The following is a 64,131-nucleotide window of genomic DNA, read 5'->3' on the forward strand; positions in this document are numbered from 1 at the left end:
GTAAGAATCTACATTAAGGAGACTCATAGGAGAGAAGGCCACATGAAGACTTGGTTGGAGTGATGTGGCCGTCAGCCAAGGACTGCCCTCAGTCACCAGCAGCACAGGACAGAGACTCCAGAAGGAATCGGCCCTGTCTATGCCTCAGATTTTGGACTTCTGGCTGCCAGAACTTGGGTGCTGCTATTCTGATTGAAACTGGGTCAGAGAAGTAGAGTGTCTTGCCCAGGATCACATAGTTGGGATTTTCCATCCCATCATTGGGCCTGTTCAGAAAAAGCTTTCTGGCTGAGGTCTGTAGCACTACATCAGAAAATACAGCAGGGATGTCTAGCACAGCCAAGCCATCACTCCCTGGGCACTGGGTGCTGGGCGATGCCCTAATGTCATGGCCCCTGGTCCCCACCACACATCTGGTCAGAACAGGGCACACAGTGGACTTGCAGAGTGGCTGTTTATTAGTTACCCAATAACCAAGAAGAGTCTCCCTGTTGTGAATTAGAATTAAGAGACCCCAGGGATGGAACTCCACACACAAGAATGGAGTCCTAATTAGAATAAGATATAGCCTGTGTTTGTATAATTTTATCAGATGAATTCTACCGTCCTATATAACTAAAAAGAATAGAGAGAGAAAGAGAGAGACCCTTCCCCAGCCCCCCCCCCCCCCCCAGGAATGGGTCTTACCATTCCTCCTCGGTGCTTGAGCTGAGCGTCCACTTGGACTGCTGCTAGTGCAGTGGCCTTGTGCTGGCTGCCTCTTAAGAAATCAGGAAAGGAAGGCCTGAGGCAAGAGGCCAAGCCTGCATGTGTGCACACTCGAGCTGCAAGGGGAAGGAACCTCGGTTTCCTCTCAGCGGTGTCCCTGCAATGGTGAGATTGCAATAAATCGTGGAGGGGATCTTAAAGTAGGAGAGGAAACCATCTTTATTTACCAGCTGGAGGGGGCACAAGCTGGTGGGGCGAGAGCAAGCTGCAAGGCTCCTCGACCCCCCCCAGGAGTTGGGTCACACCTTTTAAAGCATGCCAGTACATTAGTCATAAGTGGCTGTTGCTATGATTTAAAACTACACACAAACATCATGAGGTCTAAAATTATAAGCAGGAGAAGTAGGTCAAAATGACCCTAGTTGAGTACAGTTTAAAGAATGGTTACTGGGCTGGCGATGTGGCTCAAGCGGTAGCGCGCTCGCCTGGCATGCGTGCGGCCCAGGTTCGATCCTCAGCACCACATACAAACAACGATGTTGTGTCCGCCGATAACTAAAAATAAATATTGAAAAAAAAAAAAAAACCTCTCTCTCTCTCTCAAAGATTACAGGCTTGTGCTTACTCCTCTTCTCCCTTGCTTTCTGGCTGCCAGAGCACAGACACCGTGGAAAACAGTATGGAGTTTCCTCAAGGAACTAAAGTGGAACCACCATGGGATGCAGATATAGCCCTCCTGGGCGACACCAGAAGGAGTTAAAGTCAGCACACTGTGGCAATGCCTGCAACTCCAGGTTTATCTCAGCACAGTGCACATGAGGCGCCTCTCCATAGTATCTGTGCTAATTCACATACTCACCAGCAGTGGAGGAGGGCTCCTTCCCCCCACATCCATGCTAGTGTCTATTGTTTTTTGCATTCTCAAAGATCTTGTTTTAACTTGCAATTTCCTAATGACATATGATGATAAGCCTTTTTTTGCATGCTTACCGCCCTCTGTGGATATTCTTTGATGAAATATCCCTTGGGTCTTTGGTCCATTTTCATTTTTATTTTTTTAAAGAAATGGGGTCTGGCTATATTTCCCAGGCTGGCCTTGAACTCCTGGGGTCAAGTGATCCTCCTGCCTCATTCTCCCCAATAGGTATGTCCCATCACATCTGGCTCCCTTTTGCCCATTTTTAAATAGGGTTGTTCGTTTTGTAAAAACTGGTACATAAAAATTGTACCTATTTCTGGGCTCCTGCATGATGTTAAATACATGAATACAGTTGTATGATGTAAAAGTTCCTCAACAGATGAATGGATAAAGAAAATGTGGTATATATACACAATGGAATATTATTCAGCATTAAGAAGAAAATCATGGGGCCGGGGTTGTAGCTCAGGGGTAGAGTGCTCAGCTAGCACATGTAAGACACTGGGTTCCATCATCAGCACCATATAAAAATAAATAAAATAAAGATATTGTGTCCAACTACAACTAAAAAAAATATTTAAAAAAGAAGAAAATCATTTATAGTAAAATAGATGAAACTGGAAATCATAATGTTAAGCAAATGAAGTCAGACTCAGACCACTATCACATGTTCGCCCCCCCCCATGTGAAATCTATGGGGAAAAGACGACATGAAAGTAACAGAGACTATTTAAAGAGTAAAGGGATCAAGGTAGGAGAAGGGGAGAGTAAAGGAAGGTAATGGAAATGGTATGATATCCCCATGTACTAATATTCCATGATGAAACCCATTAAAATGCACTAATAAAAAAATGTACATAAGCCAGGTACAGTGGCGCATGCCTGTAATCCCAGTGGCTTGGGAGAATGAGACAGGAGGATCATGAGTTCAAGGCCAGCCTCAGCAAATTAGGAAGACCCTAAGTAACTCGGTGAGACCTTGTCTCTAAATAAAATGTAAAAAAAGGTTGAGGATGTGGCTCAGTGGTAAAGCACCCCTGGTTTCAATCCCCAGTATAAAAATGAAAATTGCAATTACAATAAAACAAGATAATACTACACACCTATTAAAATGGCTAAAACCTAAAACATAGACAACATTAAATGCCTGTGAGGATGTGGGACAAGAACTGTCTCATTGCTAGGGGGGACACAAAGTGGTACAACCACTTTGGAAGAGTTTGAGAGTTTCTTACAAAACTAAACCATCTTACTATATGATCTAGCCCCAGTGCCCTTGGGTATTTGCCCAATTGAGTTGGAAACTTCTGTTCACACACACACACACACACACACACACGCACGCACGCACACACACACACACACACCTATACACAAATGTGAACAGCAGTTTTATTTTTGATGACCAAGAAGTGGAAGCAACCAAGATGTCCTGAAATAGGAGAGTGGATAAACAAACTGTAGTAATCCACAGAATGGAATATTATTTAGTAATACAGAGAAACGAAATATTGAGCCAAAAAAGACAGAGAAGCCTTAAGTGAAAGAAGCCAGTCTGGAAAGGCTACATACTAGGGGCGGGGGATGTGGCTCAAGTGGTAGCGGGCTTGCCTGGCATGCGTGCAGCCCAGGTTCGATCCTCAGCACCACATACAAACAAAGATGTTGTGTCCGACGAGAACTAAAAAATAAATATTAAAAAAAACCTCTCTCACTCTCTCTTTAAAAAAAAAAGAAAAGAAAGGCTACATACTATATGATTTCGACTATATGACATTTTGAAAGGCCAAACTTAGAGACATAAAAAGAGCAGTGGTTGCCAGGTACTCAGGGGATGGCAGGAAGGGGTGATGAATAAGTGAAACACAAGGGGTTTTAGGAAGGTTAAATTATTCTGTAGGACCCGGTCATGGTGGATCCAAGACACTATGCATTTCTCAAAACCCACAGAATGTGCAACCCAAAGAAAGAAGACTTTAGTGAATAATACTGTATGGATATGGGCTCATTAATTGTAACAAAAGTATCCCATTAACACAAGACATTAATTATAGAGGAAAGCAGGTTGGGGTGCATATATGGAAATCTGTAGTATCTGCTCATGTATTCTGTAAATCTAAAACTGCACTAAAATATATTCTTTAAAAAAAAAAAAACATGTTGATCATTTTCTGAGCCTGGACTGTAAGTCCAGTTGACATATGGACACAATGTATTATTTATAAGGTTAAATATACACAGCATTTTCCAGTAACTCAGCTACTTACTATCTCTGTAGAGGGACAACTGCTCTTTGTTTTGCTTGGAACTTTGCCAAGACTTGGTCAGTGTTGCAGAATATCACATCACCATCAGCAAGCTAATGATCTTTACTGGTTTCAGCACATGCCTGTATGGCACGGGTTTTGACAGCTTCATGTGTCTCGAGTGTTAACATATTCACATACATATTATTTTATTCCTAAAGGCTTTTTAAAATATATCTTCTGTTGTACACTTGGGATATTATATTGACGTGAACATCTTTCATGGGTGGGTTTTGCTGTTCACAAATTCACTGCAGGATAGTAACAAAATATTGCTTTTGACAAGCGTGATTGAGCCTGTGAGCTGGAATCCCAGTTCCACGCTCAGCCTTCAGCCTGTTTTGGACAGGCTCTGTTCCCTCCTCACGCGCCAGCCAAAGGCACTGATCCAAAGGCATTATCGTATATCCCAGCATGCATCAGCCGTCTCCTATGCCCAGTCTTGGTACAGACTGTTCTCTCCCTTCACAGATGCATTGCTGCCCAAAACTCCATTCTTCACGTTCTGCCTTCGAGACTCGGGCAGAGCTGTCCTCATCTGCAGTCACGCTTATTTTCTTTAAAGGATTCATTTTTCATAAATATACTGATTTTTTTCAAAGAAAACTTTATATCACTGTCATAAATAGGAAATCAGTACTGCAGCCCTAAAATAAGTAGAAGAATAAATACAAGGAAAAAGGAAGTTATTAACTTGTATTTAGATAGAATTGTTACGACAGGTCCTGAGGTCCCTGTAGGGTGGGAGGATGTAGAGGGTGCTAAAAAAACGTGAACTGAGACTTTCCCCTTTGATATATTCGGAAGCTTGGAAGAAAACTGAAGAGAGTAACTTTCTCTTAGTGTAATCCAATGCTGTCCCCGGTCTCCCTAAACTCCCCTGCAGAACACTGCAATCCAATCTATTTGTCACCAAGCATTTATCCCACGCCGCAGGGGGCGGGGGAGGATGGTAGTAATAAAACCGTGAACCAGACAAACACCGTGGTTGCCCCACAGATCCACAGGTGGCTGGAGGAAAAATACAAGTAATCTGGAGATGGTTACAAAATGTCGTTACTTATGAAAACAATTTGTGCTTTAGAGCCTCTAGCTTCTCCAGCATCCCAGAGAAACCACACCCATTCATAAATTATGAGACAGACCAAGCAAACCAATTTCGAAACTGCAATGGTTTGGAATCTTTTCAAAGTTTTCCCACGAAAACAAGAGCGGGATGTGGCTGCATCTTCATTTTGATGAGATGTGATGTAGACCGCTGAAGGCTACGTAGCTAAGCACACGGCGCGCGGGGAGGGAGCGCACTTCCGGGGCACCCTTCTCTCCCAGCCTCTGCTTAACCACTCACGGCTCCCAACGCGGCTCAGCTCACCTCGGCCTGGAAGCCCGCCCCGGCGCCCCAGCAGGGCCAGCACCTCGGCTGTTCGGCCCAAAGGCAGGGCGCTTCCCTAGGCACCTGCTGGAGAAGGCTAGTCTGTCTGCCTGTCTTCCAGATCCGCCTGGGGGTTCCGCCAGCATGGGCATCCAGCCCGCTCCTCGGCCTCCGGGGGGACCCAACTCCGCGCAGCCTGCCAGGACCACATGCGACAAGCGATGGCTCCTGCTTTCCCGCGCGCTGGCCCTGCTCGAGTTATGCCCTGGGACGGGGCTCTGCAGAGGCGCCCTGGGTGCACCCCAACGTTAGGGGGCGCGAACGCGGCTTCGGCAGCACCTCGCAGCCGGCGAAGGGAAGAAAAGTCCGGGCCAGGGGGACCGCAGAGCTCTCCGCGGGGGAGTGGGAGGGACGCTCCCCTTCCCTCCCTCCACGCAGGGATCTAGGACCGACGCCCGCATGCGAGGCAGCGGGCTGCGGAGAGGTGCGGCGGCGACACCCATCGGGTCAGCTGCCCCAAGCCACACTGGTGGTGTGGGCTGGCCGGTAGGGAGCCCCTAAGGTAGGACTCGGCACAACGCCCCCAAAGAGCCCAAGGTTTGGGGTGCGGAGGAAGGTGGTGCGACCCTCTGTCCCCGCCCCGGAGGCGGAGCTAAGGCCCGAGCCTGTGGAGATTGAGACCCGCGGAAATCCTCCTGGAGCTCCCACCCCACCTCCAGCAGCCCGCACTCGGGTTCGGGGACGACGGCCCCCAGTCCCCGCGGCCTCCGGCCTCCGGCCCCGCGTAGGAGCGGGTGCAGCCTCCCCTCTGCGCTCCCATCCCGGTGCATTCCGTTGCCAAGGCCATGGCGCGAGGAGACGCTCCGCAGGACAGGTGAGATGGGAACCCGGTGCCATGTGTCCTGGGGCCCGGGTGGCGGTCGGCAGAACAATCCCGCTCCCCTAGACACGCCGGGGTTCGGAGAAGATGTATTGGACTACAATTCCCATCAGCCGACTCCCTCGGCTGCTGCGCGGGGGTGATGGGGGTTGTAGTACGCTCTCCGGAGGACGGCCTGGGAGGCGGGAGGGGCGGCCCGGCAGGAGGCCTTGGGGTGACCTTCTCACTGATCCCCACAGCTACCACCTGGTCGGGATCAGCTTCTTCATCTTGGGGCTGGGCACCCTCCTTCCCTGGAACTTCTTCATCACCGCCATCCCGGTGAGACAGCCCGGTGGCCACAACACCCTCCATCCCTCCAGCCGCCCCGACTGAGGCTCACCAGGCGCTTTTTCCCCTTGCTGCCTTAAACTCCTCACTATGCCCATTCGCTCGCCGAAGCATGGCGCCTCAGAGATCGGAAATACTCTCTCATGGCTGAGAAGGCCAAACTTTGGGGAATGCCCACCAACCAGCTCGGGGGGTCTAGGACCAGCAAAAGAGCTACACACCCACCTTCTCTGTCGTTATTTCTGGTCCAGTCACTCCAAAAGTGGGTAATCCAAGCCTCTGATTTTCTTTACGATAGAATTAAATACATTAGGCAAACATTTAATGTGCTCCTACGTGGACCAGCCACTAGGAATAAAGAGAAACCATCCCAGAGGGAGAGTCTATCCTCAGTGTTGGTTCTCTGAAAGGAAGGCAGAAGTGTGGACTTTGCATTCTTTTTAGGACTGGGTTATTATATTCAGTGCAGTAACTTTGCAGATGTGCTCTGTTCTGGACCCCAGAGGCCCAAAGATGAATCAGTCTCTGGTCTTAAGAATAAGATGGGTCAGAGCCATTAATAATGTAAGGTGACACGGGCCTTCCCAGGCTTGGATCAGAGTGCTGTGGTTCTCAGGGGAGGGAGAACACGGAGGATTTATAAGCTGAGTGTGGGGTAGGCAAAGTTGGGGGATGGAGGAGTGGTCAGGAGGAAAGACGGCATTCCTTACAGAGACAAGGGCCTATTCAGAGAAAGATCCAGAACCCGAGGTGCTGGTGCTTAGTGGGATGGAGTGAGAGGTGGGACACAAAAGGGAGGGTGGGATCTGATATTGCAGGGTTCCTAAATATTGTTCCAAACTCTTGGGGTTTACCCTGTACATAATAGGAAGGTGTGGGTAGAAGGTAAATGGTGCTTAAGCAGAGACAGGATATATGTTCCAGGGAGAAAGCAGTGGGTCAGCACCTAAGCCAGAGCCTGACTTCTGTAGATACTCAGTAAATACCCACGGAATGAATGAATCTAGAGACTGCTGTGGGGGGACTAGGGACTAAAGATCAGGGTGATCCAGAGATGCGTGGAGGCTTGAGCTGGGGGTTCTTAGTGCTTGGGCCCTGTTCCATATGCCAGCCATTCAATTTAGTGCATAACCATAGAGTTTCCACTGTGTTCCAGGTGCTGGGGACAATGCAGGGATAAGGCAAGTAGTCCCCAAAGCATTAGCCAAGCAATCACACACCTGGGAGGAGGCAAAGGGACAGACTAGGGATGCCTAACCTTACTCCTCCTCCCCATCTGGCAGTACTTTCAGGGGCGGCTGGCAGAGGCCAACAGCACAGCTGGGGCCCTGAGCACCAACCACACAGGCCCCACAGACACCTTCAACTTCAACAACTGGGTGACACTGCTGTCCCAGCTGCCTCTGCTGCTCTTCACACTCCTCAACTCCTTCCTGTATCAGTGGTGAGACCCCATCCCCTGCCGAGGCAGTACCTGTCATCTGGGCCCAGGAAGACCTCCCATCCTTCCCCTGCTCCACCTGCCTGGCCCTCCCAGCCCCACTGTCCTGCCCCTGGCAGCACCTCTGGCCCACCACCCCCTGCCTGGCCGGGGCCCACCTGATGCTCTCTATCCCTTTCCGAGTAGCATCCCTGAGGTGGTGCGCATTCTGGGCAGCCTGCTGGGCATCCTGCTGCTCTTCGCCCTGACAGCAGCGTTGGTGAAGGTGGACATGAGCCCTGGGCCCTTCTTCTCCATCACCATGGTCTCTGTCTGGTTCATCAACTGTGAGCACTTCTGCCCCCCACCCCTGCCTCCTCCCTGTAACAAAAGAGCCCGAGAGATACAAGAAGATAAGACAGCACCACTGATCTCTAACGGGGAAACTGAGGCCCAGAGGGAGAGGAAAACCCCTTTGTTCCAGGCCCCACAGTGACCTTGGAGCTGGCCTCCTGGCGCCTAGCCCCACAGGCCAGTGGTTGTTTCAGAAGAGGAATGAATGGGATGTTGCAGTAGAATGTCCAGAGTCCCAAGGACAGCTCACCCCAGTACAGCCAAGTCCAGAGTCCCCTTGCGCTCTGCCAAGGCCTCCTCCAAGAAGCCCCTAAGGCTGCCTTATTGAGCGGCAGCCATGTCCCTGTTTCTCTTCAGCCTTCTGTGCAGTTCTGCAGGGAAGCCTCTTCGGGCAGCTGGGCACCATGCCATCCACCTACAGCACCCTCTTCCTCAGCGGCCAGGGCCTGGCTGGGATCTTCGCTGCCCTTGCCATGCTTATGTCCATGGCCAGTGAGTGGACTTGGTTGCTGGAGGTGTGGGGTGGCCTCTGAGGTTTGGGATCACAGAGGGTGTGCAGAAGGTGCCTGGATTTTTGGTGGAGACAGGGGTGATGGAGTAATGGAGAAGTGGGGGTTGGGCCTGGGAGCCAGACCCTTGGGCTCTGCAGTGAGGGAGAATGACCAGGAAGGGGATCCTGGGGTCAACCCTGATATGTGCTAGCAGATTGAGGTTAAGGGACGGGGCGTAGGTTTGAGATAGACACAAGCTTTAATCCATCTCAGCCTTTACTAGCTGGGCACATTGGATGGGGCATTTAACCTCTCTGCCATAATTTCCCCACATAAATGATTATTACAGTTCCTGCTGAGATTGTACTGAGCCTGCAGTAAGAGAAAGCCACATAGTAGATGCTCAACAAAATGGCATATAGAGGGCCAGGGTTGTGGTTCAGTGGTAGAGCGCTTGCCTAGCATGTGTGAGGCACTGGGTTTGATTCTCAGCACCGCATATAAATAAATAAAAACAGAGGTCCAACAACAACTAATAAAATATTAAATGGCATGTAGAGAAAAGAGAAGGATGAAGGGCCAGACTGGGGCATCATATGAGACTCAGTCAGTGAAGGAAAAGGGAAGAGGCTGGGCATCTGAGAAGTGCACTCTGGGAAGGAGGACAGGAGTTAGAGGCTACATGGGAGCTGCAGAACCAGCCCCTTCTCCTCTGCAGGTGGTGTGGATGCCCAGACCTCTGCCCTGGGATACTTCATCACGCCCTGTGTGGGCATCCTCATGTCCATCGTGTGTTACCTGAGCCTACCACACCTGGTGAGTCTGCCATTGGGTTCCAGGGCCCATCTCAGGGCATCTCGGAGCCCTGAGTGAGGCTCTGGGAGAGCACAGGGGAGGCAGAAGAGACCCATGTCCACTCACTGGGGTATCCTGGCCTCCAAGCCAGTGGTGTGGGGAGGGATCCAAACACCTCACCTAGCCATCCTGATACTCTGCATCCTTCTGCAGGAGTTTGCCCACTACTACCTGGCCAAGAAGCCCTCACGGTCCCCAACTCACGAGCTAGAGACCAAAGCCGAGCTCCTCCAGGCTGGTAAGCCCCAGGACCTCGCTGAGGAGGTGGGATACCCAGAGGAAGCATGAGCCAGCTCTGCTGGAAGCATTCCACTCTGTCCCTAATTAAACCTGGCTCCTAGGAGCCTTGTGTACTCTCTCACGCTTTTTTTTTTTTGTACCAGAAATTGACCCCACCAGTACTTAACTACTGAACACATCCCCAGCCCTGTTTTCACTTTGAGACAGGGTCTTGCTACATTGCTGAGACTGGTCTCAAACTTTGAAACCTGCTGCCTCACCCTCCCCAGCCGCTGGGATTGTAGGTGTGCACCACCATGACCTACTCCAGAGCCTTGGGTGAGCACAGGAAGATCTCAAAGGGAAGTCTGAAATTAAAGTCATGCCTTGCTGCTCTTTGGGCCTCAGTTGTCTGCTCTTTAAAATGAAGAGGCTGAGTTCAAGGCCAGCCTCAGCAACTTAGCAAGGCCCTAAGCAACTTAGTGAGACCCTGACTCAAGAGAAAGGTTGGAGACATAACTCAGTGCTAAAGTGCTCCTGGGTTCACTCCCCAGTACCAAAAACAAAAGCAAAAATGGGAAGGCAGCGGAGCCTCTTGCAGGCGAGCTCTGAATCCTGCTTCACAACACCTAAGCCGAGTGGCCTTAGAAAAGTCACCAGACCACTTCATTCCTCCAGCCTGTTTGTTCATTTGCAAAGCAATGGCAGGCAATGGGGCAACTCATCTGAGACACTTAACTTGTTGCCTGGCACACACATGGTCTTAATAAATAGGTGGCATACTGCCACCGTTGCTTCCCTTTGCTGGTACCCTGGGCTGACTGTTGGGAGACCTAGATCACATGACCCCACACTCCCTTCTTGTCCCAGATGAGAAGAATGGGATTCCCAACAGCCCCCAGGTGGCAACTCTGACTCTAGATCTTGACCCTGAGAAGGAGCCCGAGCTGGAACCAGAGCTAGATGAGCCCCAGAAGCTAGAAAAACCTTCAGTCTTCATTGTCTTCCAGAAGGTACAGCTGGGAGATGACCCCCAGCCACCACTCCTGGGGAAGAAGGGTGAGACCCCCTCTCCAGTCCTCAGCAGACGCTCTTGGGCTAGAATGGGGTCTTCATATCCACTTGTCATAGGGTCATGGCAGGTCATGGACACAACTGGGCCAGGCCCCTGGTGTCCTACACCCGGGCAGGGCTGGGGTGAGAAGGTTGGGGCCCGTGTTGGGCCGGGGCTGCCCTGCCCGCTCACACCCCTGCCTCCGGCTCCCAGATCTGGCTGACGGCGCTGTGCCTTGTGTTGGTCTTCACAGTCACCCTGTCGGTCTTCCCTGCCATCACAGCCATGGTGACCAGCTCCACCAGTCCTGGGAAATGGAGTGAGTGTTGGGGTACAGAAAATGATAGGGGAAGACAGGAGAGGAGAGTCAGGGACCAGGGTGAGCCACCCTTTGTCTCCCCCAGGTCAGTTCTTCAACCCTATCTGCTGCTTCCTGCTCTTCAATGTCATGGACTGGCTGGGGCGGAGCCTGACCTCATACTTTCTGTGGGTGAGCACAGCTGGGCTGGACAAGGTGCCAATTTATAGGAAGCAGTTGGGGGTGGCCAGAGGACATGAAATTGCAAAACGTGACTTCCTAGTAGTCCTGTTGGTCTGCAGTGAAAGAGCCTGCCAAGCAGCAGTAAGCGCTTGGCCTCTGGCACATGCAAGCCTGGGCTGAGCTTCTCGAAAATGGAAGCTATCCAGAGTTGACCTCTGGGTCCACAGTGTCCAGCCCAGGGCCCAGCCCTCCGTGTTCAGAGAATGTCATGTGGAGTTTCCTATACCTGGTGAGGGGTTGAACAAGATTCCTTGTTTCCAAATTGCTTCTAGCAAGGTGCTAAGTGAAATCTCCCTTAGAGACATTAGAAATGCAGCAGAGCATTGCTGTCAGATCCAGGCAGGATGGGCCCAGGTCTCCAGCTTCCCATCCTACTAAGAAACCCCATCAGGGAGAGGTCATATGTTGAGTATTAAGTTATATTTGTATAGGAAAAATATGTTGTGGGGTTCTGTTGCACAGCGGGGTGGCTATAGATGATGATAATGTACTATATACTTTGTAAAAGCTAGGAGACAGGATTTTGAATGTTTTTACCACCAAGAAATGATAAATGCGGAGCTGGGGATGTGGCTCAAGCGGTAGCACGCTCGCCTGGCATGCGTGCGGCCCGGGTTCAATCCTCAGCACCACATACAAACAAAGATGTTGTGTCCGCCGAAAACTAAACAATTTAAAAAAAAAAAGAAATGAAGAGACAGATATGCTCACCAATTGAATGCTAGAAGTGTACCTAATTGAAACATCACATGGTACCCCATAAGTATGTGCAACTTTTATGTGCCAATCAAAAAACTAAAAGGAAAAGAGGGCTAGGGCTATAGCTCAGTGGTAGAGCACTTGCCTAGCACGCGGAAGGCACTGGGTTCGATCTTCAGCAGCACATAAAAATAAAATACAAAAAAAAGGATTGTGTCCATCTACAACTAAAAATTTTTTTTAAATAAAATAAATTTAAAGGAAAAGAAAGCCATCTGCCCCTAAGGAGGCTATGGAACCCCTAGGGATGCCCTGGGGAACTGAGTTTGGAAGCCAGGGATGCTTTCTAAGGCCTCTTCAATTCTTCCCTGGAGAAAGCCCAAACTAGAGCTAGGGCGAGGCCAAGGCTAGCCCCAGGCCTGGGTCAGGGCGGGGGAGTTCGGGGGATGGTTGGTGGGTCTCTCATGGGAGTCCTGGGGAGGCACTCACCCGAGCCTGTGCCACAGCCAGATGAGGACAGCCGGCTGCTGCCCCTGCTGGTGTGCCTGCGCTTCCTGTTCGTGCCACTCTTCATGCTGTGCCACGTGCCTGAGCGGGCCCGGCTGCCCATCCTCTTCCCTCAGGACGCCTACTTCATCACCTTCATGCTGCTCTTCGCCGTTTCCAATGGCTACCTGGTGTCCCTCACCATGTGCCTGGCACCCAGGTCTGGGGCAGGTGCTGGGGTGGGGAGGGGGCTTGGCTTTTTGAGGAGGGACAGCTGCCAGGGAGGGAGCTGGCCGCTTGGCTCGCCCCGCTGGCTGTGCCCACGCCTCACTGGCGCCACCCTGGGGTCAGGCCTTCACTGCTGAGCTGGCCTCTGGCTGGAAGGCACCTGCCCACGTAGCCTGGGCACTGAACTGGGGCCTCTGGGATGGCCTCAGTTTCCCCTGATATAAATAAATGGGTCGGACTGTCCTTCCTTAGAGCCCATTTAGTGCAGAGATTCTCATTTAAAAGGGCGCTAAGGTTTTTTTTCAAAAGCAAAGCTCATGGGCTGTTTCCTCTAGGGGCAGGGGAGTTGGGAATCTCAGGAGAGTCAGGTGACGTGGAGAACAAGCTGGAGGGCATTTTGTCAAGAGGGAAGGCCATGAGATCTAGAATCCTGTAATGTTGGACCCCAAAGGCCCTGAAAGGTGTCTGTTCAGTGGCCCTATTTTACATATAGGGAAACTAAACACAGGAGTGGGGTCACACACGGACTGGAATTCAGGTGTCTTGTGCAGGGGCGGCGGGGAACCACAGGGCTACTCCGGGGTTTGGGCCTGGCATTTTCTAAGAGCTTCTATTCCCCTGTGTTCCAGGCAGGTGTTGCCACATGAGAGGGAGGTGGCTGGCGCCCTCATGACCTTCTTCCTGGCCCTGGGACTCTCCTGCGGAGCCTCCCTCTCCTTCCTCTTCAAGGCACTGCTCTGAAAGGCCTGTCGGGGCTCCCGGCAGCCCTCTTCTCAGCACGTCTCCGGGAGCTGAGACCCAGCCCAGAAGGGATGACAAGCTGAGCCCAGGCCTCTGCTGGGCAGGCTCTTGGCTGCAGGCGCAGGTGGCGGCAGAAGCCACTCTCCATCCCTGGCTGCTGGCTACTTGGGGTTCTGCAAAAAAGAATCCACCACAGATCATTCTACGCCTCACAGAGAACGGACTTCATCTAGACTCACGGAAGACCACACTGAGAAGATGGCCATCAAGGAAGAGAGGGTGAAGACCAAGGTCCTCCCCCCCATCAAGACTGCACCTGTTAATCAAGAACTGCCAGCAGGCCTGGCTGCAGGTGCAGCTGATGCAGCCTGGACCTCCAATCAAAGTGGGAGGTGGGGCCACCCAGGACAGGGGCCCTTCCTTGTCCTGGGCCCCAGCCACCCGATAGTCCTCTCTCCCACGCAGGGCAAAAGGTGCCAGGGAAGTTGAAGGGAGCATGAAGGAAGAGGTGCTGAGGATCTGAGGGTACTCAACGGACCCGGCTCTGAGCCTCAGTGGGTTTTTTTTTTTTTTTTTTTTTTTTTTTGGTTTGTTTTGTTTTTTCTTTTTGGTACCGGGGATTGAACTCAGGGGCACTCAACCACTGAGCCACATCCCCAGCCCTATTTTGTATTTTATTTATTTAGAGACAGGGTCTCACTGAGTTACTTAGCACCTTGCTTTTTGCTGAGGCTGGCTTTGAACTCACAATCCTCCTGCCTCAGCCTCCCGAGCCACTAGAATTACAGGTGTGTGCCACCGTACCTGGTCCTCAGTGTTATTGTTTTGTACTGGGGATTAAACTCAGAGACATCATTGAACTACGTCCCCAGTCCTTTTTATTTTTTATTTTGAGACAGGGTCTTGTTAAGTTGCTGAGGGTCCTCCTGCCTCAGGCTTCCAAGTTGCTGGGATTATAGGTTTGCGCCGCCATGCCCAGTTAATACAGTATTTTTCTTGGCCAACATTTAATATTCCCACTTCCCAGAACCCAACCGGGCCTGGCTTCAAGAAGAGCCGTTAGCCTGCTTGCATACAGTGGACTTTCCATTTGTGAAGAGCTCTTCCATACCCACTCCTTCACTGAGCCTCATTAAAGCCCTTGGAAGGAACTGGGCAGGGACTATGTCTTCCTTACTGTACAGGTGAGGAAACCAAGTTCCATGGGGAAGTGACCGGCCCATGGTAGAGCTGGGACACAACCCCCATCTCCCTCCTCCATGAAGGTGCTGTCCCTCCTGCCCACCACGTGCTTCTTTTCCTCAAGGGACTTGGGACAGGATCCCTAAGCACATACTCTGGCTTTTGCCCTGTTTCTCCCTCTGCCCCAGCTCCTGGGTCCAATTACAACCTGTTCCTTTGTATGATGCATTCATGGAGTCTTTATTTTCAAAGTGCAGCTGACTCTGTGTGCAGTTGGCCGCAGTGAGCTCAGTGGGGTGGGAAGATTGTGCCTACTTGACAGGTGAAATGACAAGCCGTGAGAGGGACAGGGATCAGTGTTGGTATGCATCCCTGTTTTGGTTCGTCTGAGCCGCATGACAGACAAGGGTGTTTGGCCCTATAAGGAGCAGGAGCCCTGTATTTTCCTCCTGAGAGGAGCACCTGCTGGACGGACAGCTGTCCCCTGCCATTAGCCCTGGCTCTCATCTGCGTCCTCTGCCAGGCCAGGGCTTCTCCTTAGAAATGTATCCTGAGAGACGCAGTCAGCCCCGAAAGGGCTTTGACAGCACGGCCAGTTCTCAGAATAAAGTGCTGGCTTCATCTTCACACGTCTGCACCAACTGCCCAGCCCAGAAAAGAACAAGCATTTCCTGCCCACCTGCCGTGTATCAGGCGCTGAGCCAGCATTGGGCACCTGCCCAGAAACCACAGGGCAGACCCCAAGTGAGGGTTCATTCCTCTGACCACTGTTCACAGACACCGGCCCTGGGTCTGGAGACCCTGGAATCCGGGGGATGCAGCCCCCACTGCCAAGGCCATGGGAAGCAGAGTGCAATGTGTGTTAAGGCCTGTGAGAGCGTGTGATGCAGGAGTCCAGGAGAGGGAGCCGGGGATCCCACCTGAGAGGTCAGGGCAAGCATTCTGGAGGCAGTGTTTTCCAGCTGGGCCCTGAGGGGTGAGTTACTGAGGTGGAGAAGGGGCACCTCCATCAGGGGTGCTAGGTGGGAGGTGTGAGCATGGAGTACACTGTGGGGACTTCTGATGACGGTTCCTAGGGGGTGAGGGAGGGTTAGGAGAGAGGATGAAGGGCCTTTTGTACAAAGTCAAAGCATCTGAACTTCGTATTGCAATCAAGGAAAAGCAGCCCTGGAGCCCTCTGCTGGAACGACTCCCCTGTGGCTGCCTGAGGTCAGTGAACCACAGAGAAAGGACAAGGAGAGAGGCCTTGGCTGAGGCTATTCCTGCAGCCCAGGGAGGCAGAGATGAGGCCTGAGCAGCAACTTGCAGAGAGGAGGATGGACACAGGAGAGCAGCTGCCACTACAGAGGCCATTTAGTCCCATGGTTAAGTGCACATAGGCTGGTCCTGGGTTCAAATTCAGTCCTTTATTTAGAAGCAGTGGACATTTGATACTCAAGTGTGGAATCCTGGAGTGAGGTCATAGCTAGAGCTCAGACTCATGATCCCGGGGAAAACAGGAGCTGGAGTCCCCAGAGTCTGGTAAAGAGTACTAGGCTTAGCTATACCCTCTGAGATAAGCAGGGAAGAAGGCAACCCCCTCTGGCATGCCAGGCAGACTCATGAAAACCACAGAGGTCACCCAACACCTGGACCAAGACCAAGATAGGGCTGAGCAGTGGAGGATGGGCCCCAGAAAGAGCACAGTCCCACCACAGGCATCCTTCACAACCTGGAATTCCATCTTCCCGTCCTGTCCTCTTTCCCTTAGGCCCAGCCCAAGTTTTCCTTCCAAGTTTTGGGCTGATGGGCTCCACCTGTTTGTCCCTCTCCTCATGTCCAGTCCCCAGGTATTGCCACCTCCCAGGTCCTGACATGGCTTTGCCAATAGTCTGAGGCTCCCTTAGAGCAGCCAGTTTCCATCAGCAAATCCTGGGAGGGGTCTCTGAGGAGGGGATGGAGCCACTCAGTGAAGGGACTCAGACATTGAAGTCCAGTCCTCACCCTCAAGTTGCTCTGTTATGAGCCCTGGTTAGAATTCTTCTACACAAGAAGCATTTCACACCACAGCTCTGGTCATGCTACACATTGCCAGCAGGCCTCCCTGCCTCAGTCTCCATCCCAGGTCTGAATGAGAATGGCCTCTCTCAGCTGATTGGACCAGAGAAGCCACCCATTGGCTGACCGGCAGCCTGTAAGGTAGCCTGGTCCAGCTTTCCTGGTGAGAGGAACCAATCTCCTCCTCTCTCTTGGGAGAATGAAGCCACAAGGCGAAGGGGAGAGGTATGGGTCTTGAGGCCATTGGTACATCAGAAGGAACCGGTCATGGGGGCCATCTTTGGCATGACAGAACAGGGCCCTGCTTTGCAGTCATTGGAGTTGCCATGATACCAAAATGGAGCCAATTGGCATCCTGTTCTGCTCTTTCTTTCTCCTCAGGGTTTCTCTCTCTCTCTCTCTCTCTCTCTCTCTCTCTCTCTCTCTCTCTCTCTCTCTCTCTCTCATATTTCTTCTTAAGTTCTAGGTGGAAACAATATCTTATTTGGGAGAAGGGAAGCAAACCTCAAGCTTTTCTTTATTCAAGATTCAGCTGCAGAGTCAATTGGTGGAACCTTGGTGTGGCTCATTTTCAGGGCAGAAAGTGGCGTCAGGCAGAAGCAAGGGTCTGGTTTATATAGGCTTCATTTAGGGTGGGACAGGAGGGCAATTCCTGGGGTCCATTGTATTGGGGTCTCGCTGATCCATTGGGGGGACAGGAATGTGAATAGGGAATTTCCTGGGGGTTATTGTACTGGGGTCAGCTGACCCTTTAGGGTGAGGGGTCAGGTGCCAGTCAGGTGGAGTTCCTTTTGTGTTCCTGCACTTTAGCTGAGGCCTGTGACTTTATTTTATTTTTTGAGTACTGGGGATTGAACTCAGGGGCACTCAACCACTGAGCCACATCCCCAGCCCTTTTTTGTACTTTCTTTAGAGACAGGGTCTCATTGAGTAGCTTAGCGCCTTGCTTTTTGCTCAGGTTGGCTTTGAACTCATGATCCCTTCCTCAGCCTCCTGAGCTGCTGGGATTACAGGCTCAAAGGCGTGTGCCACTATGCCTGGGTCTGGGATTTTAAATGATAAAAGCTTAGGGAAGATGTCCTTGGACTTATTTTCCATATCCTTCAACTACTATCCCCATTTTAAGAAGAGGAAACTGGTTGCACAAGGCTAAATATGAATAGGCTGTAAGTGCCCATCCCTCCAAAGAAATGCTAAAAAAGTGATTAAGAGCTATTGGGCCACACCTGAAATCCCAGTGTTAGACCAGGACACTGACTCCAATTAAAATCAAGTTAAAGCAAGCTTATTATTTCAACCGGCCGGGCTGCCTCTCCCCACAAAAACCGCAGGAAAAAGACAGCCCCACAGCTTTCCTGCAGCCCAGCTTTATAACCCAGAAAGTTATACAAAGGGGGGTTACAGATGACAAAACTCTGACGAGCATAACAAAAATGGTAGTTTACATTTTTGCTGGCCCCGACATCAGAATTTATGAAGGTCATTATGAAGCCAGATTTAAAGTTAGGTAGTTAGTGTAGTTAGGTAAATCGGGTCTAATACCGAGTGAAATCTAAAATGGAGGCCATGCTGGGAATGACTCAGGGAAAACAGGACAACTCATGGAATGTTAATGAAGTCCTGAAAAGGCCCTAAGCCAAAGTCCACCTGGAAGAAGTATTAATGAATAGCCCCCAGCAGATTTGAAGATAGCCCATCACCAAGAAGTGATAATGAAGTCCTTCCTGACCAGATTACTTCTTTGGCCCACCCCTGGGCCTTCCAACCCACATTCCATCACTGAACTATAAAAAGGGGAGACAACCGCACTTCCACGGATTCCACCTTCTGGGTCCCCTTCTTCCTCCGGGAGAAGTCTTTTCTGCTGTCCTTTAATAAACTCCTAATCTCTACTCTGGCCTTGCCTCGGCGTGCGGGGAAGCAAGAACTCGTCACCGGTCAACAGCGGTAACAATTAGAGCCTCAGAGAGGGTCAGTATCTGGCCAGGGAAGGCCAAGATTTGTGAGGCCTCACTAAAGTTTAGAGAGGGCTGCTATCTGGTCAGAGAGCCAGGCATGGGTGAGTTCAAGGCAAGGGGAAGGAAATCCAAGCAGGTTCAGAATTTGCAGTAATTTATAGTAAAGCTGAAATTATCTTTTCATGGCTTTGTGGTGAGATGGCTCCCAATTTTAAGAGAAAATCAGGCTGGGTCTATCACCCAGCAGCTCAGGAGGCTGAGGCAGGAGGATCGAAAGTTCAAAACCAGCCTCAGCAAAAGGGAGGCACTAAGCAACTCAGTGAGACCCTGTCTGTAAATAAAATGCAAAATAGGGCTGGGGACATGGCTCAGTGGCCCAGTGCCCTTGTGTTCAATCCCCAGTTTACCCCCCCAGCCCAAAAGGGAATATGTGAAGATATAATAGCCAGAACTACCCAAATTTGATAAAATACATGATCCACACATCCAAGAAGCTCAACAAATACCAAGGAGGTAAACACAGAGATCCACACTCAAGCACATTATAACCAAACTGTCAAAAGTCAAAACAAAGAGAGAAGCTGAAAAACCAGCCTCTATCTCAGAGCAAAGCCTGTCCAAGGAAGGGACATGCCTTTGTCCTTGGAAAAACCCACAGAGCACTCCTCGGCACATTCCCACCCTGCTAAGTTGTTTATCTACAAATAACAGGAGAGATCTGCTGCGCCAGGTGTCCCTGACTCAGTCAGGCTAGGTGGGGATCCATAGCAGCCCCCTAGCAGCCACCAATCAGCATGAGACAGGGAAATACCTGGGATGCCAGATGACCCCCCCAGTAGTTTATGGTGGTTGATAACATATTGGGAAACCATGTAGTTCAGCACGTACACCCCTCTTGGCTTAAACCAATCGGTTCAAACGAATACCCCTTTGTACTGACCAATCACCCCTACCCAACTTGTTCCCGCCAGTGAATGTGCTAATCATGTTTTAGAGTTGTTATTTGATTTTCCTGAGGTGTGTGATGATTTGCTATGATGTATGTGAAGTCCCTGCCCTCTCCAAAGAGTGTATAAAAATGCTGCAAACCCTGGGCTCGGGGGCCTCTCAGCGTCACCAGTTGCTGTGTGTGCACGCGGAGGACCGAGCTAGCTCGCAATAAACACCTCTTTGCTGCTTACATGGATATTGGGTCTCTGGTGGTCTTTGGGGGTCCTGAATTTGAGCATAACAAAGCAACTTTTTATACAAGAATTCATTAATAAAAGTAACAGATTATTTCTCAACAGAAACCATGATACTCAGAAGGCAGTGGGATGATATAGTAAAATGCTCAAAAAAAAAAAATCAACCAAGAATTTTTTTTAAGAGAGAGAGAGAGAATTTTTTAATATTTATTTTTTAGTTTTCGGCAGACACAACATCTTTATTTGTATGTGGTGCTGAGGATCAAACCCAGGCTGCACACATGCCAGGCGAGCACGCTACCGCTTGAGCCACATCCCCAGCCCCAACCAAGAATTTTATATCCATAAAAACTATCCTCAAAAGTGAAGAAGAGGCTCTGGGCTCCACTTGGCCACTTTGTTCACTGCCATCTTGATGTCTGCCACTGCCACCACCATGCTCTTGGTCAGCACCCCACTTGCCACCACCGAAGACCAGCAGCAGCTGCAGCTCTCGCTGCTGAAGGGGCTCAGCCTGGCAGACAAGGAGGACATGTTCCCGGCCCTCAGTGGGACCAGTGTCCTGGCCAGCAAGACTGCGAGGAGGATCTTCCAAGGAGTCCGTGGAGCCTAACTAAAGTTCCTGCCCCCAGCGTAGGGGATGGACCACTACTGAGAGAGAACACCCGCCACTTTGTCATCTGTCGCAGTGGGCAAAGTGCAACATCTGCAACTGAGGGGAAAGATAAAGAATTTCCACGCACTCTTGCCCCTTCAATGTTTTATTCACTCAAATCACTTAATACAATTTCACTCTATAGGTTCTTAGTTAAGGAATGCAATCCTTAATGCTGGGCACTGCAATAGACATCATCAACTCAAAGCAAACCATTCTAAGTTAACTCTAAGCACTGTGAACACACTTCAACACGACAGACCCATTACAGACATTCCCTCTGCATGCTGAGCTTCAGAGCTAGATTTAAAGTCTTAAGACCTAAGGGATCTCAAGTCCAGCAGATGCATATTCAGACCACAGCGACCAGGTCAGGAACCAATAGAGGCTTCCCCTGGAGTGGAGTTGACCACTGGCTGAGGAGCCAGTTGTAAGGAGACGTAAAGATGTCCTTTTCTCACCAGAGTCAAGAGGCTGCTATAGAGTTTGAGAGCAGTGAGGACAGTGCAGAGGATCAGGCAGATGAGAAGAGTTGGGGTGTCAGTCCAGGGCCTCATCAGGCGCTCCAGCATGTGGGCATCAGTGTTGGCTGGCTGAATGTCTGTTCATTTGCTTCAATATTTATATTAAATTTTGGGAGCTTCTGTTCACTGTTTGGGTCCCTATCAGCTGTTACCAGGTTTCTTTTTTTTTTTTTCTTTTTAAATATTTTTTAGTTGTCAATGGATCTTTGTTATTTATTTATTTATATGTGGTGCTGAGAATTGAACTAGTGCCTCACACATGCCAGGCAAGTGCTCTGCCACTGAGCCACAACCCTAACCCCTCTACCAAGTTTCTTAGTAACATCTTTCTTTCTTAGACTTAGGACATGTGTTAGGACATGTGGTTTGCTGATTTCTGACTCTTATCAGGATTATGACAAATGACATCTGACTTCACTTTTATCGCATGTGACTTTCTTTTATCAGGCTATGCCTGATTGACATATTGGAGGGCTCTGCAGCTTGCCTGGTGAGACTGCAGGTTTTATTTATTTATTTTTAATATTTATTTATTTATTTTTTAGTTTTCGGTGAACACAGCATCTTTGTTGGTATGTGGTGCTGAGAATCGAACCCGGGCCGCACACATGCCAGGCGAGCGCGCTACCGCTTGAGCCACATCCCCAGCCCCTGCAGGTTTATTTTTAAATGGAGTTTTAAAATGAAATTGTTGAGGCTAAGGCCTAAGGCCATCCTTACATCATCTTTCCTATTGAATACCATGTTATTAAGCAGATATGCAAGAAAATGAGGCTTCCTTTCGGACAGCCAAGGAGGTGGATCTTTCCAAGGACATTCAGCATTGGGAAGCCCTGAAGCCTGAGGATAGATATATATATAATTTTATTGTGTGTATATATACATGGGTATATATATCATATATATGATACGTTTATATATATGTGTATATAAATATAAATATATATATATGATTTATTTATTTATTTTTGGTACTGGGATTGAACTCAGGGGCACTAGACCACTGAACCACATCCCCAGCCCATTTTGTACATTATTTAGAGACAGCATCTCACTGAATTACTTAGTGCCTTACTTTTTGCTGAGGCTGGCTTTGAACTCTCAATCCTCCCGTCTCAGCCTCCCAAGCCACTGGGATTACATGTGTGTGTGTTATGCTTGAATTCGGGACCCCCAAAAGACCACCAGAGACCAAGATCGATGTAAGCAGCAAAGAGGTGTTTATTGTCAGCTAGCTCGTTCCTCTGTGCACACAGCAACTGGTGACCTGAGAGGCCCCGAGCCCAGGGTTTGCAGCAGTTTTATACACTCTTTGGGGAAGGCAGGGACTTCACATACATCATAGCGTCTCTTCGCAAATCATCACCCACCGTGGGAAAATCATAAAACAACTCTAAAACATGATTAGCACATTCACTGGCGGGAACAAGTTGGGTAGGTAGGGTTAATTGGTTAGTACAAGAGAGGGATTCCTTTGATCTGATTGGTTTAGGCCATGAGGGGAGTACATGCTGAACTACATGGTTTCCCAACATGTTATCAACCACCATAAACTACTGAGAGGGTCATCTGGCATCCCAGGTATTTTCCCTGTTTCATGCTGATTGGTGGTTGCTAGGGGGTTGCTATGTGTCCTCACCTAGCCTGAGTCAGGGATACCTGGTGCAGCAGATCTCCCCAGTTATTTGTAGATAAACAACTCAGCAGGGTGGGTATGTGCCTAGGAGTGCTCTGTGGGTCTTTCCAAGGACAAGGGTCACTCCCCCTTCCTTGGACAGGCTTTGCTCTGAGGTAGATGCTGGTTTTTCATGTGCCACCACAAACAGCCCTGAGGAACGATATTTTATATTGCTTGTTCTGGCTTTCTTTGCAGCAAGTGATGGCATAGCAAATGAAAATTTGGTGGAATATTTTTTTTTTAAAGAGAGAGTGAGAGAGGAGAGAGAGAGAGAGAGAGTTTTTAATATTTTTTTTTTATTTTTTAGTTCTCGGCAGACACAACATCTTTGTTGGTATGTGGTGCTGAGGATCGAACCCGGGCCGCACGCATGCCAGGCGAGCGCGCTACCGCTTGAGCCACATCCCCAGCCCCCTTGGTGGAATAATTTAGCCAAGAAGTTCAAATTACAGAAGTGGGCTGTTTCTATGGCTTCCAAGTTGCCACGGAAAACATGCATTCTAAAATGTAGAGTCTCTGGGCTGGGGATGTGGCTCAAGCGGTAGCGCGCTCGCCTGGCATGCGTGCGGCCTGGGTTCGATCCTCAGCACCACATACCAATAAAGATGTTGTGTCCGCAGAGAACTAAAAAATAAATATTAAAAAATTTAAAATCTTTAAAAAATTTTTTTAAAAAATAAAATGTAGAGTCTCCTTATTGACACTTACATTAAAGATTCTAAAGAAAGGGAATTTCTCTCCAATGCTATTGAAAGGATGCCTTGTGTGAAGAGGAAAGCAGATTGGGCCTTGAGTTGGATTGGGGACAAAGAGGCTACCTACGAGAACATGTTTTAGCCTTTGCCACTGCGGAAGGAATCTTCTTTTCTGGTTCTTTTGTGTCAATATTCTGGCCTCACATTTTCCAATGAACTTATTATCAGAATCAAGGGTTTACACTGTGACTTTGCCTGCTGAATTTTAAACACCTGTTACACAAACCATCAGAGCAGAGAGCAAAAGCAATAATCATCAACGCTGTGAGGATAGAACAGGAGTTCCTCACGGGGGCCTTGGCTGTGAAGCTCAAGGGATGAACTGCACTTTGATGAAGCAGTATGTTAAATTCGTGGTAGACAGGCTCATGCTGGAGCTGAGCTTTCACAAGGTTTTCAGGGTAGAGAATCTAGTTGACTTTATGGAGAATAATTCACTGGAAGGGAAGACTAATTTCTTTGAGAGCAGGCGAGCATCAAAGGATGGGAGTGATGTCCAATCTAATAGAGAATTCTTTTACCTTGAATGTTGACTTCTAAATGAACAGAAGATGTGTTCTTATTTGGCTGACTTTTTTTTTTCTCCCTTATCATCCTCCGCAAGAGAAATAAAAAATCAGCTAAAATGAATCAACCAGTTATGCCATTGTCCACAAATGGCACCTAAAAAGCTGTGTAGCTACTGTCAGATCAGGCGAGGCGGGCAGCGACCAAAGGAGGCAGATTTGAAAGGGCCGCTGAAGAGGCTTTATTGAGAGATCACTCCCGGGCGGAACTCCATCAGACCCACAGAGGGGACAGGAGAAGAAACCGCGAGGAAGCTCGACCGGACTGGACTTTTATGGGGCTCACGGCGGGAAGGGAAGGGCTTGGACAGGAAAAGGTGTTTTTAGGGTCCCTTGCCCCCTTGGAGTTGGTCAGGGGAGTTGGCTGAACTCCAGGATTGGCCGGGGGGGTCCTGCTGATTGACAGGCGTGAGTCAGGAGATCTGGCTGATTGACAGGCGTTTCCGCCGGCATCTGATGGATGTTCTTTTCCCACGCGGGCTGCTTTGTTCTAAGTCGCCACCAAGTCGCAGCCACATTCCAGCCTTTTTGGTGATATAGGGCGTCGAATTTCGTCTGGCTATTTCCTGCTTGTTTAGGAGCGTCATGGGGGGGAGTGGCTCCGGTGTAGGTGGGGAGGCGACCGTAGGGGTGTAGGAGCATCTGGTTGTAGGTCACTCTGGCAATTCCACTCACGCGCTTTGGAGAGAACCTGAGGAGGCAGGGAGCAATCATTAGTAGAAGCCCTATTACTAACACGGGAGTGAGAATGGGAGTCAGCCACACAGTGAGGGTTGATTTAGCCAGCCTGGCCAGGGGTCATTTGATGGAAGTCCTCCTGCCCCGAGTCCAGAGGCAGCAAGGGAGAAGGCCAGGGAGAGGCCAACGACTACTGGTAGAAAGACGGCCCTTCTTGTCCTGGAAAGGGAGGTGGTGACAAGCCATGTTAACTCAGCCTCACTGTACAGGGTTAATTGAGGAACCAAGGTGGAAGGAACACAAAAAGCAAACGGCATGTCGAGGCTTAGATTTTTTGTCAGGGTACCATTGCACCAGAAAAAGAACCCAGGCGGAGCAAAGGTTGAGGAAGAAATTCGAACAATCTGAACACAGGTGCTGAACCTGAGGAAGTGTAGCAGCAAGAGAAGTTCTCTGATGAGTTACAAAAAAAGAGGTACTTCCTCATAGGCTGGAGAGGGGGACCTTGGGGTCTAGTTGAGGTATTGAGCAGAAAATCAATTAACGGAGTACGATCCAAACCTGCTCAGAGGAGACCGTCTGAAATGTTATTCACTTTGGACAAATTGAGAAGCTGAAGGCCCTGACGTATTAGGGCCACCCATGAGAAAAGGTCAGCTTCAGGGTGGGCACCTGCATCCAGCTGGTGTTGGAGTTCCCTCTCTTGCTCCTGGATGGTCATGTGAATTTGAGGGAGCACTTTTATAAGTTCTCCATATTCTGATAGAGACTGAGGGGTGTTTGGCAAAACCCCATGAATAAAATTTACCATCAACACCAGAAGCCCATTTTGGGTTCCATGGGTCCCAAATAGTCAATTTGGTGTATGCTCCATTCTCATAGCAAGGCTTATCTAGAAAGCGTTTTTTGCATGAATTTTAAGGGCATCCGCCATAGGTGTCAGGCCAGCACTTACAAGATTCCTCAGTTTGGTCTGCTATGAAGCATACCATTGCTTGTAGAAATGTGCAAACAAGGCCTCTGGCCTTGAGCTGAGCTTCACAGAAATGTCTACATTTTTAAGATAAGTTACAATTGAACTCCATGGTAACAGCTGGCAGGGGAGGAAAGAAAGGGGAGAAGAAGCTCCCCCCTTCTCAGGTGTTGTCCTTGAAGGGTTAACTTGCCCAGAACAGTGAAAGGAAAAGCTGCTTTTATGTGAACTTCTGCAGACTGTGAACTTCTGAGCTCCTCCCTTACATGCTGGGTATAAAACTCTGAAACTCCCTGAACTCGGGGTTCAGGGGATTGATTGATTACAGAAAAAGCTGTGCCCTCTGGACCTGGCTGCAGCCAAATAAAACTGTTTCCTGCTATCTTTGGTGCCTTGCCTCGTTTGTCCCTACAATATTTTTGGCGACCCAGATGGGACAGAGGAGGTAAAGAAGGCTAGTCTGCCTCTCTTGTCTCTGGGGACTGGCTTCCCTAGGGTGATGGGGGACAGCAGTCCCCTTGGCATGCCCAAGCCACTCTTGGTCTGAAGGAGGATTGACTCACCCAGCACCCTGGGGCTGTCACCCCAGAGCACAACGGAACCCACAGGCAGCAGGAACCAGAATTAGGGTTTTAGAGCACCGCCCAGCTGAAAGGTAGGACCCAGGTCCATTTGGTTTTGCAGCCCACCTGACTTTCCCTTCGAGGCCTAAGCGGGTGGAAGAGAGGCTTGATCACCCTCTGTTGGGTCCCAAGTACCCTCCAAAGTGGTTGGAGCTGAAACGGACCCGGGGGGTCAGCCGAGTAGCCTCTGTTCAGGGTCAGCGAGCAGAGGGGAAACTGTGACTCCCTTTTCTGTTTGGTTTGGAATTGTTGGAATTTGGACGGTATAGAAATTCTGTCCTTGCCATATTTGTGTGAAAGTTGATAGACCCAACCTGATCTTTTCTTAAAAATGGGAGCCATCTCACCACAAAGCCATGAAAAGATAATTTGGCTTTACTATAAATTACTGCAAATTCTGAACCTGCTTGGAATGCCTGCCCGTGCCTTGAACTCACCCATGCCTGGCTCTCTGACCAGATAGCAGCCCTCTCTGAAACTTTAGTGACGCTTTACAAATCTTGGCCTTCCCTGGCCAGATAACAACCTTCTCTGTTGAGAGCCACAGCCAAAGGGGCCCCAGAAAACTTCCAGCTGCCAGCAAACTCCCAGCTGCCGGCTGATGATTGGCTCACAGTGGCCCCAGCAACATCTAGCTGATTGGCTCCTCTGTGGTGATGTTCATTGGGCTGTTTCCCTGCCCTTCAGACTGCCAGCTGATGATTGGCTCACAGCGGCCCCAGCAACATCTAGCTGATTGGCTCCTCTGCAGTGATATTCATTGGGCTGTTTCCCTGCCCTTCAGACTACGGAACTGCTCATTGGGGGACTTCTTTGGCTCCGCCCACGCGACCCAGCCAATCGGCCTCAAGAGCAGGAGGTGGTGGGAGGTGGTGTGGTTTGTGTGGAGAGAGGCTTCTGGAAGCCGGTGGTGGCAGTTGGGCTCTGAGGGTTTTCCTGAGGAGCTGTTTTGTTTGGCGTTTGTAGTTTTAAAAATAAAGTTTGTTTCTTTTGATAAGTGGCTCCTGAATTGTGCCCAGTCAGACTGCGGCATTTGGTGGCCCGTACGGGGAATCGAACCCGCGACCTTGGCGTTATCAGCATTCTCTGAGGCTCTAATGACCTTCATAAATTCTGATGTCGGGGCCAGCAAAAATGTAAACTACCATTAGTGTTATGCTCGTCAGAGTTCTGTTATCTATAACTCCCTTGTGTAACTTTCTGGGCTATAAAGCTGGGCTGCAGGAAAGCTGCGGGGGCTGTCTTGTTCCCGCAGTTTTGGGTGGGAGAGGCAGCCCGGCCGGTGAAATAATAAGCTTGCTTTAATTTGATTTCAATTGGAGTCAGTGGTCTTTTCTTGCGTCCTGGTCTAACATTTTGGAGGCCCCAGCGAGATGACCCTGCCAGACCAGACCACAAGAGCAGACTGCTGGAAATTCTAAAGCCGGCCTTTGCTCCAGGGTTCCGGGCTGGAGAGCCACTCTAGGGGGTTCCAACTGCCGCACTAAAACTATCAGCAAGCACCTGGTGGAGGAGGCCTCCATAGGTAAGTGGCACCTTTATAACATCTGGTATCCGGTTAAGGGAGATCTCTTCTGATGACAGAGAGGTGGCCTGGCGAGGCTCACATATACTCCTGTCCAGGACAGTAATGAGAAATCGTTCTGTCCTCTGTTCTGTTCTGTAGGGAATTCCTCTGGAAGGGTAGAGAGGTGCCGACGGGCACGCACGCACTCCTACCCCGGAGCTTTAGCAAGATGTTGCATTGCTCCTCTGTTTTTCTGTTTCGGTGCTGGGTTTCTGTTTTCTTGTGTTTTGTTCTGTGTTCTATATGTTTTTTGTTTGTTTGTTTTTGTGCCTTTTGTTGTGTGACTTCTGTGGTAAAAACTTAAGTATGTTGGACATGAAAATGGGTAATTAAAGCAAGTCAGCCTGACACCCCTTTGTACTGTGTTTTAAGGAACTTTACCCCCCTTTGTTAAGCAGGATGAGAGAAGCCCCTCATTGGCTGCCTGGAGCACACCCACTGCAGGAGGGCAATGCCTGCTGGGGATCTAAGAACTGAGTATCTCCCAGGTTAACAAGTGAAACTCTTAAAACCCCTTGTCCCTCCAGATCAAGAGAGTCACAATCTTTGGGGCAGAGTCCCCTGTGATTCTCCTTTGTTAGCAAAGCAATAAACCTCACTTTTTCTTTTTCTCAAAACCCTGTCCTCATTATTAAATTGGCATTAATTGGCTTCAAGGTCAGGAACCGAACTTTCAGTTACAAATTTTGATACCCCCCCCAGAACTTTTTGAGAGCTGACTACTGAAATGCTAGGAGATGGAACCGAACCAGAGGAACTAACCCTGTAAGTAAAAGGAGAGACTGAGGGACTCCCGGCAGCTGCTGAAGCCCTGTTGCTTTGGGGAATTCCCTCCTTCCTTCCCTGCTCTGTAAGGATTATGCCACCTCTGTCTTCTTAAAAAAAAGAGGGAGAAAAAGAAAAAGGGGACACTAAATGCAGTAAAGTTCACAGTCTGCAGAAGTTCACATAAAAGCAGCTTTTTTTTTTTCACTGTTCTGGGCAAGTTAACCCTTTGCCGAAGCCAAGTGCCAATGACTCGGCTTGGCACAGAATCACGAGCCACCACACAGCTCTGTAGGTTCAAACAGCAATTCTTTATTCCGGATCTCACACCAGCCTCCACACACGTTCAGGGGCAGTCTCGTTCTGCCGCACACTTCACCTACTCCACGAGGCTTTTTCCAAAATCCCATTTGAATCTCACGAGAACTCAACGGGAACAAGCAACAGGAACACCCTAATCCCAGCAGCAATAATCTTCAACCTCAACTTCCCTAAAACCCATATTCTTAAACCGGGAAACGCCTTAAACCGGGAACACCCTAAGCCCAAGGACCGGGATACTTCCTCAAACCTGCAGGATACTTCCTCAAACCTGGATCCACCCTCGATCACCTTGAGCAGGGTCATCTTTCTCAAACACACAAGCAAGGTCGCAGCAAATTTCCAAGGCAAGTCCATTTAACATGGGGTACACTGGCAAGGATTACGATGCGTCAATACCTACTTGGTAATGGCCCTCAGCAACCCTTCAAGGACAACACCTGAGAAGGGGGGAGCTTCTTCTCCCCTTTCTTTCCTCCCCCTGCCAGCTGTTACCATGGAGCCCAGCTGTAACTTATCTTAAAAATGTAGACATCTCTGTGAAGCCCAGCTCAAGGCCAGAGGCCTTGTTTGCACATTTCTACAAAGTACTATACTGGATACGTTTGTGAAAAACTAGTTTGTGTAAAAACTAGTAACCTGGAGTGCTGGAATCTTCTCAGTCAGTGGCCACGTAAACAGGGCGACATGAAAATAGGAAGTTTATCTACAATGGACTCTTTTGCTGACAGTCCTAAAATCAGCCATGGTGAAGAGGGCTTTTCTGTGGAGAGAGGGGATGCCACTTCAATTCCCCCCTTTAATGATGCTCTCCGTAATTTAATCCTTTAAATTTAGGAGCATCATTACCATTATCTTGGCTTAAAGCTTTATGTAATGTCAAAACCTTAGTTGTTGTCATCCTTTCAACAGCAGCTTCTTTAGTGGACCCAATAGTTTTAATGCACAGTGGAGCCAAACATGGGAGCAATGAACAGGTTAACAGCAGAATACCCATTACACCAGTGAAACTTTTAAATCTACCAAGAGTTGAAAACCATCTCCCAAAAGCATATTTGGGACCCAAACTTTAATGCCCTTCTAGGTATGAGCTAGCACATGTGCTAGTTCTCTTGTGTTGTTAGCTATGTTCTTAACTGTCTATTGTGATCCATTTGGATGCAACAATCTGAGCTTTTGAACTCTCCACATATTTCTTTTTCCTCAGCCAGTAGGTAATCTAATGCCAAGCAGTTTTGATAGTTAGTCACTCACATCTGGTCTGTTGTGTGGCTAGGAAGTCAAAGGCTGTGGCAGTCTGATTAATCATAGTTTCTACTACAGATTGTAAGTGAATAGTTCTGTTTAACATGTCAATAGGAGTTCTGTAGCTCCAACTGTCATTTTGTGCCCAGGTAGCTGGAGCATAAGTGGCAATAATCCTCTGGGGTGGCCAGTTACCTTCACCCCAAGATTGGTGACTTCCTAAATCAAGTTTCCTTCCAATGAACCTCTTTTTCCTTTCCAAACCTTCATCCATCTATAGCATTCCTCTGGTGGGACAAGTCCTAAATATATGTTTTACCACCTCTTGGTTATAGTGGATTGTCTTGACACATGGTTCACATGAGCTCCATAGTTGGAATAGGAGTAGAGCAGAATCCCTTATGGTTATCAAAGGAAACCAAACTAAATAATAGACTAACATTTTGGTTAGCATAGGTTAAACAGCATAAATTAACGAAGCCAACCATTAATAACACCAAACAAATCCTAGAAAACTTATATAAGCAAGATAAAAAAGTCTAAGTGAAATTTTGTTACCCAGAATTCAGTCAGTAGGAGTTACTGTTATCAAACCAGTAGCAAAAACCAAACAGAGAACTATGTATATATCTAGAAGCAAGGGTGGCAATGCATTACAGCATAAGAACTATCTCAGAGGTTGAAAGAGTTCACTAGTTCTGGTGGGAAGTTTATCTTTCACCAGGCATTGATCAGCCAGTCCCTCCTGTGTGACTGAAACAGGGCCGTAATCTCCTCAAGCTTCAGCCGTGCATAAACCAGTTTTAGCTTCCAGAGTGACTGGAGCTGTTGTCCTTCTGATCCTCAAGCTTCTCCCGTGCTCCTTTTTCTTCAGGATGGCCAGCTTCAAGGGCGTAGCAGCATCTGGAGAGCACTCCCAGTCCTCAGCTACAGGCGTGAGTCTGGTGTAGTGAATCCAGGGACCTCTCTCTCTCTCTGCAAACTTGACTGCAATTGGGGTGGATAAAATAACAGTGAAAGGGCCCTTCCAAACAAGTTCAGGGGTTGAATATTTCATTCTTTGACCCAGACTCTATCTCCAGGCTTGAAGGAGTGTGCACCTGGGTCAAACTTACTGGCAATCTTTCTCTAACTATTGGTTGAGAACCTGTAAAATTTTTCCTAAGGCCTGAAGCTGTCGTCTCAGGGTTAACTTTTCTATCTCTCTTAAGTCTCCCTGTAGTCCCCTAATAAGAGGGGGGGCTCCCATATATTATCTCAAAAGAAAAGAATCCAGTCCTCCTAGTGGATCTAATCCTCAGCAGTATAATCGGGAGAAGTTCATCACAATATAACTGAGTCTCCTGACACAGCTTACCCAATTGAGTCTTAAAGTCCTGTTCATCCTTTTAACTTTACCAGAACTCTGCAGCCTGTAGACAGTATGTAACTTCCATCTGATGTTTAAACTCTTGTCAGTAATCATATCACCTCTGCCCAAATGCTGGCTCATTTTCTGAGCCAATAGTTATTGGGATACCAAATCTGGGAATAATTTCCCAGAGAAGCATCCTCGTATCTCCCTAGCCTTTTCAGTGCAGGTAGGAAAGGCTTCCACCTATCAGAATATGAACACATAAAAACCAAAAGTTATTTATAGCCCTGTGAGCATGGTAGTTCAGTGAAGTCTACTTCCAAGTCTTCAAAAGGTGCTCCTCCTATAGTTTGGATTCCTGATGGGAGCTCTGGCCCCTGACAAGGATTGTTGTGTGCACAAACCTCACGTTTTTTGCAGATCATCCAGGTGTTGCTTGTGTGACATTTCTGTTGATTCAGAACTGTCTCAAGTGCTGTATGTCCAACATGTTTTCCTGCGAAACTGTCTGATAAAAGCTGGGGCTATAATCTCCGGGATGGCTATTCCGGCCATCAGAAAATCTCCACCATCCACCTGGAAGAAAAATTTCTTTTTTAGTCTTAAATCACTTACTTTCATGTTGGGAGTGTGTTGGCTCCCATTCTGTTAGCTAGTCAGCCAGGCAGAAGGACGACATTTAAACCTGGGACTGGATTTTCTGCCCGTTTCGTGCAGACAGCTAACCTGGCCTCTCTGTCCATTCTCTCCGGTTGTCCTGAAAAACCATAGTGTTTCCCTTTCGATGACCTCGGCAATATATAATCACAACTTTCCTGGGAGCCCACAGTGCATCCAAAAGTTTAAGAATTTCTTGCCCATAAATTATGTCCCTTTTTTTTTTCCTCTCCTGAGTTAATTAGCCTACATAAGGCCCTATGAACATGAAGGGTAGCAAACGCATATTTTGAGTCTATGTAAATATCCACACAGACTCCTGCTGTCAACTGAGGCGCTCACGTCAAAGCAATAAGTTTTACTTTTTGTGCTGAAGTTCCCTGAGGCAGAGGTTCTGCCTCAACAGTAAAGTCCAGAGTGACCACTGCATATCCAGCAAAACATACCCCATCTTTTATAAAACTGCTTCCATCTGTGAAGTACTCTGCATCGGCGTCCCCGAGGGCTGGTCTGCCAGGTCTGCTCTGCTGGAGGACACTTCACCCATGACCTCAACACATTGTGATCAGGTTGTCCAGGTCCAATGGGCAGCAAAGTTGCTGGGTTTAGAGTTCTGATGACCTCAATGTGGATATGTATTTGACCATTCTTTCATTAGTCAACCCATAGTGTCCTTTATATTTTCACAATGTCAAAATTGAATGAGGAACTCTGACAACCAGTTCTTGTCCCATGGCCAGTTGATCAGCTTCCAACACCAGAAGAGCTGTGGCTGCAAGGGCCCGTAAACTAGGTGGCCAGCCCTGGGCTACAGAGTCCAGCTGTTTGGACAAATAGGCCACTGGACAGTGCCATGTCCCCAGCATCTGAGTCAAAACTCCTATAGCTACTCCAGACAGATCATGGACATACAGAAAGAAAGGCTTTCACACACTTTCACACGGACATGGCCAGGACAGAATTTCTATACCGCCCAGATTCCAACAATTCTAAATCAAACAGAAAAGGGAGTCACGGTGTCCCCTCTGCTCGCTGACCCCGATCAGAGGCTACTCAGGTGACTCCCTGGGTCCGTTTTAGCTCAACCACTTTGGAGGGTACTGGAGACCCAACAGAAGGTAATCAAGCATCTCTTCCACCCACTTAGGCCTCGAAGGGGAAGTCAGGTGGGCTGCAAAACCAAATGGACCCGGGTCCTACCTGTTCAGCTGGGCGGTGCTCAAAAACCCTAATTCTGGTTCCTGCTGCCTATGGGTTCCGTTGTGCTCCGGGTGGCAGCCGCAGGGTGCTGGGTGAGTCGATCCTCTTTCAGGCCAAGAGTGGCCTGGGCATGCCAAGGGGACTGCTGTCCCCCATCGCCCCAGGGAAGCCGGTCCCCAGAGACAAGAGAGGCAGACTAGCCTTCTTTACCTCCTCTGTTCCATCTGGGTCGCCAAAAATGTTGTAGGGACAAACAAGGCAAGGCACCGAAGATAGCAGGAAACAGTTTTATTTGGCTGCAGCCAGGTTCAGAGGGTACAGCTTTTGCTGTAATCAATTAATCCCCTGAACCCCAGCAGCTTTTTCTTTCACTGTTCTGGGCAAGTTAACCCTTCAAGGACAACACCTGAGAAGGGGAGAGCTTCTTCTTCCCTCTCTTTCCTCCCCCTGCCAGCTGTTACCATGGAGCCCATTTGTAACTTATCTTAAAAATGTAGACATCTCTGTGAAGCCCAGCTCAAGGCCAGAGGCCTGGTTTGCACATTTCTACAAACTATACTGGATATGTTTGTAAAAACTAGTAAGGGGGTGTCCAGCACCTGGAGTGCTGGTATCTTCCCGGCCAGTGGCCAAGTAAACCAGGGCGACACAAAAATAGGACGTTTATCTATATTGGACTCTGCTGCAGAGACTCTTTTGCTGACAGTCTTAAAATCAGCCATGGTGAAGAGGGCTTTTCTGGGGAGAAAGGGGGTGCCACTTCATCACAACTTCCTCTATTGTACTGGAAGTTCTCACTGGAGCAACTGGGCACAAAAAGAAATAAAAGGTATTCAAATTGGAAAGGAAGTTGTCAGGAGCCAGCCATGGGCTGTGTGTGTGAGCTCTGCACATTTGAGCCTGTGAGGGAACTGGCTGAGGTTGCTCATGAGGCTGTGCCCCATAAGTGTGCCTTTTCATGTGCCACACAGCACCTGACGTGGGTGTGGCTTTCCAAGATATCAGTCAATCTGCTGACCACTGACATCAAGACATCACCAAGCAAGACTCCACCCTCTGAAATCCAATCCCTTGCCTTATTTGGGTGGAATATTCTAAGACTGGTTTCTCCCCAGTAAGTAGGGAGGGGCTCAGGTGTGCTCTCTCTCTTGCCTGCCTCTTGCCTCCCTTGCTCTCCGTGTCTTCCAACATGGGTGCCTTATTCTTAAGGGTGCAAAACAGTCCTGAGCCCTGAAAAAAGTATTTCCTGTGTTTGTGTGGTTTTCTCGTTGCCAGCCCAATCCACCTGGAATGACCCTGATTCCATCACGTATTGCGACAGGAAGGAGTAAAGCTATATCTATTCACAGCTCATGTAACATATATAGAAAATTTTAATGAATATAGAAAATTTAATGAATTTAAAATGAATACACAAAAACTATAAGAGCTAATAAATGAATTTGGCAAAGTTACAAGATTCAATGTTAACATGCAAAATTAACTTCTATTTCCACATGTTAGCAATGAACAAACTAAAGAGGAAATTAAGAAACAACTTTAGTAAGATCTAAAAGACTATAATACCTACTAATAAATTTAACCAAGGAGGTAGAAGACATGTACATTAAAAATTATAAAACATGGTGGAATAAGTTAGACATCATTACCCTAGGTACATGTATGAAGACACAAAAGGTGTGAAAATACTTTGTGTACAATCAGTGACTTGAAAAATTGTGCTCTATGTGTGTAATATGAAATGAATTGCATTCTGCCATCGTGTATAACAAATTAGAATAAATAAATAATAATAAATTATAAAACATTGCTAAAATAAATTAAAGAAGACCTAAGGAAATTAAAATACATCCCATGTGCATGGGTCAGAAGATATATATTGTTAAGATGGCAACACTACCAACCTACACTCTGCTGTCCTGCCCCTCAAGTAAAGTAGCTTCAGAGCCCCCAGGGTGTCTCAGGACGGTAGATAAACAGCCAAACATTAATTTGTTTGATTCAAACAATAATTGGCCTTCCAGCACGTGAGGTGGAGGATTCCTTCCAGGTAAAGGGATACTGAGAGTTGGGAAATCCTGAAGCGGGCCACTGAAGGCCGCATAGCTTTACAGGCTGAGAGCATTCTGGAAGGGAAATAGACTACTCTCCAGGGACAGCTGGGAAATTTCAGAATGCGCAAAGCCCTTGGCTTGGTCTGACTTATAACAGGGAAGCACCCTAGCTTGGGAGTACCAAGCTAGGAAACTATAGCCATTGGCCATCACCTTTGGCCAAGGAAAGGGCCTGGTTAACTGTCTTCAAGGCTCAATCAAGCCTTCATCTGACTGGGGATAGAAATGTGAAGCTGGGGCCAGGAAGTGGCCCATACCTGTAATCTCAGCTACCCGGGAGGCTGAGACAAGAGGGTGGCAAGTTCAGGGCCAGCCTCTGCAACCTAGCAAGACCCTGTCTCAAATTAGAAAATTAAAAGAATTGGTAATGTGGTCAGTGGGGAATCACCCCTGAGTTCCACCCCAGCACAATAAACAAAGAGAGAGACCAAGATTCACCCGACAGACACCCATCTCTGAATGGCCCAGTTTGAGACAGAACCCACTTGGTTCTTGAGGGGTGGGGTGGAGCGTAGACATCAGAAACCAGCCCAGAAAGGGAAAGAATCTGTAGGGCCAGTGAGTCTGGGCTCTGACTGGAGCTGTGTGGAGGCAAGCAGAAAGAGCTCAGTGCCCTGAGTCAGAGAGCAAGAGAGCCTTAGGGTGGCTAATTTTGTGTGTCAACTTGCTAGGCCACAGCACCCAGATATTTGATGAAACACCAGTCTGGCTGTCAATGTGAGGGTATATTTTGGGGGGGGGGGATACCAGGGATTGAACTCAGAGGCACTCAACCACTGAGACACCTCCCCAGCCCTATTTTGTATTTTATTTAGAGACAGGGTCTCACCGAGTTGCTTAGTGCCTTGCCATTGTCGAGACTGGCTTTGAACTGATGATCCTCCTGCCTCAGCCTCCCAAGCCACTGGGATTTCAGGTGTGCACCACCACATGTGCACCACCACACCTGGCTACTATAGGATATTTTAAGATGCGATAACATTTAAATCAGACTTTGTATGTGTGGTGCAGGGGATCAAACCCAGGTCGTTGCACATGCTAGGCAAGCGCTCTAGCACTGAGCTACACTCCAACTCCTAAATCAGTAGTCTTTGAGTAAAGTAAACTCTCTTCTCTGAGGGGGAAGAAATAAACCAGTATTTTTTTTCTTTCTACTATCACTTTCAATATAAACTTTACCTCTAGTCACCAAATGTGTACGGTCTCCCCACAAACCAACCAAGCAATTCTCCAGGGTACACCAGCTGGGAGTCCCACAATTCAATTTGATTCTGACACTGTCTGCCTGGAGATGGTTGCAGATCTCAGGTGTGGAAGGCTCAATCCAACAAGCCTGCCCCCACTTCAGGTCCTCTGATGACAAGCTGTAAATCAGAGTTACAGCAAGTCCCTACTTGGGTTCAATTCATTTGCTAGAGTGGCTCCCAGAAGTCAGGGAAATACATTTACCTACTCATTTTATAGGATATTACAAAAGATAGAGCCGGATGGAAGAGATGCATAGGGTATAGCATGGGGGTGGGTGGTGGGGCCTTCTTGGGGCAAGTCATGCCATCCTCTTGGAACCTTCAGATATTCAGCTTTCTGGAAGTTCCTGAATCCAGTCCTTTTGGTTTTGTGTGTTTTTTAATATATTTTTTTAGTTATAGAGGAACACAATATCTTTATTTTATTTATTTTTGTGTTGCTGAGGATGGAACCCAGTGCCTCACATGTGCCAGGCAACTGCTCTACCAATGAGTCACAAATCCCAGCTCCCTTGGGTTTTTAATGGAGGCTTCATTATAATTGATTGCATCCTTGACCCATTTACCGTTGTTGATCAATTCAACTTCATTCAGTCCCTCTCCCCACTCCCTAGAGGTGGGGAAAGGGATTGAGAGTTCCAAACATCTAATCATATAACTGATCTCCCTGGCAACTCATCCTGGATCCCTGCTATCGAGGAACTCACCAAGACTTTCTCATTAGAACAAAAGATGCACCAGTCACCCAGGAGATTCCAAGGGGTTCAGAAGCTGTGAGTCGGAAGAAGCCAGGCACAGAGACCAAATACATATTTCTTTCTTTCTTTTTTTTTTTTTTGGCTATGGGGGGGCAGTACCAGGGATTGAACGCAGGAGCACTCAACCACTGAGCCATACCCCCCACCCTATTTTGCATTTTATTTACAGACAGGGTCTCACCGAATTGCTTATTGCCTCACTTTTGCTGAGACTGGCTTTGAACTTGCAGTACTCCTGCCTCAGCCTCCTAAGCCGCTGGGATTACAAGTGTGCGCTACTGCGCCTGGCTGTATTTCTTTTCTTTTTTCTTTTTCTTTCTTTCTTTTTTTTTTTTTTTTTGTAGTTATAGATGGACAGCATGCCTTTATTTTATTTTGTGTGTGTGTGTGTGTGTGTGTGTGTGTGTGTGTGTGTGTGGTGCTAAGAATCAGAGCCTCACATGTTCCAGGCAAGCATTCTGCCACTGGGCTACAGCCCCAGCCCCAAATACATATTTCTTACTATATCATAGTATCGCACATTTGGCAGTGTGGGTGGGCCTCCTCCAATCCGTTGAAGGTCTTAAGGAAGAAAGGCTGAGGAAAAGGGAATTCTGCTTCCAGGTGGCCTTCACACTTGGACTGCAACCTCAGCTCGTCCTGGGTCTCCTGCCTGCCTGCCTGCCTGCCCTGCACAATTGAGACCTGCCAGCCTCAAGATCACAATTCATAAAAATCATTCTACTAATATCTTTTTTTCTCTCTCTCTCCCTCTCTTTTGGTTCTGCTTCTCTAGAGAATCCTAACAAATCCAACCTCTCCAGGACCCAGAAGGCATAGTGCCCTGCCACTTGGCCTGCAGTAAAGTCACTCAGATCCATCAATTATAGTTATTTACACCAGTCTTTGAATCCCCCATGTTCCTCTCTGCCACAACCAGTCCCTCTCCCCAGCCAGCTGCCTCTGCCCACCTTCTGGACCTTCAATATTGCTTTTCTTGATTTTGACACCTCACCAAGGTCTATTCATTACTTTAAAGTCTCCCTTTAGTCTAGGGGCCTTGAGGACACTTCATAAGTATCTTATTCATTTATTAATAACATGTAATGTGCCTAGCATTGGGCATGATGGTGGGGGGGGGGGTTGTGGGCAGATGACCAGGAGAATCTCAACAATGGAGATAGTGACTGGGGATTGTGAACACTGCAGATAAAACTCAAATGTTCAAAGGGCTGGGGGTGCATAGGGAGGAAAAGAGAAGACTGTTAGGATAGCAAAAATGGGAGCCACTCTGATACTCGGGCCAACGGTCACCCTGTGGGAACGCAGAATTTTCTTTGCCAGATCTTCCAGAATTAAACAGAATGTGGATTTTACATGAAATCTACCAGTTCACTAAAATTAACCACTAATGTGATTTGAATTGTCATTTTTAAACCCTGAGTAGTTCTAAGAAAACCCACATGCCACCAAATGTGGCTTCTGAGCCTTCTACTTACAAGGTCTGTGCTGAAGGGCTTTCCATTCTCCACTCTTCGTACCTGCGCCTGGTGAAAACCTTTAAGTACCCATGTCTCCCAGGCTTCGTGTCCCTGTGCCTAACACAGCCCCTGGCAGGGAACAGGTGCCTTCTAGGTATTATTGAGCTGCAAAATATGTCTTTTTGGAGGGGAGGAGGTACTGGAAATTGAACTCAGAGGCACTCAACTACTAGCCTCATCCCCAGCCCTATTTTGTATCTTTAATTTAGAGACAGGATCTCAAAGAGTTGCTCAGCTTCTTGCTTTTGCTGAAGGTGGCTTTGAACTCACAATCCTCCTACCTCAGCCTCCTGAGCAGCTGGGATTACAGGCATGTGCACCACATTCTGTGCAAAATATGACTTAAAGGTCGCTCTTTACCCTCACAACCTTGGCACTTTACTGCCCATGAGTCTGGGGTCAAATACCTTATTCTGGCATTCAAAGCCCACCACAGTCTGTCCACCCCTTCCCAAGATTCACAGTGCTCTGTTCCATGGGGGCCCTCCTAATTTGGCCAAAAAGGGAACATTTATCACATATAATTGATTTAGCAGTGGAGGTGCCAGACTTTCCCCAAACCACTCCTCTTTTCAAGAGCCCATGGATCAACTAATCTACAAGCATTAAGTGCCCTCCATGTATGGTAGCTGGTACTGAAATGTTCCAGGCCTTCAGCTTAAATGTGTATGTGTTGGGGAGGCGGCTGTGGGCAGGAGTTCACCACCTTGGGAGGTGATGGTAAGTGGGGACAATCAGTAGGCTGAATAGAGAAATAAATGAAATGATCAAACACTGCAGAGTGCGGGCTTCTCTAACTCCTGCAGATACCATCCAGCCAACAAGGAATGGCCCGGAATCTCAGTGCCAGTCATAGGTGTCACCCACCCATGAGCCCTCTTTATAGGGAGAAGGAAAAGTACACCTGTGGCCTGGCCCGCAAACGTTCTAACACCTGCGAGGGAGAAGACGAATGATGGGCAAATACGGGAGAGAGACGGAGAGTGCACCGAATTCCACCAGCATCCTCAAATTCAGTTTGCTTCAACTCACTGTCCCAGGCAGGGGGATGTAGAAAATTAAGGAGTGTTCCTTGTAAAACAGATCTCGACGAGGATGGGATTCGAACCCACGCGTGCAAAGCACAATGGATTAGCAGTCCATCGCCTTAACCACTCGGCCACCTCGTCCCACATGCAGTGCTTCTTCCACATTCTCTTATCTCTCATCTCCTCCGCACTTCCGTGTCTCCATCATTCACTTCTTAGTACCAACCTGGTAGGACCCAGGGGAGAGAAACGCTGTAGAAAGGAGCTTTTTAATTTCCTTTTGGCCCACTTCAGCCTGCAACCGCCCCATCTTTCACTAAGCTACAGCCTAGTTCTGCCACAGCTTCCCCTTCCGGAGTCTGGGCGAGAGCGCCTGGATTTCAGGACCCGCTGGACCAGGGGCTGCGCACGGATCCGGAGGGAGCGGTGTGCGTCCCGGGCCGGAGGCAGGCGGCGGGCGGCGGGCAGGTTCGGCTTTTGCAAAGCGCGCGGCGCGGGCGGCGGGTGCAGTAGCTCCTCCTCTCTCGCAGAGGGCGAGCTGGCGCGCGCCGAAGCCCGCAGGCGGACGGCGGGCGGGGCGGTGCGCGGGGCTCGGCTCGCCTCGGCTCGCCTCGGCGGTGCTCGGCAGGTTGCGGTAAATCCGGGCTTGCGGTCGCTGGCAGAGTCTGCGGCCCGGTGGTCCCTGCTGCGTGTTCCAAGCCCCGAGAACCATGCAGATGTCCTACGCCATCCGGTGCGCCTTCTACCAGCTGCTGCTGGCCGCGCTCATGCTGGTGGCGATGCTTCAGCTACTCTACCTGTCGCTTCTGTCCGGACTGCATGGGCAGGAGGAGCAGGATCAATATTTCGAGTTCTTCCCGCCCTCCCCGAGATCCGTGGACCAGGTGAAGGCTCAGCTCCGCACCGCTTTGGCCTCAGGAGGTGTCCTGGACGTCAGCGGTGATTACCGCGTCTACAGGGGCCTACTGAAGACCACCATGGACCCCAACGATGTGATCCTGGCCACGCATGCCAGCGTGGACAACCTGCTGCACCTGTCCGGCCTGCTGGAGCGCTGGGAGGGTCCGCTGTCCGTGTCAGTGTTCGCGGCTACCAAAGAGGAAGCTCAGCTGGCCACGGTGCTGGCCTACGCGTTGAGCAGCCACTGCCCTGATATGCGCGCCAGGGTCGCCATGCACCTGGTGTGCCCCTCGCGTTATGAGGCAGCAGTGCCTGACCCCCGGGAGCCTGGGGAATTTGCCCTACTGCGCTCCTGCCAGGAGGTCTTCGACAAGCTAGCCAGGGTGGCCCAACCAGGGATTAATTACGCCCTAGGCACCAATGTCTCCTACCCTAATAACCTGCTGAGGAATCTGGCTCGTGAGGGAGCCAATTATGCCCTGGTGATCGACGTGGACATGGTGCCCAGTGAGGGGCTGTGGAGAGGCCTGCGGGAAATGTTGGATCAGAGCAACCAGTGGGGGGGCACCGCACTGGTGGTGCCTGCTTTTGAGATCCGCCGAGCCCGCCGTATGCCCATGAGCAAGACTGAGCTGCTGCAGCTCTACCAGGTGGGCGAGGTCCGGCCCTTCTATTATGGGCTGTGCACACCTTGCCAGGCGCCTACCAACTACTCCCGCTGGGTCAATCTGCCAGAAGAGAGCTTGCTGAGGCCTGCCTACGTGGTGCCTTGGCAGGACCCTTGGGAGCCATTTTACGTGGCTGGAGGCAAGGTGCCCACCTTTGATGAGCGATTTCGGCAGTATGGCTTCAATCGAATCAGCCAGGTACCTAAAAGGGAGAGGGCAAGGGGGATGGGTAAAAGTGGTGGTGGGGTCAGGGATGGAGTGAAGGCAGTAAAGCAGGGGAGATCACAGTTTGGGATGGATAGTGCAGTTTCTAAGATGCCTCCAGAAGGGTGAGGAAGGCCATCTGAGCCCTGGGAACTCAATTAAACTTTGCTGACTCTTCTTTCTCTCTCTCTCTCTCTACAGGCTTGTGAGCTGCACGTGGCAGGGTTTGATTTTGAGGTGCTGAATGAAGGTTTCCTGGTTCATAAGGGCTTCAAAGAAGCCTTGAAGTTCCATCCACAAAAGGAGGTTGAAAATCAGCATAATAAGATCCTTTACCGCCAGTTCAAACAGGAGTTGAAGGCCAAGTACCCCAACTCTCCCCGCCGCTGCTGAGTCCATCCCTCCCCTAGTCTGAGAATTCTCAGCCTTTGGCTCCTCAGGTCGCCCCTCAGGCCTGACTGGGGTAAGAAATGTCACTCCACTTTACAGAGGTAGCTATGGTGTTGGAACACTGGACTTGAATATGGGGTGCTGGGATCAAGTCCTAGCTTTACCACTAACTAGCTGTGTGGCCTTGAGCAAATCCCATTATCTCTCTGAGCTTCAGTTAAGCCATCTGTAAAAAGGGAGGTGAGAATACCTACCTCACAGAACTGTTGGGAGGCTCAGATGAGATGCTATATGTGAAAACATTCTGTAAGCTTCGTACAAATGTGAAGTATTATTAATATTATTACAGTATTATTATTGTTATTATTATTGTTATTATTATTAACAATTTTGGGTGGATGGACAATAGAAGAGTTAAAAGTATGAATGGTGCAGAGTTAAGTTAGAATACTTAATGAAATTGGCCTTTTGGAAAGAAATCGGATGAAAGCATACAGTTTAATTTTTAGCAGAATCCTAAACTTCCTGGTTCTTCCAGGCCTCCATCCTCGGGGGCTCTGGAGGAGGGAAGGGTCCGCAGGCTCTATGAGTGACAATCTGAGATCTGTACCCTCCCATAGGCTGGGCTGGGTTTTTGCTTTCGGATGACAATGTGTAAATAAACGAGTGTTCACACCCACAGCTGGCTTCGTTACTCTCCTGAGCTGGGGCCCCTGGGTTCTCCCTTTACACTTCTGGGGGAGAGGGCCGCGGATCCAGGGACACCTGCAGCAAAGCGAGGAAACCGTTGGGGCCTTCCCAGCTAGCCTAAGGCCTGCGTGAATGTCGGCGGGTTGCTATGGAGACTGGCCCGCGGTATCCCAGCATGCCTCGGCCCCAGCGGTCCAATTGTGAGCTCCCCCGGCGGGCGCCTCCTGATGACTCACACGGAAGCGCCGGCAGGCCCCGCCTCCTGAAGAAGAGGGGTCTGCGCTGCGCTTCCGGGAGCCCGGCGGCTACGGCCAGTACCGGCAAGTTCGGGCACGTTTCAGGGAGCCTCGGAAGTGAGGCCGGAGGCCCCAGTCCCCGCGGTGCGTATCGCCTTGCCCGGTGCCTGGTTTGGCCTCTCTGTTCAGTCGGTCCGAGACGGTACCATTTCCTCCTCTGGAGCCTAAGCAGAGACTTAACCGGCCTGACGCGCGCGGGGCCGTGGGGCCGAAGCCAGCGGCGGAAGAGCCCCCTAGCTATTCTCTGGCCCGCGCCGGCGCATCTGAGGGTAGAACGGGGCGACAGGCTCCCGGAGGAGTGTCTTGAGGTGGCTCTGCGATTGTGGGGAGGGGTCCGTCTTCTCCGGGGGCGTGCCCTCGAGGAGCTTACTGTCTGGAAACTGCTGTTCGCCACGCTTTACGGTGTGCTTTTCCATCCCTTTTGCACCCGGGTTAAGGAGGTGGTGCGGGGTGGGGAGGGGGTTGCGACTTAATTTAACACATTTATAATCACAATAAGCTGGAAGGGAGAGATGCTTCTGAAAGAGACAGTACTGACACAATTTACATACAGTTAATGGTGAAGAGGAATTGCCAGCGTTAGGAACTGAAGCGTAAAAATGAATCAGGTTTGGAGAACCGAGATTTTCAGGTCAGGTTCAGAACCTTGGCGAAATTATTGAGGAATGTGACTGAATTCTCTCGAGGCCAGGCACTAAGCACTGCTTGACTTGGTGTCAAGAAACATTAGCTACCACTACAGGCACCGGGGCTTCCAAGAAGTAAAAACTAATCCCTGCCTGCAAAAGTTTATTTTATGGTTACTTTGTTTTTGAAAATTATCCAGTGGTTAAGTGAGCCAGTACTGCGCTAGGAAGGAGCACAGGAGCTCGTGACCTCGCAGGGCTCCCACATTCACTGGAGAGAGACTTCAGCATGGACAAATAGGAGAAGTAAACACGAAGGCTTCCTGGAGGCAGTGGTGTCTACATCATTCTAAAGGCTTACAGAGCAGCCACCAGAGAAGTTGGAAGAACATCACACTGAAATAGAAGGCCCTGGGTGGCAGAAATGATCTGTGGAGAGGAATGTTTAGTTCTTAGGCCATCTCTTGGCAGCATTGGGCACTATCACTGCACCTTCCTTTTGAAATATTCCATGATTTTTGGTTTTTCCTTCTCTGCTGATCCTGAGGATTTTATCACAGGTCCCTTCTCACTCCCCACATTCTTTCTGCCTTGCTGGTTGCATCCTCCTGTGGACTGAGGAACTTTGTATATGCTGATGATTGAATCTCTGTAGCCCAGGTCTTGAGGTTCAGAGCCTAGTTGTACCTCCCAACCCTTCTCTCATTTCTGGGTCTTTGCATTTGCTACTCACTCTGCTGGAATGTTCCCTCTCTGTCAGCACAATACCCTACCCTATCTGTTCTGTTTTCCTCTGGAAGCCCTGGCTATAGCAAGCTCCAGATTCTGGCTAGATACCCCTCCTATACACCCCAGTGTTAAACGCTCCTCATACTGTAGTTACTGTTCCTTTGCCCCCTCTCACAGGAACTCGTAAGCTTCTTGAGGTCAAAAAGTGTGTCAGAGTTGTACTACTACAGTAGCTGATGGTACCTAAAATATCTTAGGTGCTCAGTAAATACTAGATGAATGAGTAAAAGAAGGAATGCTTGTCAGGGTTCCTGAAAGGTCAACATAGATAACCACTGAACAATATTGGCATTAGCCAAAAGGGCTCATTGGTTAACTCTACAGGGTCAGTTTCAGTGAGAGCAATGGGTATAGAAACAGATCAAAGGAGTGAGAGATAAAGTAGGAAGAGCAAGTATGCATATGCCTGGAAATATATAGCTATGAAATGGATGATGCAGTGGTTAAGTTGGTGTGGTTAAGGTTAAGGGTTAGCGTTTGTTTGCAGTGTTAGAGATGGAGCCCAGGGCTCCGTGCATACTGCAAAGACTCTTCCACTTAGTTACACCCCTAAACCCCTCTGCTTTTTCTTAATGGTAGAGTATACCTGAGCACATCAGAAATTCTATGGGAAGGATCCTGCCATCTTGGTCTGTTTTGTGCTGCTATAACAATACCTGAGGACTGGTGATGTGGCTCAGTGGTAGAGCTTTTGCTTAGCAAAAACAAGGTCCTGTGTTCAATGTCCAGCACTGCCACACATGTAAAAAAGGAAAAAAAGAAAACAGTAATACCTGAGACAGGGTCATTTTTAAAGAACAGAGATTTATTTCGTAGGATTCTGGAGACTAAGGAATCTTTCCTTCGGGAAGGTCTCTCAGCACTCTTGCATTGGGGATTAAGTTTCCTGCAGGTGAACTTTGGGAGACAAAGTATCTGCCAGAAACTGAAGACACAGGGGAGCACTGAGGTCCCAGAGGAAACGAGAGATGGGATTTGACCCAGAGACCAGCAAAAGACAAAAGATTGTAGAGTGTTATCAGGAAGAGAAAGCAGCTGAGGGAGTCATAGACAGAGGAACTATATGGGCAGTGGGAGGGAGAGAAGTGGGAGTGTGAGAACTGGCCATTAGATGAGGTGAAGGAACTGGATTGGTAGTTCAAGTTCAGTCCATGAAGGGCCTTGAAAGCTCCAGTCAGAAGGTTTGGGAGTCTCAGCAGTGGGAAACCTGCCGTGGGCCTCTCCCCTAAATGGATCACACCCTTCGCCAGTATTATAATTGGGGTTGTCCTCAACATCCAAGGGCAAGAGGATTTTCAGTCTCCTGCAAAAGGTACAAATGCCACCCAGTGTAATGCTCATGTGGTAGAGCCAGTCACTGCTCCCCACCCATGTCTCCCTTGGGGGTCAGTGGAGCTCGACTCCCTGCTTGCCTCTGTGCTGCTCTGAGCTATAGGCACTAGTGAGTGATGCTTCACTTCCTCCTGCTTCCAGAGCCCAGATGCCTGTCCAGCCTCCGAGTAAAGACACAGAAGAGATGGAAGCAGAGGGCGATTCCGCCACTGAGATGAATGGGGAGGAAGAAGAGAGTGAGGAGGAGCACAGCGGCAGCCAGACCGAGTCTGAGGAGGAGAGCTCAGGTGAGCCCCCACACACAGGTGCACTTGTGCACACAGGAGTAGCCGCCCACCCCTCCAGAGCCGGCCCTGACTGGCCTCTTTCCCAGAGATGGATGACGAGGACTATGAGCGGCGTCGCAGTGAGTGCGTCAATGAGATGCTGGACCTGGAGAAGCAGTTCTCAGAGCTAAAGGAGAAGTGAGTATGGGCTCACCTCCGGCTGGGCTGATGCACCTGGGGGTGAGGAGCTAGTGGGGCTGATGCTGACGTCCAGAGTAACAAGCACCCAGCAAGCGGCCTGTGGGGAGCAGTGTTTGCCCGAGAGTGATGGTGCCCATGGGAGGAGCCAGTGGTACTCAGCTGCCTTTCACCTCCCAGGTTGTTCCGAGAGCGGCTGAGTCAGCTACGGTTGCGGCTTGAGGAGGTGGGGGCTGAGAGAGCCCCTGAATACACAGAACCTCTTGGGGGGTTGCAGCGGAGCCTCAAGATTCGCATTCAGGTGGCAGGTCTGTGGTCATCCTGTGCTGTTCCCCTCCTGGAACCCACAGCTTTCCGTCCCCCTCTGCTCTCGACCCTGCCCTGCCTCACCTTGTTCTAGTAGCCAAGCAGAGCCTGTCTCCCTCCTTCTACAGGGATCTACAAGGGCTTCTGCCTGGACGTGATCAGGAATAAGTACGAGTGTGAGCTTCAGGGGGCCAGACAGCACCTGGAGGTGAGCCGACTGTCTGCCAGTGGACGATGGGCAAGGCCAAGGGCCTAACTGGGCCACCTGGTTCCACCTGGTTGAGCAGCTGTGCCTTTTCCAGAGCGAGAGGCTCCTGCTCTATGACACGCTGCAGGGGGAGCTGCAGGAGCGGATCCAGAGGCTGGAGGAGGACCGCCAGAGTCTGGACATCAGTTCTGGTGAGGGCGGGGCCCAGCTCTGCCAGTGCCCACCCCTCCGGACCTCAGCTTTCCTGGCTGCACAAGGGAGGGTCTGAGGGCCTGCGTCTTGGGCGTGAGTGAGACCAGGCCTGGAAGGGCATAGCCCAGTGTCTGGCATAGTGGTGGCTCAGGCAGAGTGGGCCCCCTTTACCCCTTTCCAAAATGGGGAGTTGTAACTGACATGCCAACATATACAGTGGCCACAGTCCCCTCCACATCCATGGCACCTGTGTTCATAGGGGTCTTGAAGAGGTGAGAGTTGTCTTCGTTGTGCTCTCTACTAAATACATAGTTAACTGAGGCTCACTGAAGGGCCGTGGCTTCTTCCCCAAGCCCCACCATTGTTCAGTCAGGACCTAAGCAGCCCTAAGGGGATCCTAGCCCCAAGCCCAGGGTTAAGTCCTTGGGTGGTGATGGGGAAGGATGGGGAGGCCGGGCTGGCCCATGGGGGGACACAGAGGCCACAGGGGTGGAAGTGGCCTAGGGACCTTCACCCTGATCCTGACTCTGGGTCTGCGGGCACAGAATGGTGGGATGACAAACTGCACGCCAAAGGTGGCTCAAAGACCTGGGACTCGCTGCCACCCAGCAAGAGGAAGAAAGCACCTCTCGTCTCTGGTATCCTTCCACCCAAGGTGGCCTAAAACTGGACAGAATGGCAGGCAGGCTCCAGATTCCGGAAAGGGGACTGGAGGGGACATGAGAGACAGTGGGACTAGATACATAGATGGTTCAGTGTCATGTGATCGTGCCCAGGCCAGTCCAGGAACTTCGTAGGGAATACTGGGTATTCCCTGCCTATATGGACCCTAGAGAAATAGAAAGCTCACCTCAGTGACTGCCCATAACTTCTGAGTGAGGATGAGCCTTTGAGCCCCTGGCGCTCTCTACATGCCAAGTGTGGGCCCCAGTAGTCTGGGCTTTCCTGCCCCAGCCCTGCTGCCTCCCACTCGGAGGTTATGCCTGTCCCTGCCTTCTTAGTGTCATTGCACAGGCTGCCTCTTCTGTGAAGCTTCTGGTCTCCCTGTGCTTGTGGCGTTTTTGCGACCACGTCCTGTCTCTAGGTGCCCATATCCCAGAGGGAACTTGCTGCTTCACCCCTCCTCAGGCAGGAACCCCAGGCTGGAGCTTGCTGTGTCTTCCACCCACCTGCTCAGGCAGCAGCGATGAGCTGAGTGCCCCTTCCCGTGCAGCCAGAGCCTTTGCCTTGTGGTGATGGAGACAGGGAGGGAGGGACCTGGAAGGTAGTGACTTCCCGGGGAGCCATCGGGGGCTGAATGTGCAGAGACCTCCTGTGTAGAGCACAGGTGAGAGGGGACCACAGGAGTGTACTTTCAGGATGGAAGAGGCCAGAATTTGCCTTTAGGTGGGGGAAGAGGTCCAACGAGGAGCCAGTTGGTGACATGGCCAGATAGAAAAGAAGGAGCAGGGTCCCCTCAGTACTGTCCACACACCTCTTATCCTGAGCATTGTATAGGTGGCACTACCACCTCTGGCCTCCCCAGCACAGCCCCCATCACCTGTCCCCTCCAGCAGCTGTCCAGCTTCCTTGACCCTGTCACAGGCCCTTATATCGTGTACATGCTGCAGGAGATTGATATTCTCGAGGACTGGACGGCTATCAAAAAGGTGGGTCCCAGCTGGGGATGGTGGCTTACACCTGTAATCCCAACAATTTGGGAGGCTGAGGCAGGAGGATCTCAAGTTCAAAGCCAGCCTCAGCAAAAAGGGAAACTCAAAGCACTCAGTGAGACCCTGTCTCTAAATAAAATACAAAATAGGGCCAGCCAGGGCTGGGGCTCAGTAGTCAAGTACCCCTGAGTTCAATCCCCAGTGCCAAAAAAAGATGTATCCACTCCTGCTTGAGTTCCCATGCTGCCTCTGACAGGGCCTGCGGCACAGGTCCCCCACTTAGGTGCCGGTATCTGGTATCTGAGAAGTTCTCTGGGCACCCCCTGCCTCAGCCCAGGTGCCCTGACATTGCAGCAGCTCATGGTCTTAGTCCAGGCTGCTCTGAAGAGAGGGATGTGCACCCTGTCAGCCCCTTGTTCCAGGCAACTCCATGGAAGAAAAGGAGGGAGGGAGGAAGGGAAGGCCATAGGACTGGCTGTGCCTCTGACAGGAGACCTCCAGACTTTGCCTAGAAAGGGTGTCCTGCTCCCCCTGCTCTGTGCAGCCCCCACCCCTCAGAGGCCTTTATGGAGGGGGGGGCTTGCCAAGCTGGAGGCGGGCTCTGAGGGAGGCTTTTCTTACTACCCAGGCCAGAGCAGCAGTGTCACCTCAGAAGAGAAAAGCAGATGGTAAGAACCTCAGGGTGTCCTGTTTCCCCTTCCCATCCTGTCCCCACACCTGCCTCCAGCAAAAGAGCCAGAGAGAAGACATTGGCTGTGTCAATCAGTGGCCTGATCTAGGACTGAGAAGTGTGTGTAGCAGGAACCAGGATGGGGAGTCTCTGGGTTGATGGAGCGAGGTGGATTGGAGGCCCCAGCCTAGATGGGCCAGGGTGGGCCAAAGCCCCTTGTATGAGGGCTCCCAGAGAGAGGCACCCAGTATCCTGAAAGAAGTGGCCGCCTCCTTTGCAGTTTAACTTCCTCTCAGTGATTTTCCCCTTCCCACAACCCCCAGGACCATGACTCTGCTGTTCACAGCCAAGGGTCCCTCGGAGCAGCTGGCATCACACCCAGGATTCACATTTTCCAGCAGACAGGCAGACAAGCTCCTGGGGCTGCACAGACCACTCTCCAGTGTTACTGCTGGGCCCCACTCTGCCCTCCTCAGAGCCTGCACAGCTGTGGCCCCAGAGCTGACCTGGCCAGGCAAGACTGTTGTCTCCATCTCTGACCACCTCTCCCTCCTGAAGATAAACCTCCTCTGTCCTCCAGCCAAGACGACAGGCCTTCCTAAGCCAAAGCAATACCCCTCCTGCCGACCTCTCCACTGAGCCAGGGAGCTTGGCCCTTGGCATGGAACTGAGCCAGACAAGGGGCTGACATATCATTATATGTTGGGGGCCTGTCCATTCTGGCTGGAGCTGGAGGTGATAGCCAGGCTTCCCAGGTTTTCTCAGGGCTATTCCTGGTGTCTGCCTCCCAGATTTTGAAGACTAGAATTAAAACCTTTGCTGGGACTCTAGTGTGACCTGTGTGTATGATTTACCTTGCAAGGAAATCAGGGCTTCCCTGGGGAGCACCTGAGACAGACTTTCTTCTGGGGCCTTTGGAGTCTGGGGTACAGGCTGGGGGAGGAAGGCAGGCCTGGAGTCAGAAGCCACATGTGGCTCAAGGCAGAGCATGAGAAGCACGCAGCCCCTGGTGGGGAAGGGACTGGTACACGTGCTTAGAGACCAGGTCATGTCTGCACCTGCCCCAGTTGCTTGGCAGATTGGCAAGGCAGGCTGGCAGGGCCTGTTCGTGGGAGGCAGCCAGCAGCAGCACCATGTGCTGTCGACCTCACAGCCACACTCCCCCTGGTTAGCACAGAGTGTCAGAACCACCCCCAGAACCTCAGTTAAGCAAAGGGGTTGGTTTCCATGGAGACACAGCATCCTTTCTCCATGGCAACCTGAAATCCCAAAACCCAAGTTAGACTCAGGAATGAGTCATGTGTGACCAGTAGGGGGTGCTCTCCCACAAGGCTGACCCACAAGGCAGGGACAGATGAGCAACTGACCACAGACTTAAGGTGACCCAAAGGCGAGGCTTGTGCCTATGGGGACTGAGCCAGTCGTGCTTAACCCCTCCCCACCCAGCTGCGCTGGGTGAGGAGGCTGGCAGACTGCAGGAAGCACTGTGCAGAGGTGGTGCCCTGCAGCTGGGGCTCCCAGAGTGCCGCTGGCATGGAAGGGATCCTTGCTTCTTGAACCTGGGACTAGAACAGTGAGCGAGCTGTCACTGGCCAGGAGGAATGGGGCCAGGCAGAGTGGACACACAAGAGTTAATGGTTGGGGTGTGACAGGGCGAACCGCCCTCAGGAAGTGTTACTCACCACCGGGAATGTGCGCGCCTGTGCCTTGGGGGCTGGATTCTCTTCCTGAGTCCCAGAGAAGCCAAAGGAGCTCCCAGCCATGGAAGACGCTGGGCAGCCAGGAACACATCCTCTCAGAGACCCCTGCCGGAGCTTCACTCCCGGGCACCTGGAGAGAGAAAAGTTAGTGGAGTTGGAGGGACAGCCAGGTGGGGCAGGGAGGGATCTGGAGGGGAGGTGGGAACCCCCGAGGGGAAAGGGATGGGCAAAGCCCTCCTCCCCGCCTCCTGCTCAGGTCTGGGTGCCCACCTCCAGGCCAGCCCAGGACCCGCTGTACGACATACCAGACACCAGCCGGGGGCAGACAGGTGGACCCCAGCAGTCGGCGCGCACTGTGAGCCTGCGGGAGCGCCTGCTGCTCACCCGACCCGTGTGGCTACAGCTGCGGGCCAATGCAGCAGCTGCACTGCATGTGCTGAGGACCGAGCCCCCAGGGGTGAGTGTAGGGACTGGCCAGCGGAGACGGGAAAGCGGGGCTGAACACTGAGGTCTTGAGCCACGTGACTGTCCACTCACAGACATTCCTGGTGCGGAAATCGAACACTCGCCAGTGCCAGACTCTGTGTGTGCGGCTACCAGAGGCCAGTGGCCCCTCTTTCGTCTCCAGCCACTACATCCAGGAGAGCTCTGAGGGTAAGAGGGACAGCCCGGCAGGAAGGGGCTGGAGATGGGGGCATGGACCCTTCTCTGGTCTCACTTCTCTCATCCCCCAGGCGTCTCCTTGGAGGGCTCGGATCTCATGTTCCCTGACCTTGTTCAGCTCATCTGTGCCTACTGCCACACCCGGTGAGTCGGCCCACAGACCCTGCTCCCCGGACAGCCTGTCCTCCCCACCCCACTGTAAGATTCCTCCACCTGACTCTGCCCCCCTCTCTGGCCTCAGAGACATTCTTCTCCTCCCGCTCCGGCTCCCCAGAGCCATATACCAGGCAGCCACCCACAAGGAGCTGGAGGCTATCTCCCATCTGGGCATTGGTAAGGGCTCCCTGCACCTGTTGCACAGATGGACAAGCTGAGGCCAGAAGGGGAAGGGAGGGCACCAGAGCCACAGCCTGCCTGTGCCTTTCCTTGGTGGGCACCCTCCCGAGCCTTCTCTGAGACCCCATTGGTTTCTGGTCCCTAGAGTTCTGGAGCTCCTCTCTCAACACCAAAGCTCCGCAGGGCCCACTTGAAGGCCCACCCCTGCCCAGGCTGAAGGCCCGATCCCCTCAGGAGCTGGACCAGGGCACTGGCGCTGCCCTCTGCTTCTTCAACCCCCTGTTCCCAGGAGACCTGGGCCCCACCAAGCGAGAGAGATTCAAGAGGAGCTTCAAAGTGCGGGTGTCCACAGAGACCTCTAGTCCCCTGTCACCACCTGCTGTGCCACCTCCCCCAGTCCCTGTGCTGCCAGGGGCCGACCCCAGTCACACAGAAAGGCTGCCCCCTGGGCGGCTTCTGAGAAGGGAGAGCTCAGTGGGGTACCGTGTGCCTGGAGGCACCAGCCATGTCCTCCCACTCCTGCCCTCCCTCCAGGAGGTGGACTGTGGCTCTCCCAGCAGCTCTGAGGAAGAGGGGCCAGCTGGGTTCAGGGGGAGTCCCATGACATCCCCTGGCCTTGGCCGCCGCAGGCCTCTGCTCCGGTCCATGAGCACTGCTTTCTGCTCCCTGCTGGCTCCGGAGCGGCAGGTGGGCCGAGCAGCTGCAGTGTTGATGCAGGACAGACACACAGCTGTGGGCCAGTTGGTGCAGGACCTACTGACCCAGGTGCAGGCCAGCCCAGAGCCCCAAGAGCTGCAGGGCATCCGCCAGGCACTGAGCCGGGCCCGGGCCATGCTGAGCGCAGAGCTGGGCCCTGAGAAGCTGCTACCGCCAGAGAGGCTGGGTAAGGCCCCAGCCTGGCCTCAAGTTTAGCCCCAGCTCTTCAGAACTCCAGTCCTTCCCCACCGCCCCTCCTCGCCCTGTGCCACCTGGCTCTCTGATAACTGTTCTGCTGCTTGCTGAGCACCCTTGTCTGGGCAACATTCAAGTGAATTCCACCCCCTGCCTCCTGCTCTTCCTGCTCCCCCACAATTCTGTCCCTTCCCCCCTGACCCCTGCCCCTCCTCCCGCAGAACACATCCTGGAGAAGTCCCTGCATCGCTCTGTGCTCAAGCCTCTCCGGCCCATCCTGGCAGCCCGCCTGCGGCGCCGGTTTTCTGCAGATGGCTCCCTTGGCCGCCTGGCTGAGGGCCTCCGCGTGGCCCGAGTGCAAGGCCCTGGAGCCTTCGCGTCCCACCTGAGCCTGCCCTCCCCAGCGGAGACCGAGCAGGTGCGCCAGAAGCTGCTGCAGCTGCTCCGCACCTACTCACCCAGTGCCCAGGTGAAGCGGCTCTTGCAGGCCTGCAAGTTGCTCTACACGGCCCTGAGGACCCACGTGGGTATGGCCCCCTCACTGCCTTGCCCTGTCCTGCCCCCCCCTCTGAAGCAGGCCCCCCAGGAGAGCAGCACAACAGGGGAGAAGAACCTGACCCTCCCATCTCAGATGGTGAAACTGAGACCCACAGAGGAGAGCACCCTGCAACCCTCCTTATGGTTGATAGAACACCCCATTTTCTAGGGGCTGGTGCGCTAAGGGGAGGGGTCACTATCTAAGAGAAGGAGAGGACTCTATCCTAAGTTTCTTCTTCCTACGTCCCCACAGGGGAGGGCGCAGGCGCAGATGAATTCCTGCCTCTGCTGAGCCTTGTCTTGGCCCAGTGTGACCTTCCTGACCTCCTGCTAGAAGCCGAGTACATGTCGGAGCTGCTGGAGCCAGCTCTGCTCACTGGAGAGGGTGAGGGCCCTACCTGCCCTTTCAGTGGGCGCAGGGCTAAGGGGCCTTAGCTGTTATATGGGCCCTGGGAAGCAGGGCCAGGGAGAAGGTCACCCCATGCCCAGCCTGAGCTACACTCTGCCCCCTTGTGTCCCAGGTGGCTACTACCTGACCAGCCTGTCGGCCAGTCTGACCCTGCTGAGCAGCCTAGGCCAGGCCCACACCCTCCCCCTCAACCCCTCCCAGGAGCTGCAGCGCTCCCTGAGCCTCTGGGAGCAGCGCCGCCTGCCTTCCACCCTCCACTTCCAGGTAAGAGGCCTGCCACAGGGTCCACATGAAACCCGTGAGCCCAGAGCAACTGTGACAGCACCCAGTCCCCTCTAGTCCTACATCACACTGCAATAGGAGCAGCGCCCTACCTGAATGTCAAAGCCAGCCTTTGAGGGAGGGGTCCCCTGTGCCCAGCACTGGACTGAGTGCTCCAGGCAGCCTCCCTGGATCTTCACAGAAACACTGAAATGGGACCATTATTATCCCCACTTTACAAATGAAGAAACTGAGACTGACGTAGAAAGAAAAGAGACACCCAGCCCCAGCCAGGGCTCTCCTTCCTTTGTCATCAGGCTTCAGGTCTTGAATCCACCTGGGCTCTGGCCTGGGTATCCCTAGAGCTGTCCACTGCCCCATCCTTCACTCTTTCCAGTCTTGCTTGTGAGTACAGACTCTAGCCAAGTCCTGGGTTCATCCCAGTTCCACCATTTCTTGGTTTTGGGGGCTTGGACAAGTTATTCTTTGTGTCTCAATTTTCTCTTCTGTAAAATGGGTCCCCAGGGCTACCATGAGGATTGAAGTGTGTTGGTGCAGGATAAATGCTTAGAGCACAATGTAAGCTCTATCTGAGTGTCCCTTTAGACTCATGAGACTCTGCTGGGCTGGCCTTGCACCTGCAGCCACGACCTACTAGCTCAGCCACACTCCCCCTGCCCCAAACCCCTCTCATTGTTTACAAAGCTTCTGCCAACTGGTTCCACCACTGGGTACATACCACCCGCCCCGTCCCTGTGTAGCCTTCTCTGGAGCCACATACTCACCAGAGAGCGCTGAGTGCTTGTTTTTGCTTCTTTTCCTGCACAGCACCTCCTTCGAGTAGCCTACCAGGATCCTGGCAGCGGTTGTACCTCCAAGACTCTAGCTGTGCCTCCTGGGGCCTCAATTGCCACCCTGAACCAGCTCTGTGCCACTAAGTTTCGAGTCAGCCAGCCAGAGGCTTTTGGCCTATTCTTGTACAAGGAGCAGAACTACCACCGCCTGCAGCCTGGAGCCCTGGCCCACAAGCTTCCCACAGATGGCTATCTGGTCTACCGCCGGGCAGAGCGGCCTGGGACCCCAGGGACTGCAGCAGAGGAGGCAGGCAGTGGGCAGCCAGTGTCAGGTAGCCAGAATGAGGAGAAGAGGGTGCAGGGAGATGAGGATGTGGAAGCCAGAGCCAGCCCCAGGGACAGTGGGGAAGAGTCAGAGACAACTGTTGAGGGAGGAGAGGGTTAGGTCAGGGGGAACCTTCAAGAGCCAGAGGCTGCGGGACCCAAGCAGCAGAGGAGTAGCTAGAAGGGGCCAGAAGCATCACCTGGGGCAGAAGCCTCTGAGCTGGTGGGAAAGACCCTCATAGCCATCAACCCCACCGCGCAAGGCCACAGCCTTCTTGGCAACCCCACCCAGCCATCTCTGGTGTCCGCCACCACCTCTGAGTGGCACTTATCTCCGTGAGCCTATCTGCCGAGGAGCTGGGAGACTGGCCACTTCTGAGTAACTAGAGTAAAGTTGAGGAGGTTTGGGGGATCCCAGACTGTGTTCAAGCACCCTTGCTTCTTGTTCTTCCTCCCCAGCCGCAGGGGTGAGTGTGCCCCACAGGGAACAGATCAATCTGATGCCCAACCTATGGCATGGGGGTGGTTTCCTTGCCTTCTGTGACATAGGCAGGGCTACTGTGGACTCCGGGCCCTGAAAAGCTCCAACTATGCCTGGTGGGGAAGGAGGCAGCAGAATGGCAGCAGAGGACCTGCTTCCCCCAGCCTCAGCATCCTCCTCTGCAAAGTGGGTACACTATTGCTGTCCTGCCCTTCACCCAAAAGAGCTCGAGGGTCCTTAATGGATTGTTTCATTGCAAAGCAGAGCTCTTACTAGGGGAAGGGGGAGGGGAGGTGGGCGTTAGCAGCCTCCACCTGCTCTCAGGTGCCTGCTCCCTGCCAGGCAGGACCCTCTGCTGCACAGGAGTCAGACCCTGGGGAGAAAGTACCCTTGTTCCAATCTTTCCCGAAAATTGGCAGTCCTCCCGGGACTCCAGCATCCCCAGAGAATTGGGCAAGGGCAATAATGCCCACCAGTGGCCCATGTGCTTCCAGGATGGGGTGGAGGGCAGGTGGAGCTTGGAAATCATTTACTCTGCATCAGATCTTTTGGTCCTCACAAAAGCTCTGTGGGCAGGCAGGCTATGTTCTTGCTGGCCCCACTGAGGTGTGGGAAGGCAGCTCCCAAGAGTCACACAGCAAATCAGCCTCAAAAGGAAGCCCAGAAGAGGCTTCAAATGTAAGCAAAGAAAAACCGCTGACCACCAACCACGAGGGGGCGTGCACAACCCAGAGAGCTGCCCAGAGCGGCTAGGATAGCCAAGGGCCATGGAACACAAGCAGTTTGCTTGCCACCATGGAACAGCAACAGCGTGGGGGCTGAAGCTACTGGCCCTCAGGTCCTTCAGAGTTGGGTCTGGGTGAGGCCAGCCTCTCAGTGGCCATTCTTCAGGAAAGGATTGTCCCCAGATGGAGGAGGGCCCCAACCAGTCTCAGAGACACCACCCTGAGGTGCTAAGCACAAAGGGACATCAGCCCATGTGTCAGACATGACAACTGGGAAGTAAAAATTGTGGACATTTGCTTTCAGATGATCCAGATATAGCCCAGGTGCAGGGCTTCCAAATTTTTCACTAGGTCCCAGAAGTTCTCCCCGCTTCCAGCTACTTGCTAGTAGGGAGTCTCCCCTTTATTCTGTTGTATGTCCTCCCCCTACCCAACCTCTGGCCCCAGAGCCTTATATTGCTTAGCATGCCGTAGGTGCTCAATAAATGTTGTCCCTTAATTAGAGGTTGATAACTAGGAATGAGGGGCCCTGGGGATACGGGAAGAGAGATTCTGGGAACTAAACACAGGATGTGTCAAGCTCAGTCCCAGAGGAGGGACCTGGAATGTCTGCAGGGGTGCTCAGAGAACCCCCAGGGCCGGATGTGGAAGCGGGTCTCACAGGAACAGTCAGAGGCTTCTGAGCCCCTGACTCTGGACCATTTGCAAGCCCTTCCCATGTTCAGTCCCAGTTCCTGGCCTGGAATTCAGTGATCCTCCAGCAGTGGCTCATGGGAGCACTGCCAGGTCCTGCCTGCATCCTGGGGACTTTTGTTTATCTGATTCTCAGGGGCCCAGGCCACATCAGCATGACCAAGTGTGATGATAGAGGGGCAGGGGCTCCAGGCAGGGTAGGAGATAATAAGCCAGCGTCACCCCTACTTAACAGATAGGAAACAGGCTAGCTTGGGGCATGTGGCTCCTTACAGGACAAAGGACTCAAACACGAGGTTCTCCAACACAGACTCATTTACTCAATACTCAACAGTAATATATTGAGTGTCCTGTGTAGATCAAGCACCAAGCAGCCACAACCCACAAGGAAACGGGTGGAATCTCATCTTCCTCATGCTGTGATCTGGGAGGAAGCAAAGAGCCTGCTGCATTTTAGGGGGTTCTGCACCACCCCTGCCACCAACCACGCTTGTCCTTATAGAAGAGGAAGCCAAGGCTGAGAGGTCATGCACTTTGTCCAATGTCCACTGCTACAGGGCAGGGCTGGGACCCGGAACTGATGTTTGGCTCTGTGGAGAGCAGCAGTCATTTCCTTGCTTGGAAATGTTGCACTTATCACTTCCAAAGTCACCCTAGTTGAATGTGTGAGTGTTTATTGTCTGTCTCCCCCACTAGTGTGCCAGAGCCAAGTTGGCCTTGTTCCCAGCTAACTCTCGGGGGGCCCTAGAACAATGCCTGGGCCGGAATTGGCACTTAGTAAATCTGTGCAGAACAGTGTGGAATGATGGGTCCAGGATGACTCTACTGAAAGGGCTCCTCTTGAGTTCCTGGGGTGGCATGTTCTCCCTCACTGCCACCAGGGGGTGTGCACACCTCATTTCCAGCTCCATGCCAGGTATCTTCTAAACGGAGGCCCATACATAGGAGACTCAGCACCCTGGGACCCATGCCCAGCCTGGCACTAGCAGGGATCCTGCAAAAGCAGGTCAGGACAGGGATGAGGGAGGGGCCGCCTGTCCCAGGTTCTACAGCCTCATAGGCCAGGAGCCAAGGCCTATGGGATGGCCTGGGAGAGGTGGGGTGGACAGCAGGCACCTGACTCACCTTCAGTACAACATTTAACACCCTGCAGTGACCCATGTTCAACATTTAACTTCTTCTGACCCATGTTAACTCCCACAATTCCACACACAGAGACTCCTGACCCCCATTCCAACAGAGTGTAATACCCATCCACCACAGCAGGCACAAGATCACCCAGGCACCAGTAGGGCACCCATGAGGACGAGTTGGCATAGAGACCTTAGTGATCAGCTGCACAGGATCTCCTGACACACTCAGACCTACCTGTGCAGAACTGCCACAACACCCACATCACCTGCTCAGATATGGCCACACACACGACTTTGCTACAGCACAGGGCTGCCATTACCTGCAGTCTGAGCCCTGAAAGAGCAAATACCCACACAAACACACAGACACGTGCGCACACACACCATACTTTTTTTTTTTTTTTTAAACTCTTGAGCATGCCCAAGAGGTCCAAGCCCCTCTCCTGACTAATCTTCCCAGCCCTGGCCCACCCCTGCCTCACTCACCCCCCACCAAACCCGGCCCCTGGCAGACCCTGGGGGGGCTGTGAGTGCTCGGAAGACCCCTGTGAGGGGCGTGGCAACCCCACTGGCCAAGCAGGCGGCAGAAGCCGGCTTCGCTGGGTGGGGAGGCCTGAGCTCATCAGATTCCAGCCGGCCTGATTCACAGGAAGAGCCGGGAGGGTCTGGGAGGGGACAGAGCCCAGGGACTGGGGTTCTGGGGGCCTGGGTGGGCTTTAGGAGAGTCCGGGATCTTTCAGTTGGGGTTGGGGTTTCCTGAGGGGGTGCCTGCAGGAGAGCCTGCGAGGCGGGGCTACTGGGAGGGGCTTAGGACCCTGAACTGAGGGCAGGATGAGACAATGGGCCCTGCCCGCCCCACCCAGCCACCAGGCCCCACGCCTTTTCAGCAGCTGGGTGTCTTTAACGGGGTTAGGCCAAGGGCGGGATGGGGGAGCAAGGATAGGGTGACCTTCCCGGCCCATCTGGCCCCTCAGGCTCTCGGGCGGCAACCCGGGAATGAACTTCAGAGGTCCCAAGGGGCTGGGCCTGCTCAACTTAGTCTGTTGGGGCCCACAGGGTTACAGACCCACGGGGCCCTGCCAGGCATGGATTCTTCCAGAGAGACAGAAGGCCTGGGCTGTACCAGCGCCAGGGATGTTGCTGAGATGGAGCCCTCTGCGCCTGCTACCCCTAGAACTCGGTCTCCCCAGCCAGGCTGATGCTCGGAAGAGCTGGGGGCCCACAGGGCCTAGACCGAGTTGCAGGGTGACAGGAAGAAAGGACGGGGCTGGGGGCAGGACAAAGGCACAGGAAGTGCCTTTCTTGGAACTCTGCACCAAAATAGCCCATTCTGTTCCTACACTTGGTCTCCAAGTCCCCAGGGGAGGTGTGTGTCACCAAGGAGACCCTCACCAGGGAGGGGCCTGAGTTGACCTCAGTCTGGCTTTTGCCTGTCAGCCATTCAACCCCCACCACGGGCTGCGCTCCACTTTGAAGTCCCAACATAAATATCATGTCTGCTTGGTTCTCCTTCCGGGCCTGGTCAGGCCCCCAGACCTGGCTCCCACCCCAGCCAGCCCTGGGGCTGCAGTGCTGGGAGAGAAGAGAGGCTGGACCACCCAGGGTTGGGGGCAAGCTAGAGACTCTGTGACAGAGACAGAAGGACCCTGGAGACAGAAAACACAGAAAGAGGCAGAGCACCAGGAGACAGTAGACAGGGAGACCCCCAAGACCCACAGGAGAGCTGCAGAGCCAGGCACGGGGGAGAGAAGAAAGGGAGGTGAGACGCTGCAGTCAAAGGGAGAGACACCGAGATGCAGAGATCCTTGGGGACACTGAGGGGGCAGGAGGAGGAGGCATTGACAGGAAGAGAAGGGAAAGTAAGAGCCTTCAGAGAAAGTTCCAGAGGTGAGGGGTTGTGGGAGGCTGGGACTGGGGTAACTGGGGAAGAATGTCGTGGGACCAACCGTCTCATTTGCTCAGGCCTGAGGGGGTTCCTAGGACATGGGGTCTGTAGTGCTGAAATCAGAACGTCCTCAGAAAGCTGGGACAAATTGATCACCCTAGGTGGCAGGCTTAGGAGGGAGGTTCCCTCCCACAGGTAGCCTTGGATCACTAAAGAAGCTTCATCCTTGAGAAGGGCTGTGGACATGCGCAGGGGCAAGTCTAGTTCCTTTTAGCTCTGACATGGGCTCAGGATTCCCTTTCTTTTCTTTTTCTTTTTTTAAAGAGAGAGAGAGAGAGAAAGAGAGAGAGAATTTTAATATTTATTTTTTAGTTTTCGGCGGACACAACATCTTTGTTTGTATGTGGTGCTGAGGACCGAACCCAGTACCTCACACGTGCAAGGCAAGTGCTCTACCACTGAGCCACAGCCCCAGCCCCAGGATTCTGTTTCTTGAGGGCAGATGTGGCCAGATGTTCATGTCAGGCATCTTCCAGGAGAGCAAATGGGGCTTCCAGCTGGGTCCAGGTTGGGCAATCCAGGGGCAGCCATATGCTTCATTCACACAGCTGTGGGCACAGGTGTGGACTAGCCGAACACACACATCACCCAGCTGTGTGTGTCCACGACAATGCGGGGCCTGTGCAGACAAACACTTGTTGGCCATGCACAAACATGGGCTCTCTCCAGGGCAAAGGCACCACAGCCGCCTCCACCTTTGGGGATGCCGAGGAGGGACTGCACCCCTTCTACCCTAGCACTCCCACCCCATCCACAGGGAGGGGGGCTCCCTGCAGGGCTGTCCTACCCAGAAGCACCCCGGGTGTGGTGCAGCAGGGAGGAGGCTGCCAGGTCTCCCTTCCCTCCTCCACTCCCACCTCCCCTCGGGCTCCCACCCAAGACCAGGCTCCTCCCACCCGCCCTTCAGCCTTTCCTCTTGACAGCCTCATGGCTGGATTGGTTTGGGAAGAATCTAGACATGGAGGGAGAGGGGGGATGGGACAGAAGGAGGCAAGGAGGTGACTTGTACACAGAACAATGTGCTGGCTCAGCAGCCTGGGTGCCAAGGCTCTCCAGGATGCCTGCTGGCTCAGGGGGCGCCCCCCAACCACACCCGACCCCTGGCCCTGGCTGTTCTGGGGCCTTCTCCAGGCCAGCCCCTCTGCAGGCTGCCTACCTCTCCCCCATGGCCCACACATTGTATCCAAAACCACCATCTGCCTCTTGCTTGTCCCAGTCGCTGCCAGCCAAGGCTCCTTCTGGTGGCTTGGCCTTGTGTTTTCATGTCCCGTTGAGGTGCGTGAGCACTCCCTATGTGGGCCATGATCAGAGCAGGGAACCCCAGCCACCTGACCCTCAATGTGAGCTGAGCCTGGTGTCCTGAGCTTGGAAGATACATTGTCCCCTCCCCCAGTGGGAGTTTCATTGGCCTCAGGCCCCAGCAGAGAGAATGACTGTGTAGTATCAGGGAAGAGTCCCACTTGATCCCTGCAGTGGTAGCCCAAGCTGTTCCATGTTCCTGGGATGCCCTCCAGCAGAGATGGAGAGTTCCGTTGTGAGCATGCCACACACCATGGTGGCTACTAGCTCTGAATCGGGGCCTATGACTTTAACCTATGTCCCTGTACCCAACCATGCATCTAAATATCATCTTATCCACATACTCCTCCACTTAATAATTCCTACATCTATCCATCTGTCCATCATCCACCAACCATCCATTCATCCATACTTCCTCCTGACCATTTTTCCACATTGGCATCCATACAACCATCTGCCCAGGCATGCATACATGCATCCATTCACATACCCACCCGTCCATGCACCCACCCATGCATCCAAATGACCATCCATATACCCACCACATATACTCCAAGCATTCATTTCATCAATTAACGTCTTCTCTGTGCTGTGGATAAACCAAGACCAATCAGGCTCAGCAGGAAGAGTAAGCCCCCGACCAGCCCTGTCTCCAGCTCCTCACCCCAGACCTTTGATGTGGTTCTCACTGTGCCCCCCATTCCAACTAGAGCAGAAAGTTCCTAGAGAACTGCTACCCTACCTCTCCCAACTTGGAGGAGACAAGTGAGAACTAGGAACCTTCCTAAACTAGGCATCCAGAGTGTCTTCAAGTCCCTTTAACTTTGTTGGGTCCAGAGATGCCCCTCCTCTGCTCCCCAGCCCCCATCCTTCTCAGGCTTCCCTCCACTGGTAAGTACTAGTACCTCTGGAATGTGACCTTTGACCCTCCTCCTCCTATTTCCTATTTCCCTGGCCTGTCCCCAACCCCTTGACCCCACTGAAGCTGGGGTCCTGACCTCTGATCTGACCCACCCACTTGCCAGATGGCCTGCAGCCTTCTCTTAGACGCCCCAGCACTGGCCATTGCCCGAATCATGACTGGGCTCACCACACCCTTGGACCAGGCTCAGGACCGCCCCTAAGGAGCCTCCAGAGGCTGCCTCCCCCAGCCCGGCCCGCCCTGCTGCCCTGCTCTCCAGCCAGCTCCTTCTCCTTTCCCAGACGATTGCAACAGCCTCCTCACTGGTCCCTGGCCTCCAGCCCCCCTCCACCCACCGCACACCATCCATGAAGATCGCTCCTCATGCCTCTGTCCCCATGGCAGCTGCCGAGCCAGGCCTCTACTCCTCTCTGCTCCCTCTCTCCAGGCCTCACCTCCTCCTGAGGCTCTCCCTGGGCCCAGTGCAGTGCTGTGCTCTCCAGGCACATCTGAGCCCTCTGTGCTTTCATCCAGGCTATGCCTTCTTCCTGGTCTGCCTTCCTGCCTCCAACTCCATTTCTGCCATCATTCCTGATTCCCAGTCTCTGCTCCAATGGTGCCACAGGGTGCTACAGCAAAAAGAGAACTGGACTAAGAATCAGGAGACATTGGTCCTGGTCTGAGCCCTACCACTAAGTGGTTCTGAGACTCCCTAGGCCTCAGTCCCCCGGCCCAATGCAAAAAGACTTCCTGTTTGCAGGGTTCTCCCAGTTCTGGGACCATCAGACTTCATGGGGATGGCCAGCAAGTGTGGGGAGCAAGTGGTCTCTGGTCCCAGGTGGGATCCCAGCTCACACAGTTCATCTCCTTGAGCCAGGCTCTTCACACATTGGAGTCTTGTTCATTCATTCCACAAACCCTTAGAGCTCAGCATCTATGGGCCCCGAGTTTTCTACTCTCTGGGCACGGAGTAGGGAAGAGGAGAATGAATGACCCTGCCATCACGAGCTCACAGTCTCCCAGGGCAGAAGTTCTCTCTGGGGGTAATATTAACATTTGGTAATGTCTGGAAACTTTTTTTCTGCTGGTGGATTTACAGGCAAGGAACCCAGGGGGCACCTAACCACTGAGCCACATACCTAGTTCTTTTAATTTTTTTATTTTGAGACAGGATCTTGATAAGTTGCTTAGGGACTCTCCAAGTTGCTCAGGCTGGCCTCAAGCTTTTTTTTTTTTTTTTTTTTTTTTAAGAGAGAGAGAGAGAGAGAATTTTTTTTTTTAATATTTATTTTTTAGTTTTTGGCGGACACAACATCTTTGTTTGTATGTGGTGCTGAGGATTGAACCCGGGCAGCATGCATGCCAGGCGAGCGCGCTACTGCTTGAGCCACATCCCCAGCCCTGGCCTCAAGCTTTCGATCCTCCCACCTCAGCCTCCCAAGTTGCTGGGATTGCAG

The 64,131-nt window shown here is 51.5% G+C and overlaps 4 protein-coding genes, 1 non-coding gene and 1 pseudogene across 8 annotated transcripts; 5 read left to right on the forward strand and 1 right to left on the reverse strand.

Annotated features, from left to right (window-relative positions):
* Window positions 1-3,924: 3,924 nt before the first annotated feature.
* Window positions 3,925-14,985, forward strand: Slc29a2 (solute carrier family 29 member 2). Of its 3 annotated transcripts, none has more exons than XM_026396626.2 (12): window positions 3,925-6,179; window positions 6,425-6,506; window positions 7,799-7,959; window positions 8,143-8,282; window positions 8,647-8,781; window positions 9,499-9,596; window positions 9,789-9,873; window positions 10,725-10,867; window positions 11,122-11,227; window positions 11,313-11,398; window positions 12,655-12,854; window positions 13,492-14,985. In XM_026396626.2, exons 1-12 carry the CDS (start codon window positions 6,151-6,153, stop codon window positions 13,601-13,603), a joined length of 1,377 nt encoding a protein of 458 aa, XP_026252411.1. In that variant the 5' UTR covers window positions 3,925-6,150; the 3' UTR covers window positions 13,604-14,985. The 3 variants fall into 3 exon arrangements, with proteins under 3 accessions (XP_026252411.1, XP_026252412.1, XP_026252413.1); XM_026396627.2 differs by having other exon boundaries at window positions 13,496-14,985; XM_026396628.2 differs by lacking the exon at window positions 8,647-8,781.
* A 5,415-nt stretch (window positions 14,986-20,400) lies between these two features.
* Window positions 20,401-24,119, forward strand: LOC113188328 (ribonucleoside-diphosphate reductase subunit M2-like; annotated as a pseudogene).
* A 16,135-nt stretch (window positions 24,120-40,254) lies between these two features.
* Trnas-gcu (transfer RNA serine (anticodon GCU)) lies at window positions 40,255-40,336 on the reverse strand. Its single transcript has one exon. It is a non-coding gene; the product is annotated as a tRNA-Ser (tRNA).
* A 443-nt stretch (window positions 40,337-40,779) lies between these two features.
* B4gat1 (beta-1,4-glucuronyltransferase 1) lies at window positions 40,780-43,025 on the forward strand. The gene is made up of 2 exons (XM_026396458.2): window positions 40,780-41,961; window positions 42,169-43,025. Exons 1-2 carry the CDS (start codon window positions 40,906-40,908, stop codon window positions 42,358-42,360), a joined length of 1,248 nt encoding a protein of 415 aa, XP_026252243.1. The 5' UTR covers window positions 40,780-40,905; the 3' UTR covers window positions 42,361-43,025.
* A 271-nt stretch (window positions 43,026-43,296) lies between these two features.
* Window positions 43,297-50,043, forward strand: Brms1 (BRMS1 transcriptional repressor and anoikis regulator). Of its 2 annotated transcripts, none has more exons than XM_026396510.2 (10): window positions 43,297-43,427; window positions 46,232-46,377; window positions 46,464-46,554; window positions 46,735-46,862; window positions 46,989-47,068; window positions 47,148-47,259; window positions 47,806-47,898; window positions 48,845-48,909; window positions 49,541-49,580; window positions 49,906-50,043. In XM_026396510.2, the coding sequence occupies exons 2-10, from the start codon at window positions 46,239-46,241 to the stop codon at window positions 49,911-49,913; spliced, it is 756 nt and encodes a 251-aa protein (XP_026252295.2). In that variant the 5' UTR covers window positions 43,297-43,427; window positions 46,232-46,238; the 3' UTR covers window positions 49,914-50,043. The 2 variants fall into 2 exon arrangements, with proteins under 2 accessions (XP_026252295.2, XP_026252296.2); XM_026396511.2 differs by having other exon boundaries at window positions 47,163-47,259.
* Window positions 50,044-51,302: 1,259 nt separating this feature from the next.
* Rin1 (Ras and Rab interactor 1) lies at window positions 51,303-55,880 on the forward strand. The gene is made up of 10 exons (XM_026396572.2): window positions 51,303-51,426; window positions 51,559-51,739; window positions 51,822-51,936; window positions 52,017-52,089; window positions 52,187-52,278; window positions 52,427-53,164; window positions 53,394-53,699; window positions 53,963-54,094; window positions 54,231-54,382; window positions 55,208-55,880. The coding sequence occupies exons 1-10, from the start codon at window positions 51,344-51,346 to the stop codon at window positions 55,616-55,618; spliced, it is 2,283 nt and encodes a 760-aa protein (XP_026252357.2). The 5' UTR covers window positions 51,303-51,343; the 3' UTR covers window positions 55,619-55,880.
* The last annotated feature ends 8,251 nt before the right edge of the window (window positions 55,881-64,131 follow it).

Source organism: Urocitellus parryii, chromosome 4 (genome assembly GCF_045843805.1).
Source record: "Urocitellus parryii isolate mUroPar1 chromosome 4, mUroPar1.hap1, whole genome shotgun sequence".
In the NCBI taxonomy this organism is placed as follows: Eukaryota; Metazoa; Chordata; class Mammalia; order Rodentia; family Sciuridae; genus Urocitellus; species Urocitellus parryii.

What these genes read in the sequence shown, in the direction of transcription:
- Slc29a2 (XM_026396626.2), top strand. Translation starts at nt 6,151, where the DNA reads ATGGCGCGAGGAGACGCTCCGCAGGACAG. An exon ending in CTCTGTCTGGTTCATCAACT is followed by an intron (nt 8,283 to 8,646) that starts GTGAGCACTTCT and finishes GTTTCTCTTCAG; the next exon opens with CCTTCTGTGCAGTTCTGCAG. An exon ending in TCTTCATTGTCTTCCAGAAG is followed by an intron (nt 10,868 to 11,121) that starts GTACAGCTGGGA and finishes TCCGGCTCCCAG; the next exon opens with ATCTGGCTGACGGCGCTGTG.
- B4gat1 (XM_026396458.2), top strand. Translation starts at nt 40,906, where the DNA reads ATGCAGATGTCCTACGCCATCCGGTGCGCCTTCTACCAGCTGCTGCTG. An exon ending in GCTTCAATCGAATCAGCCAG is followed by an intron (nt 41,962 to 42,168) that starts GTACCTAAAAGG and finishes CTCTCTCTACAG; the next exon opens with GCTTGTGAGCTGCACGTGGC.
- Brms1 (XM_026396510.2), top strand. Translation starts at nt 46,239, where the DNA reads ATGCCTGTCCAGCCTCCGAGTAAAGACACAGAAGAGATGGAAGCAGAG. An exon ending in GTCTGAGGAGGAGAGCTCAG is followed by an intron (nt 46,378 to 46,463) that starts GTGAGCCCCCAC and finishes CCTCTTTCCCAG; the next exon opens with AGATGGATGACGAGGACTAT. An exon ending in GAGTCTGGACATCAGTTCTG is followed by an intron (nt 47,260 to 47,805) that starts GTGAGGGCGGGG and finishes CTGCGGGCACAG; the next exon opens with AATGGTGGGATGACAAACTG.
- Rin1 (XM_026396572.2), top strand. Translation starts at nt 51,344, where the DNA reads ATGGAAGACGCTGGGCAGCCAGGAACACATCCTCTCAGAGACCCCTGC. An exon ending in TGTGCCTACTGCCACACCCG is followed by an intron (nt 52,090 to 52,186) that starts GTGAGTCGGCCC and finishes CTCTGGCCTCAG; the next exon opens with AGACATTCTTCTCCTCCCGC. An exon ending in GGCCCTGAGGACCCACGTGG is followed by an intron (nt 53,700 to 53,962) that starts GTATGGCCCCCT and finishes ACGTCCCCACAG; the next exon opens with GGGAGGGCGCAGGCGCAGAT.